This window comes from Anabrus simplex, chromosome 1, assembly GCF_040414725.1.
Source record: "Anabrus simplex isolate iqAnaSimp1 chromosome 1, ASM4041472v1, whole genome shotgun sequence".
NCBI lineage: Eukaryota > Metazoa > Arthropoda > Insecta > Orthoptera > Tettigoniidae > Anabrus > Anabrus simplex.
In genome coordinates this window covers 553086290-553158378 of record NC_090265.1, presented here as the reverse complement: position 1 = coordinate 553158378, position 72089 = coordinate 553086290, and positions in this window count along the sequence as shown.

Below are 72089 nucleotides of genomic sequence, written 5' to 3'. Positions count from 1 at the left end.
ATAAATGTCTCCCAACTATCCAGTTTTCAGGCGTGAATTCAGAACCCTTGTGGTCGTTCACTGTAGGTGAACGCTTATCGTTTTTTAACAAGTTGTTTTACGTCGCACCGACAGAGATAGCTCTTACGGAGACGATGGCATGGGAAAGGGCTAGGAGTGCGAACGAAGCGGCCGCGAAACTAGTATTTGCTTGCTCTAGGAATGGGAAACCACGGAAAACCATCTTGGGGGTTCGAACGCACTATCTCCCGAATACTGGATACTGACCGCACTTAAGCGACTGCAGCTATCGTGCTCGGCAACTGTTATCTTCATGAAGAAATAAATAAATTTGGATCACCGGTGGATTATCGTTATCTGAATCTCAGGATCACTGGTTCAAACCTGGACGTCGTAGTCATGTTTTTGAAGGAGAGAGAGAATTCTTTCTTGATTTCTTTTTACTTTACGTCGCACCGACACAGATAGGTCTTATGGCGACGATGGGAGAGGAAAGGTCTACGAATAGGAAGGAAGCGGCTGTGGCCTTAATTAAGGTACAGCCCCAGCATTTTCCTGGTGTGAAAATGGGAAACAACGACAAACCATCTTCAGGGCTGCCGACAATGGGATTCGAACCCACTATCTCCCGGATGCGAGCTCACAGCTGCGCGCCCCTAACCGCACGGCCAACTCGCCCGGTAAGAGAGAATTCCATTCTCCACTCTATGTTGTACGATGCCGGAATATAAAGATATATTAGGTGTTTACCAGAAAATACTCCGGCAATAAGTGGCCCAATAGATTTCGACATTTTTCTCGTTCTGGTAGAGTTTGACAGAATGCTCAAAATGTCCATGCAGGTGGCCGAAATCTGCACACGGTAACTGATCCCATTAATCATGTACACTTTCTAAAAAAACGAATAAAAAAACCATAGTATGGGAACAAGAATACCATTCTTTTGTAAGTTACAACTCACTGAATGAAAATATAAATGGTTTTGCCGTAGCACCGACAGAGATAGGTCTTAAGGAGACAAGGGACGGGAAAGGGCTAGGAATGTGAAGGAAGCGGCCATGGCCGTTGTTAAATATCTGATGGTAATCTAGATTGTTTTTCAATAGGCGTACTTTGGAAGATTATGAAGAACTTAGCCTTTTGTGCGTATCCTTGTGTAGGAATAGCACAGTATTTCAATGAGGAATACGAACAAGGAAATTCCGTAACTTACTATAAGTATGAAGAACACATGTCTTAAGTTTGAAAGATCAATTGGTTTTACTTCATTTAAGTCAGTTGGGAAGATTACCTTGCCCACAAAAAAAATTGATATTCGGAACCGTGTCATTAAAAGATGTATGTAACGACTGTTTATCGCTTTAGATAGACCTGTTTCTATGAACGTTGCCGTGACGTAGTTAAATATATCAAACAACGGGGAGAATTTTGGCACAGTAAACACCTGCAGATCTTTAACTATTTCTTCTTTGACTATGTAGTGAAATGGCATACGCTTTTCATATTCCTTCACGAACAGCTCATCGTCAGTGCATGGAAAAAGGAATATCTCATCTGTCTTCTCAGAATCAATGGCATTATTAAAATGAAGCTGGCTCACTAGCTTTCTGTGTACTTCAACAGGAGAACTACTGAATGTTTCATAATATTCACCGCGTGTTATCCACACTTGCCTTCCCGATTTAATGATATCATTCGTATCCTTAATATCATCGATGCATTTGGGTTTTATGAATAAAGCTGTTAAACTTCCCCAATAAAATAGCAGCACCATGAAACCAAGAAACGAAATAGGTAATTGTACATAGGATTCAAATGTTTTCCTTGCTATTTTTCTGAGGCTTAGATCTCTCCTGGTAGTATGAGCAGTGGAATTATTATTACCATTATTATCTCGCACAAAATATGACAACAAAAACAGCATAATCCAAAAAGATAATATAGTTAATATAAGTCCTGTGAGGGTGCCGAAGGAAATGAGAATACGTCTCTTAAGCTGAAAAATGTTTCTTCTTGGCACAAGGAAGCAGAATCCATTGCTGTCTAGAACGTGGTTTATGATATCAAGCTGATTTAAATACAATATATTACGTAACGGAAATTCAGTTGCTCTGAAGTGAATAACATAATTGGGTTCGTCGTGGCAACTGGTTGCCGTAGGCATACAGAAAGGTGATTCTTCCAATGACTCCTTTCCATGCCATAGTGTACAATTTGTAAGCCGAGCAGCATTATATACAATATCAACATTTCTGCCATAAGAACCGTTGTTATTATGAATGGTGTAAATAGAATGTTCAGCGTAAATTACATTAAAAAAAACCTTCTCATTGTTTCTAAGTTTATTTGAAAATATCCTATCTATTGACTCTCTATTTAAGGACATACTCAATATTGTCGTTCGGCCTCTACGTCCATGGCTAATTACAGAATAAGGATTATGCTCCAGAAGAACGCCTGTTCCGTTACCACTGATTGGGGGACTAAACACAATAACATTCATCATCCCCATTTTAAAAAACCTGTTAAATACCTGATGGTAATCTAGATTGCTCTCAATAGGCTTACTTTGAAAGATTATAAAGAACTTAGCCTTTCTGGACAACTGACGCCCGATGTTCCATTTGAACATATATGAATTGAACTCGACTTCGTTCATAGATATGAACACGTATGACAAATAATTTGGACTTACACTAACGGGTACTGGATCGTCTGTTATGATGGTGTTAATGCTGACTGCTATGTCTTGACGTCTATCGAAGTGATCAATGATTTCTAGATCTAAAAATTCAGAACGACGTCGCAAGACATTCACTAAAACATGATTCGAATAAGATGTCAACCAATCGTAAACATTGTTCAGAAACGGTAAATGGCTCTCATCGACTTCAACTTTGAGAGAGACACTACATTTCACTAGTAAGAGACATAGCGTCAAACGAGATAACCAGTACATTATTGTGGTTTAGGTTTACAACAATTGACACAACTTATTGAAATGAGTCCACACAGGATTTGATATCTTAAAAGTAAGAATACAATGTTTCTTGGGATAGAATTCCAGAGAAATGCCTGCGTCCAGTCCGAAAATATTTTTTTTTTAAATTCAAATAGTTGAATTCCAATGACGAAGAATATGAAATCACAAAGAGAATATCAATATTTCTGAGGAAATGGTAACACTTTCAGAGTGGTCTAAGCTAAATTTCATTCATTTCCTGTGCATTAGGAGCAGGTCGTGGCATGGCTTTTCAAATCTGAACGTATCTTGAGAAAAACCACTAAGATGAAGCAACATTGTGAAGTCACTGAATCACCGAAAGTCGAAACACTTTTCCAAAACTGAACCAGCACCGCACACAAAAGAGACAATGTCAAATAGTATAATACTAAATGAATATACTTCCCGAATGTAGCTTAAGATTTGCACTTACGGTCTGATATTCTTATTCGTGCTGCCAGCTCAAATGCGTGCTGCAGAAAATGACAGGATAGCCCCTCACTTTGTTTTCGTAGATCTTTCCATGCCTTTCTTCATATCACCGTGGGCTTGGAAGCAATTCAAAGCATTTAATTTCAAGCAATATGATTACATCAGTCGTCTCGCAGTATTGAATTATCCTAATGATGGTTTCGGTAACTCTACAGCCACAATTTTCCAACAAAGGGTATGATATTCAGTAGCGTGCATTGTATTCACTTAATCTATTATATCGGAGTCGTATGAAGGTCATTAAGGTACATTAAAATACTATACCACCGTGCAATTTTGATATTTCCAATTGAGTAATTGAATAAGTTGAGAACATAGGCTCTGTTTCCGTCATAGCTTTTCCCTCGTTGATCAATTATTTTTTCTTACCGATGAATTTGGACGCACCATTTGAACAGGCTATTGTGGGATCGAGCCACACCACCATAAAACTTAAATATGATTTTTCGTGGTTTTCTATTTTCGCAGTAATCAAATACTGGACCGAAACCTTCCCAATCCTAGCCCTTTCCCATCCTTGTATCCAGCTCCATGGCTAAATGGTTAGCGTGCTGACCTTTCAGTTCGATTCCCGGCTCTGCCACGAAATTTGAAAAGTGATATGCGGATTGAAACGGGGTTCACTCAGCTTCGGGAGGTTAACTGTACAGAGCTGTTCGAAACGAAACTCAGCCATTTTCGGAGTGGTTTTCCGTGTTTCCTATTCTTCTTCAGGGAAATGCCGGGGGGGGTGCTACCTAAGTTAAGGCCACGGCCGTTTCCTTCACTTTTTCTTGCCTATGCCCTCAAATCTTTCCATCACCTACAAGGCCTCTGTTCAGCACAGCAGGTGAGGCCACCTGTGCGCTGGGCGCTATACGTTTTGTTTTGCCTTTTCCTTCCAGCAAGGTGCCTCTTCGTCATGTGCAGCTTGCCTGGTGTTATGATGTCTCGAACTCTTTGGCGAGTCATCAATGCCTCTACTTTAGTTTGCTAATCATTCCATTATTAACAGATCATCTAAAATGGGAGTGGCAGCCGGCTGGCATTGTCACCGGCTTCTCATCAAGGCGATAGAGGTTCGAAACTCGGTGAATGCACGTAGGATTTTTGAAATAAATTTACGAGACTCCGTGGTTCGGATTGCACGTAAAACCGAATATACTGTTTTTATGATTACTATATGAGCACTCGTGTAAAACTGACTTAAGTGTGATAAACAGATATAACTTGAAACCAATATTCTCTCGCCCATGTGTAAATAATGCAAGTATCGAGCTCGAATCATTATTATTTTACGATTATTATTATTATTATTATTATTATTATTATTATTATTATTATTATTATTAAATGTGATGCACATCAATTTAGTATTATTATTTAAGTAGTCGAATGGTCGTATTGTGTGTGAGGTTATGTCATGAAACATAAATATTTATATGAGTTCAGTTAATGTAAACACCTCTAAATTAATATTATATAATTTATTCTTACCTGTATATATAATTTGTAATCCACTACGGTATTTTGAAACACACTGTAACTTCCAGAAAGTCAATAGTTCGATGGAGAATATTCTGTACACTATATCTATGTATTAAGCACTCTAGAATTTTCGAGAATATATTTTTATAATGTAGCTTTCTAGAAGCTTGGCAAGGTACATACATAAGGAGATGGTCTTGACGGTAACGAATAGTTATTGTTTAGTAGGAGTTTCACTGGTGAACACGTGTTGTGGTTAACTGACATGCCGATGTAGGCATTCGGTAGTCACCTGTTTCAACTGTGTTTCAATGTTGTAATCTCCATGTGCAGTGATAGGCAATTATCAAAATGGCGGTTTTTGATGTGAGTGATTTGTTTGTGATACAGTGATTAAGGTTATGAGCATTTAATTTGTAAATAGATGTGAATGAATAACTGTACCAACTGATAGCATTTCGTGTGCGTCTTTGTGGATACATTAAAACTACAAGCTTGTTTGATTTCAGAGTGTATAAAAATGTATCTAAGAGGTTTAGTGACTTAAAATTATGGCAGAGTGGCCAAGAATCACGTTAATTTTTAGTGTTTGGTGTGTTAAAATCACCAGCTACGATCAATTCACTGTTGTACAATTCATCGGTATATTTACTTGTTAAACTCAAGTCTGGAATAGGAGGTATGTATAAAAATCAAACGGACCATACGCTAACGCTTTTCTCGAATTTTAGAAGCAAGGCCTCTCTCTGCCTTGAGTGCAATGCCCTCACCCTTAAGTATCTTAATGGCATTCCTTACTGCTAAAAGCAAAGCCTTGTCCACTTTTTGCCTGTATTTTTCCGTCGTTTGCACTCGGTCAATAGCATTATAGACATTACTATCAAGCATACGGTTATCTAGCCATTCTCAACAAATTTGTACACTCTAGGTTAGGATATAACAAATTTCATTAAGTATATCTGATTTTTATTTCAGTCCATGATTTTGATAATAAAACAGCGATTTTTATAACAGATCAACTATATATTTTCACGATCTTCGATTACATTGATTACAACTATCCGAAAACGCTGATTATTTCCACATTTACTCGTTTTGTCTCTTACCGGAACAAACACGTAGTCATTTCCTCTCCTTTCTTGAATTGTAGCTGCCGGCAAACTAGACTGCCATTCGCTTGCACGATGGTTTCAAGAGGATGCTCAATGTCCCTTGTGGAAAGACTCCGCCTCATATTACGACGTTCGATGAAGTTTTCTTTGTCGAAATAATTTCACAATTTTTATCCTGCTATGCTGCTGACGTTGGTTTGGCAGGAGATGGCATACGTCCAAAATTCCGCCCATTAGCTCCATGTCCAGAGATTTCCTCACAATGTTCACACTCACATTCTCATTCAGACACTCAGGTACGTTCTGTATGTCTAACGGTCATTTTCTCCTAATAGATTTAAACCTGATTCCATTGTCTCCATCTATTTTTGACACTGGTTTAGTTTAAACGACAGCCAGCTCGTTTAAACTGATGTTAACTTCAAAGCTCATGTCTGCGCGACAAGGCTGCACTGGAAGTATAGTCGAGGGAATGGTCGATTGGAATTTGCCAGTCATAGCCAAGTAATTCAATGACCGCCATTATTGTTTTAATGTCAGCTGTTTGTAAAGAATTAATACAATCGTACGTAGTGACTAAGGAAGAAATTCAACGGGATACTGGCTTTACTGATAAATATATTCTTTACGTGTGTGCGAAGTGCTGTGCGGTATAAGTTTACCCATTGTTATCTACAGTTTCTTGGAAAACATATTTATTTCATATTTTTCTGTAACTGCTTTTACCATAAACAATTACCGTGGGCCTAATTCGTATTTTGTGACGTCTGCATTACCTTACGGAACACGCGGAGCCATTTAGACATAACAATTCTGGTCTTTTAGCAATATTCTTTTCCTCAGAAAATCAAATTTCGTGTGAATTTGATGTAAACAATTTCCAAGCATGTTCGGGATCTACCTCCTATTAAAATGCATCGCTTTTTGAATTGCGCTTAGCTGGGATAAGTCTCATAAATCTTGGTTCCAGCAGACAGACCACAGGAGACGACTCTAGCAGATCTTTCTATTATTTCATTGCAGCCTCGTTTATAACATAACCCAGGTCTCGTTATGTAGTACTGTAGGAATACTACTCTCCTCCCTATAGCATCATTATCTCAATTACTGTCATGCTGATGAAACATTCATCACCAATTTAGTAGCATGCATGGAACATTTTATTATTTTTCTGATTTCATGAAGATGTGTTGAGGGCCGATGACCTTCGATGTTAGGCCCCTTAAAACAACAAGAATCATCATCATCATCAAGATGTATTGAGTATAGTTTCTTCTTAAGATCAGTAGCCTTCAACATGACAAAACAAACACATTTTGTAAGTCGTGTAGTAGCCTATTTGATCAGAATTCTTAACATCCTGATCACTCGAAAATAAAGCTGTGGTACTGTACTTAAATCTCCAGCAATGTAGTTTTCATAATTTCAGTATTTTTCTCCGAATATCCTTCAAAGTTGCCTGCTGCCATTTCTTGATGGATACAGTACTTTTGTATCCATCTCTTGGCACAAGCCAGAGTAAAGTGTAGCTTCCACCGAAGTCCCAGTCTCATCCATGGCTGTGACAATATGGAAGCTGCTGGGGTATGGGTGGTGCTGAGTAATGACATTCAGAGCACGACTAGTGCATGAGTGTTATGAAAGGTGTTGCTCATAGGGTCAGTCGTGCTGCAATAGCACTTTCTGACCCAGTGAGGAAAGCAATGGAAAACTACCTCACTCCTCGTCTTGCTTAGTACGCCTCATTTTGGTGCTGCCATTGGTTTTTGCGGTTTCCTTATAACCGCATAACCTTTGGTGGTGCTATTTGAGGATCCAACCAGCCTCTGGGCTGATGACCTAACAGACAGACATCCTTCAAAGCATCACAGCCATTCGATATTTTCTGAGTGTAATTATCAATAATAATTTGGAAGAACTTGGAAAGTATCAGATTAGTTAACTGAGCGTAATCAAAGTCGGGACATTCAAGTATTTCGTTGAACTTCGATATATTTCTTGCATAGTTTATTGCGTGCTTCGGAAATGTAAAGAATGTCCGCAAGGTAAAAACAAATTTTCTTGAGATGCACCGTAAAGCTTCGCGATCTTGACGCTTAATTAAACCCGGAAAAGACCTGTCGCTAGCACAAGAAGGTACCTGTTTCAAGCAGGATGTACATGTGATGTAGGTTTTAATAGTTTTTTCTGGTGGACTTGTTCTTGGAACTGGACTCTTTACTGCCGGATGCGCTCCGTGACGTCAACCACATCAGAAGAGTTAATGAGATGAAATGATGTGATATATGATAGTAAGAAGGGGGAGGGTAAATCCCGGTGTCGACATAGCGTACTGCTGTCGAAAAGCACCAATGCGTCTGCTCAAGGCTTAGCGTTACCATCCGACGGACGAATTATTTATTTATCTTATGACAATTCGTGTGGAGAGTGGCCGAGGACATGTTTGGCTCGCTTGTGGCAGGTCTTTTTCTTTGACTCTCATAGGTAACCTGCGCATCATGATGCGGGGATTATTATTATTATTATTATTATTATTATTATTATTATTATTATTATTATTATTATTATTATTATTATTATTATTATTATTATTATGAGATAGGGACAGGGTGAAGCCTGGTGTTAGCACGTAGCTTACTTCTCTAATAAATTCACGAGGGTTTGTATGACTTTACCTTTACTGATAAAAAAATAACGTATGTACTGTCCCGAGGAATACTCTGCTGCCTAAATACGTAGAATTTAATACAGCGAAGTATAATCCAACCAACGTTGAATACGTACTATCAGTCAGAGTGATCTCCACTGGGATTACCTATGAGCTAATGAGCAATGGTGTGAAATGTTATTTTACAAGATTCGAATTAATTTAAGAGCGTGGAGAGGGTGGGTGGGAGTTTTGAGATGTATGTGATCGTTGAGGTTGTTTTCATTTGCCTTTTCGTTATATTTATATTGTCTTCTTTATGTTAAATGGAATGATTTTGTGTAAAATTTTTAGATCTGCGTTGATTTCTGTAGAATGGCCGGAGTTGTCATATACGTGTTCGTCGAGGCTGAAAATGGCGACTGTAACTGGCCGCATGTATTTTTATTTGGTGTATTTGGTTCGGCCTATGTATGTGGCGTTGCAGTTTAGTTCTCGACATTTTAGTTCTATAACAACCGGTTTGAAGAAAAGGTCTTTTTTGTTGTTTTATGTCGGTTGCACTCGCTGATATCTTTTTGTGGCATGTTGTTCGCTCTGAAGGCTACCTTTAGGTCTTGTTTTAATGAAGATGTTACCTGTCAGTTGTGTATTTTTGTTTACGCAATTGACGACTATGTATTTGAATATTGAATTTTCACGACCGCATTGTAATGCAAATCGACTTTCAGCCTATTAGTTCGTATTCCACGTACACAGTACGTGTTGAAGAGATGTTAAGCACAGTATAAAAATGGCCAATAGGACACCAGTGGGATTCGAACCCACGACTACCCCATTTCACGTCGGTTGCTCTACCAGTTGAGCTATGGTGGCCTAGATCAAATTTGTTCTCTACTTAACATCTCTTCAACACATACCACTTACGTATAACACGACCTAATATCTTGAATGTCGATTTCGATGACTATATATTTCCTATTCCTAGGTGTTGCTTTTCCTTTAAAAACAATCGGTCTACTGTGTTAGGTTTGTGTTTGTTTCCTTCCCCGATTTTGTTTTACTAACCAGTATTTCGTATTTATTATGTAATAAGTGTGTTTTTTTTTAGTAATTTGTATTACCGGGCGAGTTGGCGGTGCGGTTAGAGGTGCGCGGCTGTGAGCTTGCATCCGGGAGATAGTGGGTTCGAATCCCACTGTCGGCAGCCCTGAAGATGGTTTTCCGTGCCTTTCCTTTTTCACACCAGGCAAATGCTGAGGTTGCACCGTAATTAAGGCCACGGCCACTTCCTTCCAGCTCCTAGGCCTTTCCTATCCCATCGCCGCCATAAGACCTATCTGTGTCGGTGCGACGTAAAGCAATTAGCAGAAAAAAGTAATACGTTACTTGTTATAGTATTTCGACAGAATGGGAAACGTATATTCATATAGGAGGCGTGTCCATCATTTTATATGCTCCTTTGCGTGGTTTTATAGCCAGTTGCCTCGGTGAATCACAAGTGAGGTGTCATATTTTATATGCTAAGTGTGTAGATGTCCGCCTCTGTGGTGTAGTGGTTAGCGTGATTAGCTGCCACCCCCGGACGTCCGGGTTCGATTCCCGGCTCTGTCACGAAATTTGAAAAGTGGTACGAGGGCTGGAACGGGGTCCACTCAACCTCGGAAGGTCAACTGAGTAGAGGTGTGTTCGACTCCCACCTCAGCCATCCTGGAAGTGGTTTTCCGTGGTTTTCCACTTCTCCTCCAGGCAAATGCCGGGATGGTACATAACTTAAGGCCATGGCCGCTTCCTTCCCTCTTCCTTGCCTGTCCCATCCAATCGTCCCATCCCTCCACAAGGCCCCTGTTCAGCATAGCAGGTGAGGCCGCCTGGGCGAGGTACTGGTCATTCTCCCCAGTTGTATCCCCCGACCCAAAGTATGAAGCTCCAGGACACTGCCCTTGAGGCGGTAGAGGTGGGATCCCTCGCTTAATCCGAGGGAAAACCGACCCTGGAGGATAAACAGATTAAGAAAATGAAGTGTGTAGATTCGATCCCAAAGAAGGTTGTTGATAATTTAACGACAGGCAATAATCTTGGCATTCTAAGTGGTAATCGTTGGAATACTACAGACTTTTGATGGTGAGCTGTGTATTTATTTCACTAAATTAACAGCTTTTTGAACTCTCTACTAGCTAACAGGGGCTATCTCCTAGATGCGTCCGCTATTGTTTCCATATACCATTGCCACGCTCCTCACTTTCATTTTTCCTATCTTCTTCCCGTGGTCTTCTCTTCCGACATCGGCAAATTTAGGTGTAGCCTTTCCTTTTCTGTATTTTTAGAAGTGTCAGTTCTCTTCTATTTTCACTTTAGGCATGATGAATATAAGACCAAGTGTGAGGCTTCAGCCATGCTAGTTCGTGGTCCCGCCACTGCAAGCACTGCAAGCGATTATATCCAACACGTGCTCCAGTAGTTCCGGCAAGCCGGGTATAGAAAAGTGCGGGAGACAATACTGTGCGAGATATTTCAGTGAATAAGTTGAATTTTCTCTGCTTTCAGTTCCGAAACTCAGTTCATTGTGTGTGGTGTGCTTCCAGTTGAGCATGCCATACTGTTTTGTGCCTGGCTCTAAGTATGTGTTAACAGCAAAGCTCACCCAGGATCGCTGAGAACGGCACTTCGGAATTATGCGTTCTTTCAGTTCAGATGATCATCCATCGACAATAAGAGGCACAGTGCGATAACTGCATACGGGAGATAAAACTTCACAATGGAATTATTACCCGCCTAGCAATTCCAAATGGAAACTTTGAGTTCCCAAGGAGGGAATTAGATATTTTTCCACCAATAGAGCATGTCAAAAATCAGATCAGATGTAAGGATTTTCAGGCGTTTGCTCTATTAACCAGCGTTTCGTCTTAGGTCTGACACTAGACTCATCAGAGTGGGATGTGTCCGACCGTACCCACTGACGCTGGGGTGTATGCAGGTGAACTTATCAGAAGCCCTATATAAGAGGCACAGTCTGATAACTGCATACGGGAGATCAAAACATAATTCTGAAGTAGCTAGTAAGTAGGTAGGCTATTAGGTTATACTATTTATTAGTTTGATGAATCTCAGTATTATAACTCAGTTGACATTTGACAACTAAACTCGACTCTAACCTGCCCTAAGACTATGAGTCATGCTCATGACCACTCGGAAGTACCTGTTTTATATTGGAAAGAACGGCTCAGTATTCTGTCAGTTCATATGCCACATCGTTGCAAAAGATTTCAATCATATGTGGACAGACGCAATAACTTAACCAACAGTATGTTGAATCAGAAAACCAGCGGCCTACTATACATCTCGGGTAGCCTATACAAAATATGACGATTTAAAAAATTCTCAGCTGATAGAAAAATACATATTTTCAAAAATGACTGAGCGAGTTGTCGTGCGGTTAGCATCGCGTAGTAGCTATGCGTTTGTATTCGGGGAATGGTGGGTTCGGATCCCACCGTCGACAGCCGTTAAGATGGTTTTCCGTAGTTTCCCCATTTTCACACCAGGAAATGCTGGGACTGTACCTTAATTCAGGCCATGGCTGCTACCTTCCTAATCCTAACCTTTCCCACCCTGCGTCGCCGGAAACCTTCGATGTATTAGAGTGACTAGCATTTTTTTCTAAGAAAGGTGTTCATAGTATGAAGACCAGATGGCAGCTGCGAGCCCTGAATGCTGTTGCTGCTGTCTTACCAGCACATACTACACAGATGCAGTAGGAGCGGTGACTAATGTGCCGTGAATCGGATCACTGTATCGATTCAGTAACGTGAACGGAATCAAATTAATCGATTCAATAAAATGAATCTAATGTACCATCACCATCGTGCTGACCACACAGTACCTCGTAATCTCCAGGCCTTCAAGATAAGCAGCGGTCGCTTGGTAGGCGATGGCCCTTCGGGACTGTTGCTCCATGGCGTTTGGTTTTCTTATTTTATAAGAAAATTTTAAGCCTTTGTAATCTTTAGAACGAGCGAAGCCGGGTCGGGAATCTAGTCTTCTGTATATACGGGGTGTATCCGTGATGATGTTACAACTTTCAGGGATGAGCGTGGACGGCAATTGGATCAATTTGAGGTAAGGAACCTTAGTCCGGGAACGTTCAAGTCAAATGTTATTCATAATCCATTCTTTTAATGTCCGTCCATTCGTAACAGACGAAGGGGTGTCGGAATTTCTTCCCGCTAACGACATAGTGTTGTCACCATTAAACACCCTTTAAAAGCCACTGATTCAGTCGGGTTTGAACCCGTTAACTTGCGATTAGTGGACCAATGCCGTAACCACTACACTACTGCGGCCGGCAGTCAACATTTAAAGCAAAAATCGGTCTGATACCTCCGACTGTACTGTACACTATATGTGCTAAGAGTACAATAGGGGAGACAATCCCGGCGAGCAGAAGGGGCTAGGATATTAACTCAACGACTCCAATGCAGATGGCGTACAGTGTACTGACGTGATCGGTGTGCGATGTCTGTACTGTAGGCTTCAGTCTGTGTTTACGAGTTGAAGTGGTGCGTTGATCAGCCCTATCCAGATGGAGTTGTACCCGGTTATGGAACTTGCATATATGGTGTTCGTGAATGGGCAAGCAAATGGAAGTAACAGAGAAGCCAAATGGTTGTACAGGACCAAAAATCCACGTTGGAGACATCCCGCTCACACCAGGTTTCCACGACTGTTCCAACGATTAAGTGAAACAGGACAATTGGTAACACAGTACAATGGCCGAGGAAGATGAAGGAATTACACGGATTCCCGACTTCGAAGATGCAGTGTTTCCTCGCGTGGATGAGGCACCTGCAATTAACACTCGAGTAGTTGCACGTGAAATTAATATTTCGCATATGACTGTGTGGCGAGTATTACATGCAATGCAGCTACACGCCCACCATCCACAGAAAGTGCAGGCTTTGAGTTGTGCTGACTTCGCACCTCGAGTCGTGTTCAGCCAATCGGTCTTGAAAAGCCTTGCAGTCCAACCTCATGTTACTTCGTATGTGCTATTCACTGATGAAGCCCGTTTCACCAGAAACGGAATGCTAAATAGTCAAAATAATCATGTTTGGGCCGATGGGAATTCCCACGCTATAGCTGTGAAGAGCCTTCAGCACAAACGTTCAGTCAACTTGTAGGCAGGCATAGTCAATGTTGCCATTAATACTTTCACCGCCCGAATTTATAGACATGATATAGGTTTTTGGGCTTATGCCGCGTCAAGAAAATAAGGTGAAATTATTTACGTTTCGCAGAGAAATTCGCTCCGCGTCATCAGAAGAAAATATCGACTGTCCTCGAGAAATGCTTCTCAAATAATGAGGATTGAATTTAGACGTTATAATTGAAATGGAAATGGTACGTTCATTCGTCACCAGATGGCTCCCCGGACGCGGTACAGCGCTAGCGTTCGAAACGGAAGCTTACGGAAACGTCAGAATCAGTCTGAGAGGGTCACATAACATAACAGGTGTACGCACGTATGATGGAATGACATTGACACAAGCCTGGAATAAAACATCTGGCGATGAGGAACGTACGAATTTGGAAAACACTGAAACGAAACAACAATAGTGAAGGGTCAGGGGAGGGCACTACCTACGTAAGTGCTTAACGGCTGGCAACCGGGTATTACTTAACTGATAGCCAGTGTCCCTATTGAAATTGTTAGGATATCTACGTATTTCCACAGCTTCCCGTATCATTCTGGAGCTGTAGTGTCTAGTGTGGGTAAGAGCTCGAGCATCTTGGAGCATGACATCATGACCCGACGATAGAGCGTGCTGATTTGTCTAGCTGGTTGAGTCGAATATTACGTTCACGTTCCGTGATACGAATACCAATGGACCGGCGAGTTTGGCCAATCTATACCTTACCGCAAGTACAGCGAAATTCGTATACCCCAGGATGTAAAAGTGGGGACAATTTGTCCTTTGTTTTACCCAGACCTTGAGCAATTTTAGTGACGGTGCCAAACACTGTGTGTTTGCGGAGAACCTTGGCTATTCGATTTGTTGTGTTGTGAATGTAAGGCAGGTAGGCAGTTCCCTTCACTTCTTCCTTCTGTGAGCTTTGCTTGGACGTTTCTCTGGGATGCAGGGCTCAATGAATCTGCAGATCGCTGTAACCATTACCCCTGAACGTGGCTTTGAGTGTGTCCATCTCCACCTGAATATTTGATGGATCACAAATTCGTCTCGCCCTCTTGGTGAGTGTCTTGGGAATGCCTTGTTTTTGTTCTGGATGGTGCGAGACAAGTTGCTTAAAAATGATGTTCCCCTCAGACCCATTTTTAGTGCGGTAGGTTCTCCTACGTATGCTCTGGCTAAATGCCTAAGAAAAATGCTTCAGCCACACACAGGACGTACAGAATCATACGTCAAGGACTCTCGGTATTTCGACAACAAACTGTCAACGATAACCCTTCCCTAATGCACTTTTGTTGAGTTTCGATGTGGAGTCCTTGTTCACTAAAGTACCGATTGACACGGTCATGTCCCTCATTGAACACCTGTTCCCTGAGGACATTACTAAGCTATTTTACCACTGCATGACTTCCAGGAATTTTTACGAACAGATGGACGGAGTGGCAATGGAAAGTCCACTTTCGCCCGTAGTGGCTAATTTCCTAATTTCTTTAAGGAGCATTTTGAGGAGGAGTCTATTTCTTCGGCGCCCGTCAAACCTATGATATGGTTGAGGTATGTTGATGATACATTTGTGGTCTGGGCAGAAGGTCGTGAGAAAATTCATCTATTTCTAAACCACATAAATCAGCAACATCATTCAATTAAATCCACCATGGAGATGATGTCGGACCGAGGCCTTCCTTTCTTAGATTTTCTAGTAAGACAAAAAACCGGACGGCTCCTTAGGACTTACCGTCTATCGTAAACCTACCACACAAATCGCTATATTAATGCAGATTCTCACCCCCATCCAGCAAAAAATCATGGCATTCTCACGACACTAACCAAGAGGGCGAGACGAATTTATGAGCCATCAAATATCCAGGAGCAGATGGACACACTCAAAGTCACGTTTAAGGGTAATGGTTACAGTGATCTGCATATCCATAGAGCCCTGCATCCCAGAGAAACGGCCAAGTAAATCTCACAGAAGGTAGAAGTGAAGGGAACTGCCTACTTGCCTTACATTCACAACACCACAAATCGAATCGCCAAGGTCCTCCGCAAACACATTATAAAAACGTGTTTGGCACCGTCACAAAAATTGCTCACTGTCTGGATAAACCCAAAGACAAATTGTCCCCACTTTTACATCCTGGGGTATACGATATTCCCTGTACTTGCGGTAAGGTATGTACATTGGACAAACTTGCCGGTCCATTGGTACTCGTATCAAGGAACATGAATGTAATATTCGTCTCAACCAGCTAGACAAATCAGCATTAGCTGAGCACGCTCTATCGTCGGGTTATGATGCCATGCTCCAAGATGCTCGAGCTCTTATCCACACTAGACACTACAGGTCCAGGAATATACGGGAAGCTGTGGAAATACGTAGTAATCTTAACAGTTTCAACTGAGATACTGGCTATCAATTAAGTAATACCTGGTTGCCGGCCATTAAGGATTTACATAGGTAGTTCCCTTTCCTGCCCCTTCACTATTGCTATTTCATTTCGGTGTTTTCCAAATTCGCACGTTCCTCATCGTCAGATGTTTCATTCCAGGCTTGTGTGAATGTCATATCTTCATATGTGCGTACACCTGTTACGTTTTATGACCCTCTCAGACTGATTCTGACAATTCCGTCAGCTTCCGCTTCTAATGCCAGCGCTGTACCGCGTCTGCGGAGACATCTGGTGACGAATGAACGTACCAATTCCACTTCTATTATAACGTCTAAATTCAAACTTAATTTTTTTTGGGAAGCCTTTCCCGTAGACAGTCAAGATTTTCTTCTGATGACACAGAGCAACGTTCTCTGCGAAATGTAAATAATTTCACCTTATTTTCTTGACACGGCATAAGCCAAAATGCCTATATCATGCCTATGGTCATAGTCAATGATTACGTAGTAGGACCGTTTCTTCTTCCTCGCCGCTCAAATGCAGCAGTGTACACAGTGGTGATCAGAGATGTACTACCCACGTTCCTGCAAAGTGGATACGAATAGAAGGTCCTGTTTTGTGGCCCGCTCGTTCCTCTGATCTCACCCCACTTCATTTCGTCTTGTGGGGTCATGTGAAAAGCCTTGTGTATCAGACGCCTGTCGAGACTGTAGAGGATGTCTTGGCAAGAATTCTCGCTGACTACGACGCTGTTCAGACGACACCGGGGATATTCGAACAGGTACGACTGAACTTGGTGCAGCGATGCCATGCCTGCATTGACGCAGGAGGACGCCATTTCGAACATTTGTTGTAAATGGAGCAGCTTGTGAAACTTGTGCAGGTAAACGGACTTAAAGGAGTAGAATTTTGCTTAACTTTTGATTCGATCGTTTCCAGAATTGGGTTCCTTATCTAAACTTGATCCGTTTGTCGCCCTCCATCCTCACGGATACACACTGTACAAAGCAGAATCTCTATCCATCTATCCCTTTGGCTGTTCCTTATACGAGCCATACTTCTTCACGAATCTGAACCAAGCTCTGTATACTTACATTTTTGGACACTGCTGGCAACCCTGTCTACGAGAAAGCTTAACTGCCCTCTTCATTTCATAGATTTAGGTCCTTTGGCAATATCGAATTCATCGTTCAAGCACGAGACAAAGCTCATTTTAAGACTCACGACGGAAGCTCATTTTAAGACTCACGACGGAAGGAAATAACTCGGAAAGCCCCTACGGGACCGAAAATCAGATTTTAAGGCCCTAAAACTAACCGTTATGGAGATGTTGGCAACACACTACCCCGCTATAGAAATCGGATGAAGAAATGTTCGGCCGTAACCATGGCAACAACAGCTGAAGGATTCTACAGTAAAACACAGTCTGAGGTAGGCACGTGCGTGAGCGTAAAGCCAAGTAGAGACTCTGTTTAAACATTTTAAATTCTAGCTAGCGTTAACATGCAGAGATATTTATTGTTTCTGGAACAATATTTTCATATTTCAATATTCTTATCATCATAATGATTGTGAATAGCAATAATGTGCGTTTGCAATTTACAAGTCCGATTTCTAACTAGCGTTAATCTGCCGAGATACTTACGGCTACGGGACCCACTTATCGATACTCTTATCACGATAATGATTGTGAATAGCACGTATGTGTTACTTTCGATATTTACAAGAGACTTTGTTTGTATATTGTAAACTCATAAAATAGTACACATATGACTTAGTGCGTGGAAAAAATCACTGTGCGCGGTAAGCCACGCCTAGCACCCCCAGGATTGAGGTGGGGAGGGGCTGGCATATAAAAATAACCGAAAATAGTGTCGAATTCATAGTTGATGAGGTCGCTGAGTTAATAGTGACAATCTGTGTGTCATTTAAGTCTAAGTTCACCATCCATTGACACAGGCTTTTAGAGAAATTGAAAAAGTAATATGTCCAAACAGAACGAGAGGATTGTTCGTAGTTTTCAGGGTCTTTGGTTGAAAGTTGACAGACCCTATGACAGTTGCAATCATGTACATCATATGTATAGCGCATTGTCTAAATACTTAGTTACAACTTACTTTTATTACTTCATTGAAAGGATCAGCTACTTCCCAGACAGCGTGGGGTGCCACAAGGAAATCTTTAATGCCAAACTAAATAATGTCAAAATAAACTTTAAAATAAAAAACATAACAATATATTTAAATCTACAAAAGAGTTCTCAAATTATCAGTAAACATCATAATAAACGAATCTGCAAAGAATAAATTAAAACAGGAAATACAAATCCTGAAAGTAAACTTTCAAAGAAATACCGTAGCAGATCAATATACTACAGCTAGTAGCATATATAAAACGCACTAGGGAAGAAACTAGACTCTGCGGAGAATCGAGTAACACCAACAGAACATCTGCATAACGAATGAGACGGACACGAGGATTCGACGACTTGAGCCTGCAGTGCAGGCCTTTTGTAAGCACAAACAATGTTTTAAATCGAGAGGTAATCACGATGAGCTTTTTTTCCCGTGGGTGTGCGATCAGTGTATCCACTTCACCGACAGCAACGTTGTGGTTATGTAACGGGCCGTGAAGGTCAAAGAACGGCTAACGGTCATTGGAGTTATAAGGGAAAAGAGTTGTTGTTCTCTTTTAGTTTCACTGGACAGAAATCCATGTAACTTTCAAAATAACTTACGTTGTAAGAAATTGGTTACCTGTTCTGTTTACGAATATTGACAATGAAGAGTTTACCGGTTCCTAAAATTATCTCTGTAATCTAAGCGATGAATTAAAATGTTCACTATTTCACTGTTTATTTGAAGATATGCTGTATATTTTCTTGTTATTGCATTTACAGTTTTGTTGTATTTGGATCGTAAATATGTCTTCATTCATTGGTGATGAATCTCAATCGCTATTTAGAGGCTAGCTATGATAATTTTGAAATACCATTTTCAGAAACTCAATGAAGACGGGAAAGTTGTATAGCGTTAAAAACTGTGTAACATCAAGCATTACACTTTTTGAAGTATGTAAGCATATTACGGTTTACCCGTATGAATAACAGTTCTGTCGTTCCCGTATCAAATGAATTTTAAATCGAAGCTTCCCCTTCAACCCCGTATATTTGAACATTGTAACACGAAACATGCATACCTCTCTATTCAAAAATTATCTTTTAAGACTTTTCATCATTAATTGTTAAACTTTTGGCATTAAACCACGCTTGGTCTCATATATTTTTCACCAGAATTTCAGAATGTTGGTAGCGATTATTACTTTCCTTACAAATGTTCATGTTTTAAAATCGCCAGTGCAAGATACGAATCTCCGATGCCAACTTTTGACATTTTGGATGAATGACTTGTGCGTATTCAGTTTATCCCTTTATCCGTTGCACAAACATCCCTTGATAGTTTCCCAATATTTCGTCATACAATATTGTACTGTATTTGTAACACTCATACTATAGTATGTACTTTGATATTGCAGTTTTCCCGTCTCCTGTACAGCTGGCGATTTTGACATGAAATATCTGCTTCCTCCACCAGAAAAGCAAAATTTCTGGGAAGGTAATATAGAAGAGAATTCATCACAAATTCCTTTATAGGAACTTAGTTCAGAAAACTTTTATAAAAGATTCATTGTAATATACTGTATGCTCTTATTTTGTACATCTTATTTTAAAACTACTGACACTTTTACAATCATAATTACACAGTGTGTTTCTTATTATAAGCAGTTTATGTTTTTAAATTTAAAAATCAGAATATCATGCAGTTCACAGATTTGTTTAAAGAGTGTGCCAGGTCCTGTATCCCTCAGAATGGCCAGGAAGGACTATTTAATAAATTTAAGGAGCTTAGCTAGAATATTTCCAACAGTTTATTCAAACCTTGTAACTGAAGTGCGAGCAAATGACAATGTAGAATTAGTTACACAAGTTTGCAGTCCAACATGTTACCATATTACAACTTGATTGCTATGATATAGATGTTGATTCCCATAGGGAACATGAAATATTTGTCCTGAATGAGTAAATTTATAATACCAATATAATGGTCCGTTATTGGACATTATAAATTTTCGAGCTGCGAAACGCAGGCAACCAAGGATGAGTTAGCTGGAAAATTTATAATGTCCAATAACGGACCATTATATTGGTATTACTTGATTGCTACCTACTCAGATGAAGATTAAGGAATTTATTCCGACCACTGTAAAATGGTCCTTTACACAATACATAGTGGGCAGTAACTATCAGTAATATTTACATATTCAGTATTATGAATCGAAACACAATATGCTTTAGTAAATCAATTGCTTTCAGAATAAAAATGTGTACTGAATTCACTTCTACAACAGTGTGCTTTAGTGACAAAGAAACAAAAGTAAAGCGCTAATTTACATTAGGTTGATTACTTATGATTAATTAATTTCAAGTCTGTCAAACAATGCCGTGCATTTCTAGTCTTTAATATGTACATAAGAAACAATCGATTAGATTGAAAACCAGTCATCTCCAGGGAATTTTTAAATTATTCTTCATCTTTGATTACTTATTCTAATGAATACATCATTTATAACTTCTCTGGTTTCTATTTTGTTTCCAATTTGGTAAAATTAGAAGAATAGGTGAACAAAAACTTTCGAATATGACATACACAGTATGAATTAATGTTAAATCAATATTTTATTGTGGGTTACTGATACAATGACAATATTAAGAGCAACTTGTACGTGAACAGTGATGTACGAAAAAGAATTTAAACACTTGAAGAGGCAGGATGATACACTCTATGTACCATAAGGAATCCCAATTTCAAAAAAATTAGAATTGCAATCTTTCTAAAAATGATTAGGTCTGAAAGGATTAAAGCCCGTTTAGAATCAAAAGTAACATATGATGACTCTAGAAAAATCTGAAATAATTTTAGTGCAATAGGAAGTAATAGCTCTACAGCAAACACATGTAATGAACACAATACTCCAGAGCCCAATATAAAAATGTAGGCTGCACATGTTCATTTTATAAGTTAACAAGTAATTGACTCTCTGTTTAACCAGAAACTGATTATTAATCTCGGAAAACGGTACGTTGTCCTATCTCACCAACATGGGAGAAGGCCTGACATGGACGTGCAGAGGGAGGGAACGCGAAACGAATACAAACATGTAACACGTTAATATTTTCCGAAATAATCTTCCAAGAATTGCATGAAACATAACATTCGCTACAACTTCTCATGGAGAGACATTTACGCAACTAGAAACTAAACTTTTGTTTTTAACACAACATAAACCTGAAATTGAACAAAGAATATATCAAATTTAGCTTTATTATAAACTTTAATTGCAATATAAATAAATCTAAGGATCCACTACACAGTATGTCTACCATTTGCGTCTGTATTATGAGGCGTGAATTATCTAGATAGGCCGACCTATTTCTATGTATCCGAATGGTTTCGTTCAGGTCCTCAACCATTTTTGCACGATCATTTTCGTCAGAATTATGCGTCACTACTATTTTTAAAATGGCGCTCTACATTATTTTTCTCTTTGGTGATAATACCTCAAAGAATACCGACATTTTAACCACTCTTGAGATAAATATTTTCCAATCGATCTTTAAAATTAAACCTTCTGAAACTCACCTTCCGCACAGTGCGAAAGTTCTAACCCTACCGCTGTGCAATGTAACTGGTCCTCAAAATAGAGTGGAGAGAGAATGACAATCTACTAGCCTCAACGAAATACTTCTGAAATCCACAAAGCGGCGTCAAAACATTAAATGCGTGCGCTATTTTCGGGGTCAGCTGTTCTATGCTCCCGAACCCCAACTGTTCAAGGAAATGTCATTCGAATTAACATCAAAATGCTGACTGTAAGTCGACCACTCAAACGCTTAGAAAAAGGTAGGCTACTCAGCGCCAGTTACCCAGTGTACACGGTACCTGTCCCCTGCGTACACAGCCATACTGAAATATTAGATTACCTTCAATCCATCACTTATTTCAATTCAAAACTTGCAGCGATACATGCCCAGAAGGGACAGTACGCCACCTGCCCTGCTCCCGCGCCGCGAACAAGACGTCAGAGGGAGATGCCCTGTAAGGGTCCAACAGCTCTGATTGAACATGAGATTCGCGTACGGATGATCTCAATATTGTTTTTGTACAACTGAGCGTAACAGCTCTACAACAAATACAAGCAATGAAAACAGCACTCCACAGCCCAGTATGAAAAACGCAGACTGCAGGTGCTCGATTTTATAACTAAACAAGCCATTAACTGTGGATTTAACATAGTAGTTCCCTGCCATCTCCTTGAAGGCTACGTTGTCCCATCTCATCAATAAGCCTGTTTCTACAACCATACCTATCACATTATTAACGACATCACGATAAGGTGAACCACTCTTAATTGTCATTGACTGTAACATTACTACTGATTTGTCTACAACCACATTGTGATTGGGTGTTAAAACTTCCCAAAACATGTGTGGAATCCATGATTCCTGGCAAGGAAATAAGTATGATTTTCTGATATCCGTATAGAGCACGGAACTATTCATTAGGAAAATCTTATTTAATAGTTTCTTATGGAGATCTGACGCAGATACTTTCATAGACGTCAAATAAAGTTCATGATAGAGCCCAATTTCCAAATCACTCGCCGCTAACTCTTCAACGCTGGTGATCTCCTTGAATCTCACACGATTTGTGATGAGGTTAACAAAAGCTGCCTGATAACTGGTAACTACAACGAGACTAAAATAAATAAAAAATGTCAAAGACAGCCTTTCAAATGATCGCCTCATATCTTTCATTTTAGGCCAAGATGCTGATAGAAATACATAAAGTATGTCAATAAAACTTCCGTATTCTAGAGTTTGATTAAAATAAGAACGAAATATAAACCAGTATATTGAGGTTAGTATATAGGATACCAAGAACAAAACCCACATGTTTACTTCGAAGCAAATGAATATTACCATCCAAAGAGGAATATAATCAGCCTTTGGGACAAAAAAACACGTTTCATAAGTATCTAGAACATAATTCATAAGCGACTTTTGACGATAGTAATACCCTACGATTACTTCCCTGTTCCACGTAAAATCTATCTTCTTGAGTTCAATACTATCGATGTAGGTTGATTTAGGCTTCCTCAACATAACAAGGCGTAATTGACAGCCGAGGACATGTTGAATGCTCAGAAGTATCTCGTAGTTTGGACCTGCCCAGTTTCCGTCTGCAGCGAGCTTCATTTGGTAGCTGTTCTCAAGGCCACCTGCTATAAAGGGATATCCTTTCATATCTCTCACTCTTCCACGCATCATCCTATCTATATCTGTTTGTGCAGTAAGTTGTAATATATGAGTTACTCCTCGTTCCTTTGTTCTACGCGGCAAGAATGGATTGTGTTCAAAATGTAACTTTACTACATCATTGTCACCTTCTCGTCGAAAAACATGTGTCACGATTACTTCATGTATCTTATGGAAACTCCACAATGTTCTGAATAAAATGTCGTATCTCTCATGATTTATCTTCCTCAGCCTGGGGGAGTCGGTGTATTTGCTGAATATTAACACATAAAATTTCGCTTTGGGGTACTCTTGGTTGTAATAGTAAGACCAGTACTTACTGAAATCGAAGCAGAAGTTTTCTTTTTCTGAAACCAGTATTACCGGTTTTTCCCCAAACTCTTCTATAACATCTAGCTCAGGTAGTTCTTCATAATAGTATTTTACTGTAATTGTGGAAAGCATCTGTTTGTGAAGAACGCTCAAGAACGCCTTGACATGTTTGTCTAGTACTGGAGATCCATAGGATGAAGCGTAAATGACTAGTAATTCTGAAGAATCCTTTGTAAGCCATTTCGATATAGGCGCTGGTAGTTGCATGTTCACCTCCCTACCTGCGTCTTCGTTCATAAATCTCGGTAAAAGTTTAGTGTTAACCACGATTTCTTCGCAAAAATTTCTTCTTATGGACAGGAATAACAAGACAATTCTCACAAGTGTTGCTGAGTTCCACATTATAACTACGTTTTCTTTTCTTATTTCCCTTACCCACTTACTAGCTTTCTTAGATTTCCTCACTTTCTGTGATCGCCGATACACTTCTGAACGAGTAAACTCCAACAGACTGAAAGAAAAGCTCTGTATGTTCCTTTACTTCGCTAGTGAAGCAATCATTTCTGTGAACAGTAATAGCTCTCTATTGTGTTTTATTATGCTACGTAACGTGTAATAAGGTACAGATGTGGAAGTTTTGAAATGCTAATGGTTCACTATTGCTTAACTGTATCGTAATACTAACTATTGCTTCTAACCCATGTAAAATAAAACGATCTTAATTAAGTGATATTTTGTCAGACTGTTATCAATAGTCAAAATGTACTTTAACCCTAGAAACGTTCTTGTAATTGAATAACTTAGTGTTGTCCACGCGTGACGCAAAAGGGCCGAGGCTCTAAAAGCGTTCCGGATTCTCCAAGAAGGATGTGGGTCCGATTCTTCGTCAGGAAGATTTATAAAACGAGCTATCCACTTCTGGAGCTGAACATTGCCCTAAGGTTCACTCAGCCAACACCAATAACTGAGTACAAAAATACTTTCTGTTGGGGCAACGGTGGCCGTGAGTAGAGGAAACCACTCAACCCTGCCACTTGCCGAGGTAGTAGATAAGAGAATCCTTTACGTCCAGTTCCTCAAAGGGCCTTATTATCTGTATGGAGATATTTTTTTCTTTTTCGCTTGATGACAAGTATTAAAGTTATTATAATGCAATGTTAATAGATATGATTCCAAACCAGCTGTTGAACCCGTCGCTGATGGCTTAGTTTTCATTAATTGTACTGTTAGCACCATCTTTAGGAAGCGAGTGACATCCGAGGAGAAAGAGAACATCTTATTTAACAATTCAGTAACGTTACTCTTGATCACTTCTAGCGGCCTAGGACGTTGTAGTTTTCTTCCTGCTCGGAGATATGAGGAAATCCGAGGTAAAAGGTAGCCTCCCTTCATGACGTCAATGATGTTCAGCGCACTAACAATCTAAATTTGTGAAAATCTCTTCATTCAGAGCCCGTGGGGTAAAAATAATGGCACATTAGGCTAATAATTACGTGTGCTTTGTTCAGGTTTTGGATGGAACAAATATTTCAGGAAATTTTTGGAAATTTGTGTCCGACTATTTGTCTTACCCCTAGAATGGTAACAATACGCCTCATAGACGTACACGCAAATTTAAATGCCCGCCAAAGCCTTGACAGGGCATCCCTACCCTCCAGCTATGCTTCAAACAGCCCCCCCTACGTGTGTCAGTCACGTCCCAGCCGTGTTCCTCTCCACGTTCGGTGAGTACTAATCCCTCTTACGTAATGTTGTGCGCCTGAGAGGCGCGTAATTACCATCTATTGGTGTGATTCTTTCTAGTTTATTTCATATGAGTTTTTATCAAATTTGTTGTAGGTTATTTTTATTTTACATGAGTTACTTCTGGAACAAGAATTTACTTTCAACAAGCTAGTAAGACTGTCTTGAGAGTCTAGTTTTCTTTCTCTTGTGTTTATTTTTACGTACCACTTGTGCCTTGTATATTTTGTGTCGGAAATAGAATAATTAATTCAAGTTTCAGAAAGAAAATATAACTGAATTCACCCCTATACTTAGTGATGTAGTTAACATGAAGAACGTTGGAGAAAAGAAAGGTAGGAGCCAGTACAGACGTTGTTTTGCGCCGTGTACGCCTTGGAAGCGTATAGTTACCAATAAGTGTTAAATTTCCTTGTTACCATTGTAGGGTTAATGGTCAACGTGAGGCCTTCGGAGGGTTCCGGTTCAGTTGCCAATGATCTGATACATGCATAGTTTTGTTATATTTATTTTTTTCTATTACTACCTTAAATAAATATTACTCACTGATTACAACCAGTCCCTAAATTTTAGTTTGTAAGATTTGTTTATTTTTGATTTCTTTTATCCTAGACGCTAACATTGTTATATAGTCTAGGACAACATGTATCTTACCCCCTATTAATTCGTGTTAGTGGAACTTTTTACTGTGTCCCTAGTCTGAAAAATGTTATCCTTAGCTTACAATAGACATTACGAATTAACTGAATGACTGTACGATTGAGTGAATGAGTGAATAGATGGATGAATGGATGAATTGCCTTATTGTACTATACTGGTACATTGCATGAATGAATTAATGAATTAATACGTGATTGAATGGATGAATGCATGAATGAATGAATGAATGAATGAATGAATAAATTAATGATTAATGAATGAATGAATCACTGGGTTATGCATCCATGAAATTAGGTCTCCCTCCCAGTCACGGATAACCACCAACTGGGGAGAGAGCTTTGATTATTAAATGAGTGTGGGACAATGCATGAGTGAATTAATGAATTAATTGAATGCATAAGTGATAAGGAGTTTGAACGAGTTGAATGCTCTCAGCCTACATCTACGGAACACCAGCAGATAAGGTGAGAACATTCCATGTGGATGAATGAATGAATGAATGAATTAATGAATGAATGAATGAATGAATGAATGAATTAATGAATTCTTGATGCATACATGAAGGAGTGAGTGAATGAATTAATGATTTAATTAATTCATGCATTCAATTAATTCATGCATTCAAGACATAAAATGTTCCCCCTTCCCGTCACCGGTAACCAACAACTGGATCGAGTGCATTTCTACTGGAGGTTGTAAATTAATTGAATGAATGCTCTCAACCAATAGCTACGGAACTCCAGCAGCTGAGGAAGGAACATTTAATCTGTTGCATCCTAAGCAATTTCACATGCAAATAACTCATAGTTACCTTAAAAAAACAATATCAACAATGCAAGCATAATGCTGAGAGTTAACTTAGTCCTCGGTTTCTTTGATCCTCTTTTGCCACATATGTTTTTCCTATCTCGAAAAATGTTGCTGTCCTACCCGGTGCGGTCAATTCTTGGTTTAACTATTTTATAATTGTATAAAATTATTTCCCTCTTTCTAGTTTTACTTTACAATCACTACCCAAGTAAATAATCCTAATTGATTCTGTTTCCCTACACACTCTCAACAAGTGTGCCTCCTCCATTAATTGTCCACATAACAAACAGCAATTTTCTTCGTTTTTCTCTCTTAGACCCTTGTTCTTACAGATACGCATTAGCCACCACAATATGCCTCTTATTTCTCTATTCGTAAATCTCCCTTTCTTTATGGACAGTTTATGCTAATTTTACAGAGTTCTCGTCATGTTCTTTCGGCTCTACTTCCTGACAAAATTTTCTGTTCCTCAATGACTTTCACTCTAACAGTTACTTTCTTACTCAATTTATTTTCGTTTTGTATATCTTTATCCCAAGCGTCTTACATTCCTTTCTATCCAGCATCCTTTTCACTATTTTTAGCTATATCTGCTTTTATACTTATATCTTCACGTAGGATTCTGACTTCACTGTTAGCTGTACATTATTATTTTGCAGAACTTACTATCTATTACCTCTAGTTCCTTACTACCTTCTTCAATACCCCATATTTCTGCTCCACACAGTGCTTTGCTTTCAAAATTCAATTTCGAACATTTTTCTGTAGTTTTTATTCAGTATTTGGCATCTTCCTCTCCAGACACCTCGTGCTAAATAAAACTGCCAGTCCTTTCATTTTCTCACCTTATTTGGTTTTGTTTTTCACTTTCCATTAGATGTTGGTTTTATTCCTAACTATTCTTATTTACTACCCCTAACATTACACCTTCTAATGACAAACTTTTTTTAACTTTAGTTTATTTCCCCTTTTACATACCATAATTTTAGTCTCTTAATGTTAATTTAAATTATATTTTGTACAATATTCCGCAGTTTCTGTGATGCTTCTTTTCCTGTCAGCTGATGTTAATGAAAACATAGGGTTGTCGTCTGCGAACACTAGACTAGGAATACCTTTATTGTTAAGACATGAGCTTTTCATGATCACATTTCCTTCATTTCCAAAAATATCGCTAATAAAATCTATGAATAATTTCGGTGAATTGATATCTTTCACCCTACTTTCGTCCAACGTTTGAATATATTTCTCCCAGTGCTAACTCTTCTTTCACTTTCACCGTGCATTTTACCTCTGAATACAATAATTCTTTTATGATATTAATCATTTTGATTGACACTCCTATTTCACACAGCTTCGCAACGACCGCCCCTCTACTTAGACTGTCATACGTTTTCTCTAAATATATTGCTGCAATGTACAATTTATCCCGTTTCCGCTTTAAGTATTTATCTACAAAGTATTATTGTTTTGGTGATAAATATGTTGTCTGAAGTTCTCATTCATTTCCTGAACCCGGACTGATATACGGAGGATACAGATTGATCCTCCGTCCATTTTATAAGACTTTTTGCTAATCTTCTTTTCAACTTCTTCTTTTTGTTCAGCGTGTGTCGCTGAGGTGGGGTCCGGTACATGGATTCGTCGTCTCCATTTAGTTCTGTCCCGGGCCATGTCAGGGTGGAGATTGACGCTCTTCAGATCTTTAGGAGGAGTATCGGCTCATCGCTGTTTTAGTCGTCCATTTGGTTTCCTACTGGGGATTCCTAACATGTAAACCGTCTTCGCGATTGTGTCGGCGTCTGCCCTTAGTACATGTCCAAACCATCGTAGACGACTCTCGTTCAGGTTTTTTTTTTTTTTGCTTTACGTCGCACAAACACAGATAGGTCTTCTGGCGACGATGGGACAGGGAAGGGCTAGGAGTGGAAGGAAGCGGCCGTGGCCTTAGTTAAGGTACAGCCCCAGCATTTGCCTGGTGTGAAAATGGGAAACCACGGAAAACCATTTTCAGGGCTGCCGACAGTGGGGTTCGAACCTACTATCTCCCGAATACTGGATACTGGCCGCACTTAAGCGACTACAGCTATCGAGCTCGGTCAGTTTTTCTTGAATCGGTGCAACGCCAAATCTCTCCCTGTTGGATTCATTGGAGATGCGAGCCAGTTTAGTGACGCCAGATGTCTTTCTCAACATCTTAGTCTCCATGACGCCCAGTCGACGCTCTGTCTCAATCGTAGTCGGCCAGCATTCGCAACCATACAGTGCAACAGGTAGGATGACAGTGCGATATGTTTTTGATTTCAGATTATCTTTCACCCTCCGGTCGCAAATTGACGCCGGTTGCTGTTCTCCATTTCATCCAGGCTGCAGATATCCTTGCACTGACCTCTTCAACAAGTTGGCCATCATCAGTGATCGTGGAACCAAGATACTTGAATATTGTCACTCGTGGCAGGACCTCACTGTCTACCTGAATGATTCCGATTGCTTATAGATCGGACGTCATATCAGTCTTCTTTTACTTAGGCGCAGGCCATATTGCGCCAGCTGGTCGCTCCATTCTTGGGATTGGCATTGCAGACCAACCTAGGTCTCAGAGTCAAACATAATGTTGTCTGCGTAGAGAAGCGTCCATGGCAAAGAAGGGTACAGGTCTGCTGTTACAGTGCCCATCACTGGAATGAACAAGAGTGGTGACACCGCTGCACCTTGGCGAACACCGACGGTGATGGGAAAGTCACTGGATGCTCCTGTGGTTGCCTGAACATATCTCCTTGGGTCTACATAAAGCAGCTGAACCCAGCTGACAAGGTAATCCGGTATGTATGGTCTCGCAGTGCTAGTCATATGAGGTCATGCGGTACGCTATCAATGGCCTTCTCAGGGTCCAGGAAAGTCACATGGATTGGCTTGTTCTTCAAACAATGCTTTTCAACCAAGAGCCGTACAGCATGTATTGCATCGGTTGTCACATAAATCTTCAAAATCCGGCTTGGTTTCTGGAAAGCTGAACGATCTCACGTATCATTTTATCAAGAACCCGTTCGAATACCTTCATACCTTCATTGCATGACACGGAAGTCGGATCGGTCGGTAATCAGCACATTCAGCTGGGCTCCCATTCTTTTTGAAGATGGTATGATGATGCTCCGTTGCCAAACGCTCGGTGTTCGACTCTCTTTATTGATCTGGTTGAAGAGTCGTACTAACCATTCTGCCGCATCCTACTATTGAGAGTACCAGAGTTCCGCTGGAAGATCGTCTGGGCCAGTAGCTTTCTCCCGGCTTCATTTATTTTAAAGTAGCCTTGGCCTCTTCGATATCTATATCTCTGACTGTTCCTCCCACAGCGGCAGTGACAGGGATTGGTGGATGGGGAAATTCCTCAGTTGAGATCTTCTCGAAATATCTACGCCAACGCTCTCTTGCCTTTCTCCAATCAACCAATAAGTTTTTTGTTTCATCATTGATGCCATAGAAGCGCAGAATGTCTTGTGTTTTGCGAAGCCTCACTTTGGTGTCTTAACCCCACGCGGTTTGTCTCCTGATGATAAGTCATAAGTGTACCAAGTTTGGTTGAAATTGCTCCAGTGGTTTAGAAGGAGATGTGTCATTTACACACACTCCCCCACACACATCCATTTTTATATATAGTAAGATTAGCAAAAAGAAACGGCTTCACCATGAATTTCTTGCCGATAAGACACCGTCTCGTTGGAATGCATACAAGATAGCCCCTAGTGATGCAAAGAAGATAGTAGCTACAACAAAAGCAGCACATTTTGCAAATCAAAAATTTTCAAATTTCTCTGAGGACACGCAGGAAGTTTCAAAACTGCTTAAGAACGCAGTAGGATATATTTATCCAAAACGATAACCTATGGGTTTCATGGGCTAAAACGTTTCCTGAAAGTCCTAATTTTTCCCCCTCTCCCGTATCCGGATGGCGGCACAACCTGCCAGACGAGCTAGAAAGTTAAAATTTGGAAAAATCATAGCGTTAAGCTGTAGCCTGTAACCGACGGAAAATTTACGAGATGTTTAAAAAAATTATTTTTTGCTCACGAAAAATATCGAAATATGGAGGCAATTTTAATGACGCTACAGACCTTCCTTTCGAAGTATTTGGTGGCTAAACGGTAAGTCGTATCTCTAAACTGATGGCACAGCTTCTGTTCAATTTTGAGTGATCTTCAACTTTAGTCCTATGACTGTTTGTCGTATCTCTATCCCTTATACGTTAAAGTAGGCTCTATTTCTGGATTTACCTTTATTTTGCACTTTGTACACATACAATTGATGGTTTGAATCGCTTATATGAAAGATACGATCAAAAAATTCTACACAAATATTGGCCCACCCTGTAGCCATATGTGAGCAAAATTCTATGTCTGAAGCTGTCGCATTAGTATCTGAAAATTAATTCACCGTGTGAATATCTGACACAAATTTGATCCAATTCAGCGGTTCTAAAAATATTTTACATTTAAAACGATGAGATATGAAGAAATATTATAGGACCAGCTCCTGTTCCTGTCACTGTCAATCCTTGCAAGGGTGTCCCCGATTATAAACAAATTTACCCATCAAAATGTGACTGACGTTACCCGTAGTGAATTGCAGTAGACAAGTGGACCTGTCGTTATCATCACAACTCCAGAATCGCACTTTACGTTGGAAACAACGTCTCCGGACCTCCCAATGCTGTTTTTCGGATAACGTCAAGAGACATGCAATTTAAATATCTTATTCACTTCATGTATAGTAATTTACTTCGATACCGTAACAATTAAGAATACCGTAGCGAAACATGCGTACATTTGCTAGTCTATATATAAAAAGTCGAATGTTATTATGTTTGTAAGTATGTATGTATGTATGTATGTATGTATGTATGTAATTAAATGACACAGCTCCTCTTAAACCACTGGAGCAAAATCAACCAAACTTGGTACACTCATAACTTACTATCTGGAGACGAGCACTGTGGGGGTAAGCCATCCCTAGCACAATTAAGAGATGGGTTTGGGGGTCATATAGACAATTTAGCGGAAATAGTATTGAATCCATTAAATTTCGGGATCGCTGAGATGAATAGTAATACTCCGGATTTTAAAAGTTCAACTTCAGCCCCCTTTGGGGTGCGGAGTGATGTTGGGCGTCATATATAAAATTAATCGAAAATAGTGACGAATCCATTAAATTTCGGGGTCGCTGAGATGAAAAGTAACACTCCGGATTTTGTAAACCAACTTCAGCCTCCTTTGGGATGGGGAGTGAGGGGGGAGTGATAAATAAAAATTATCGAAATATTATCGAATCCATAGATTTCGGGGTCGCTGAGATGAATAGAGACATTCCGAAATTTTTAAAGTCCAACTACAGCCCTCTTTAGGGTGGGGACGAGGGGTTAGTGATATATAAAAATAATCGAAAATAGCATCGAATCCATACTTTACGGGGTTGCTGAGATGAATAGTAATAGTTCGGCTAGCTGTGGGGTGGGAGGCGTACAAATATTACCTACTATCTAGAAAAAATATTGTGGGGGCAAGAAGTCCCTAAAAATCCTAGGAAAGGGGGTGAATATTATCTATATTACTAAATGGAAGTCGGTTTGGAACGATTTTGTATATACTCTACGCTGTATAAGTTATGTAAATGAAGGTATAAAATGAAAATAGACGTGAATTAATGAGACACTTCCAGGCATCTTAGAAACTTAAAACTTCGTACCAGAGAAGCTGTTGACTTCAGGATCCCTAGGAAAATCCAAAATTTTCAAAATACTCTGAGAGGTCTTCGCTGGGGATCAGCATAAGAACGCAGTCGGATATGTTTACCCAAAACGATAACCTATAGGTTTCATGGGCTTAAAGGTTTCCTGAAAGTCCTCAATTTAACCCCCTCCCCCAAATCAAGATGGCGGCACAATTTTCCAGACGAGCTAGAAATTTGAAATTTGGCAAATTTATAGCTTTTAGCCTGTAACTGACGGAAAAATTACGAGATGATTACATTTTTCATTTTTACAGCTAAAAAATATCGAAATATGGAGGCAATTATGATGACGGTTCAGACCTTTCTTTCGCGGTACTTGGTGGCTAAACGGTTAGTCGTATCACAAAACGGATGGCAAAATCTCTGTTCAGTTTGGAGTGATCCACATCTTTGGTCCTATGACTTTATGTCGTACCTCTCTCTCCCTTATACGTTAGATTTGAGTGTATTACTCGATTATACGCAAGTTTGTGCCTTTCACACGTATATTTCATAGTTTGATACACTTATAAGAAAGATAGAATCATCAAAATTGACAAACATTTTAACACACCCGAATGCCATATGCGAGCCAAATTTCATGATTCTAGCTTCCACATAATATGCGGAAAATAATGTAATATTTTATACATGTACCCAAATTTCGCCCTATTCTATGTTTCTAACTCAATCCAACCCATAAAAATATGGGAGATATTAGAAAATGTTTTAGGACCAACCACGAAGGACAATAAAATGGGCGACTGATGACAGAATCCGTTTGTCGATATGATGTACCGTTTAGGAGCAGTAAATATCGAAATGAAGGTCTGCACTTATAAACATGCCCATGCCTATCTGTCACCTATCTTCTATCTATATGTACAGTATATATAAATGAACGTTTGTATGTTTGTATGTATGTATGTATGTATTTATGTATGTATGTATGTATGTATGTATGTATGTATGTATGTATTTATGTAAATGACACATCTCCTCTTAAACCACTGGAGCAAAATCAACGAAAAATGGTACACTCATAACTTACTATCTAGAGACGAGCACTGTGGGTATAAGCCATCCCTAGCACCCTTGAGGGTGAGGGGTCATGGGGTTCATATATAAAATTTATCGAAAATAGTGTTGAATACATAGTTCTCGAGTTCGCTGAGATGTATATTGACACTGCGGATTTTTTGAAAGTCCATATTCAGCCCCCTTTGAGGTGGGGAGTAAGGGGGGAGTGATATATAAAAATAATTGAAAATAGTTGTTGAATCCATACTTTTCGGGGTTACTGAGATGAATAGTACAGTTCGGCCCGCTTTGGGATGGGAGGCGTACATATATTACCTACTATCTGGAAAAAACACCTAGCGAAGGGGGTAAGTAATATCTATATTAATAAATGGAAGTCGGTTTAGAACGATCTATATATACTGTACTCTATATATGTTATATAAATGAAGGAATAAAAATGAAAATAGACGTGAATTAATGAGGCACTCCCAGGCATCTCAGAAACTTAAAACTTGGTACGTAGGAAAATCTAAAATTGTCAAAATACTCTGAGAGATCTTCGCTGGGGATCAGCATAAAAACTCAGTCGGATATATTTATCCAAAACGACAACCTATAGGTTTCAGGGGCCTAAAGGTTTCCTGAAATTCCTCATTTTAACACCCCTCCCCCAAATCAAGATGGCGGCACAATCTTCCAGACGAGGTAGAAAATTGAAATTTGCCAAAATTATATCTTTTAGTCTGTAACCGACGGAAACATTACCAGATGTTTAATTTTTTCATTTTTATCCCCGAAAAATATCGAAATATGGAGGCAATTTTGATGACGGTTCAGACCTTCCTTTCGAGGTATTTGGTGGCTAAACGGTAAGTCTTATCACAAAAGGGATGGCACTGTCTCAGTTTAATTTGGAGTGATCTACAACTTTGATCTTATGACTTTGTGTCGTATCTCTATCCCTTATTCGTTAAATGTGGCTCTATTTCTGGATTGTACGTAAATTGTGCACATTTTACACGTATAATTGGTAGTTTGAGTCACTTATCCGAAAGATAGGATGATCAAATTCTATGTGAAGATTGGCCACCCAGTAGCTATATGTGAGCCAAACTCTATGTTTGTAACTGTCATATATGGATCCGAAAACTAATGCACTGTGAGAATTCCTTACCCAAATTTCACACTATTCAACGTTTCTAACTCAATGTCACCCATAAATAGATCAGATACGATGACATATCATAGGACCAGCCATTTAGAACGTTATAAGGGGCGTCTTATCGTACAATCCGTTTGTCGATATTATGTACTGTTTAACAGCAGTTAATCTTTAAATAAAGATAAAAAATGCACATACATTCGTATGTTGATCTGTATTTATTCACTGAAGAGTATTTGCCGCGATCTAGAAAGGTTGGGTGTGCCTTTGTAATTAATAATTTAGAACTCGATAATGACTCTCAGCAGGAGGGCGTCTGCTATTTTAATCAGTACTCCCCACGTCGACTTTGATTGGCATCTCCAACTCCTGTGTACCATTGTAATGAATAATTTCCTTCTCGATCTGAGTGGAAAAAGGCTAGGAAGCATGCATTTTTTTTTTCAAAACTCCTTTACCCGGTTGTGTTTGGCAGTAGGCAAGGGTGTCCGCCATTATAAACTAATTTACCCTTCTGAAAAGTGACTGACGTCACGCATAGTGGCCTTCTATTACAATGGAAACTCACCAACTCGGTATGACTGTCAGCAAGCTGACTGGCATTAGGAAGATGGGTTTGTCATTATATTGATAGCAGCACAACTCAATTTTGACTGGCAATAGGGAAGTTGCCTGCAGTTATAATAAAAATTCCTCAATTGTTATCTGTCTGTAAGTAGGTAATGGGGCCTTCCACTGCAACTAAAATTCCCCAAGTCGATTGTGACCGCGCAGCAGGCAATGGGGCCCGCCAATATAATGAGAATTCCCAACTCGATTGCGAATGTCAGTAAGCAGGAGGATCTGCCGTTATCGTCACAACTCCGCAACTCGCACTTTACATTGGAAACAACGTATGCGGACCACCCTATACTGTTTCTCGGATAAAGCTAAGAGATATGGAATTTGAAAACAACCTTATTCACTGCATGTACAGTAATTTACTTCGATATCCGTATACAATGTAGAATACCGTAGTGATTCACAGGTATATTTGCTAGTATTCCAGCATTAATCTTGCTTAGTGTGTCCCACAGAGTAATGCCTCTATAGATAAACGTATTTGAACTCTCTCAATTTCTTTTGTATATGGGACATATTATTCCTTCTTGCCAAAATCTCGGGATTTTTCTGTTATCAAAAATGCTGTTAAATATTTTTCTTATTGTTCCCAGGATACAGCTATTGTTGCCAAGCTCTTTCCAAAATTCCTTATTCCACTAACAGTACCATATTTTCTCCTCTTCCCATTTTTCTTGTTGTTATTGGATCATTTTATACGAGTATTGTGTTCTCCATGGTTCTAAGTATGCCAGTCTCATTTTCCTTCAAATTCCATTTATCCTGAACCCCTAGTAATTCCTTTAAATGCTCTATGCATGCATTATTGCTTATACTTGCTTGGTTACTATTCTTAATATCTTTACAAATTTTGTTTATTCTGTTCCACATTTTTGTTGTATTTTCTTTACAATATCTATTTAGTAATTGTACATCTTTGGCCTGCCAATTTTTCCTATTTTTACTTAATGTATCTCTGTTTTCTGTCCGTGCCTTACAAAATTTTACCTTTGGTTCCTGTCATCCCTCATTTATATACTTTGTTAATGCCCTTATCACTTCAGATTTCTTTCTTCTACTTTCATCGTTATACCAAGAATTTTGATTTTCCCTTCCCTTTAGTAAAACGGTTTTCAATCACTTATAACTATTGCTTTTTCCACCATTTTTATTGCTTCGGCATTGTATTATGTTCTAACATATTTTCAATACCTATCTTGAAGATTACCTCTCCCCTAAAATAATCCTTAAATTCGTCCTTATATTCATCTCTCCCTCTATACCTTACCAGGTTTTCTCTTCATTTGTAGCCTCTTGCTTCTCCTTCGTTTATCTTTCAGTTCACTGTAACTTAATAACAACTAGGAAATGATGAGATGCCGCCCAGTTCTTTACCTTAATAACATAGTGTACTTCAGGGCTTCCGTAGTAGCTATAACTAAATATATCGTGCTGCCTCCTGCGGTCACAATATAAATTAAATTCCCTGCTTCATCTACCGGCCACCAACCATTTAGTATGTATAATTCCTCTATTATACACATTTCTAATAGCATCTCCCGATTCTTATTACATTCTTTGTCTGGACATTTCTTTCCCTCTAATATTATCTCGTCTGTTTCTCTAAAGTACATCGGAATTTTCACACTCACCCTTGCATTTAAATCTCCCATTATAATTATCCATACTTCTTTATTCTCAAGATTTATGTGATTTATTTCCCCGATGAGATCATCAAAGAAATTTTTCTTTGCAAAAGGTGATCCCTCTGGTGGTTGTAACAGAATCCTCCAATTAATTCCCTCTTACCCCTCTTCCCTATTAATTATCCTAACACAGATTACTTCATGAAAGGCCGATTCCACTAGTTGCATCCATTTCGTTACTGCATCATTTACACACAATGATATGCCGCCAGGATAACGACCCCTACATGCCCTCTTCTGTTTTCTTTTACTCCAGATGTCATAACACGGTATCTGTAGTTCACATCCTCTTGGGAGCTACGTCTCTGTAATCCCCATTATCTCATTCTCAGACATTAATTCCCTTACCTCATCATTTCCCAGTTTATTCAATACACCTTTTATACTTACAAATCCTATGTTCCATTTTAGTTATTTACTTGTCTGCGTATCCGCCATACTCACTGTCTTACTTCGACTGACTCCTGTTCATTCTAACTTTATGAGCTAATTATATCGTCCTCTGTATCCCTGTCTCTACCTTGTGACTACTCCTACCGCTATTCTAACACATTAATCTCCTTCACACAATATACATTACATTTGTTGCAAGAAACAACAAAATTCGGAGAGCATGCCTCTTATCTCAATTATCTCAAGGCGTGGGGTGATAAACTCACACATCTGGCAATATACAGGAATGTGGATCAAGACAATGGTAGATTACTGTTGAATTTCCACAATTGAGGATTGTACTCGGAAATAGAATCACTTATTATAATTAAAATAAAACTGAGTTTATGACTATAATTTACGTCACAAAGAACAAGCATTGCCGTATTTTAATTTAACAAGAAAAATACCCAGTGGGATTTGTTGTTACAATAAAAAAGAAAATTTAATCTAAATAAAAAAGTTATTGGCATGAACTTGAAGTGAAATATGATATCGCCGCTTATTGCATTCTTCCTCATGTTATTAAAGCATAATATGTCGGATTCTGTAATTAGCTGATGGTTGCACACCTCACTGTTGAACTTGTAATTCCTGGAAAATCCACTGAGTTGAAGTCAGAAGTAGTCTGCTGTAATCTTATCTTCATATGTAACCTGGAGTTGACCTTCATTTCCTTCCCGAATGTAGTGACCTCCAATGCGGTTACGTCCACTCAATAGATTGTAAGAAATTGAAAAATATTATTGAAACATATTGTGAACTCCATCGTCACAAGTAAATGATATTTCACTATCACCATAGTACCAGTCTCTACTCATATCCAAGCACCATTCATAGACCTCGTGAAAAACACCTCTTAGCATTGCTTCCTTCGCTTCTTGGCTCTCACCACAACTCTTAGATATCTAACCACTTCTTCCTAGATCACTGACCATCATTCTTCCTCCTCCTCGCACTGTTGAATCGACTTTAATAACCTCGTGATGACCACTCATCTCCCTACTCTCTGGTCATCCCTCCCACCTCAATATACGGTAGCTGGCGAATACAGACACTTGGTCGAAATCACGTGCCCACGCACTGATGTCTTCAGTCATGTGACGTATTACCTTGCCCACGCGGACTACCGATGACTACCCTGCATGTGTCAGCGGAAAATCTACTTGCTGAATACAGTCTCGGTTAAACATAGCCTCGATTGCAAAATAATATGCCAGCTCACCTGGCCAGAGTTACAAGCCACAGCATGACTATTTGAAACCAACAAATCCCACTTATTAGTATACAAAATGATTACAAACAAAATTCACTTAACCTATGATTAAATAAAATAATATGTGTGATACCTAATTATAATACAGAATAAATGATGAAAAAGAGAATATATAATCTAATGAATCGGGTCAATTAATAATAATAATAATAATAATAATAATAATAATAATAATAATAATAATAAATGAATGAAATTTGTAACCCTGTTGTACAGTTTCAACCTTCATACCTTGTCCGCTTTTTACCCCACAAATCTTTCAAGTCTTATGGTACCTTACGACTGTTAGCTTCTTTCCTGATCAACAATGTCACTTTGGTTATCATCTCGTTAACATTCTCTGTAATGGAATCTTCCGGGCCATATATTACTAAATTTCTCTTCCTATCCTCCCGTTCTCGTGATAGCTCCTTCTCACCAAGTCCCATTACCCTTTCTTCTAAGTCCATTACTCAATTCTTAATTTCCTCCAGACCGAGCTCGATAGCTTCAGTCGCTTAAATGCGGCCAGTATCCAGTATTCGGGAGACAGTGGATTCGAACCCCACTGTCGGCAGCCCTAAAGATGGTTTTCCATGGTTTCCCATTTTCCCACCAGGCAAATGCTGGGGCTCTAACGTCCTTAATCCAATGGTCACTTCATTACTACTCTTAGACCTTTCCTATACCATCGTTGGCATAAGACCTATCTGTGTCGGTGCGACGTCAAACAAATTATAAAAGAAATCCTTTTGGTGACCCTGTCATTGTTCATTCTGATAATGTGGCCAGATAATTTTAGTCGCCTTTTCCTGACTGTGTCGGTTTTCGAGGCATATAGTGCTTCATGTTTCATATCTGAGTTGTAATGTATCACTTTTGCGTTCCTGGATATTGATTTTTTGTTATACCTGATCCAGGTGAGTCTATAGACCTATAAATTTGAGATCCTCTCCTTATTTGTTTCACGATTTAAGCCTGATGTCTGAATTACTTCTCTGAATTATTTAAACTTATTCACGTGATTGAGTTTGCCGAATTTAGTCTTTAGAAGTTTACAATGTAGATAACGAGCTGATCCTTCGATGTACTGAGTTTTCTTCATACGATATTTGGAACCCAGTCCTAAACTGCAATTTCATGAAGTCTTTCAAGGACCTGAATTGCTTCTTGTCTGTTGTTAGAGATGAATGCTAGATCATCTGCCAAGGACAAACACTGCAGGTGAATTTTCGCTGTTTAGTAGTCGACCAATAGTTGTTCCCTTTGTGTCATATTCTCATGTCCTGATAACTTTTACAAGTACAAGATTGAACAATAACTGGGATAAGCTGTCTCTTTGTCGAAGTCCTGTGGTAATATCAAAAGGGTCAGAAAGTTCACCTTGAAATTTAGCGTTTAAAGTTGTGCCAGTCAGCGTCATACGAATTAAATCTCTCGTTTTTTAGTCTACTTTCAATTCTTCTAGAGTATGGAATATTGTGTGTGTCAATCTAACAAACGTTCTTGAAGTCTACAAAAATGATCACTCTTTGTCTAGTTTTACGGATTTTTAAGATGGTTTGGGGATTAAGAATTTGTTCTACACAAGACCTGCCCTTTTTGAATCCTTCCTGATATTCAACAATTAGGTGTTAGTTTGTTTTTCAGGTCTCGTGAGTAGAGCTTTAGAGATAATTGCGTGCACAAATAACAGTAAGGATGATCCTCCATAGTTATTAATGTCTGTTTTATCCCTTTTTATGTGAAATAGGTTAATAAGGGCACATTTTCTGTCTTCAGAAATTTTCTCCGCAATCCATATGTCTTCAAGAATTGCTTTTTTCTGACCTAGGCTTTCATCTTCCTCTGGGTATTTGTTATCTTCAAGTTCACGTTATTGCTAGCATACAACGCAGAAGACCTTCAAGTATTATTAGACAAAGTGAACGTTGCTTGCAACAACAGAGGACTGAAGATAAACATTAAGAAAACCCAGTTCATGCTTGTCAGTAAAGGGCAAGACGTCCACGTGCAGCTCACTCTCGGAAATGAACCCATCGCTAGAATTCACCAATACCAGTATCTGGGATGTTACCTCAACCACAAATGGGACTGCAGCCAAGAAATACGGGTCCGCATTGAACATGCGAGAAGCATCTTCATGCAAATGAAGAAACTGCTTAACAACCGCAAGCTACAACTAAACCTAAGGCTCCGTCTGCTCCGTGCCTATATCTTTCCCGCGTTACATTATGGAATGGAAGGCTGAACACTTACTCACGCCCTCTGTAAAAGACTGGAAACATTCGAAATGTGGGCGTACAGACGGATGATTCGCATTTCGTGGACAGACAGAATCTGGCATTCTGAGGTGTTGGATCCACTTGGAAAGAAGACTGAAGTCATGCTGACCATTAAAAGGCGGAAGCTAGAATACTTCGGCCATATAATGCGGAATGATAAGTACAGAATCCTGCAGCTTGTTATACAAGGAAGAATAGAAGGACGTAGGAGTCCTGGTAGACGACGAACTCTATGGACGAAAAACCTCGCAGACTGGTATGGGTTGGACACGATGTCTCTCTTCAGTGTCGCTGCATCAAAATTCAAGATCGCCTTGTTGACCGCCAACCTTCGCTAGAAGATTGCACATTAAGAAGAATTTCACTGATTACTTGCTTGATTTCTTCTAGTAAGAGGTTCTGAATCTGGATTTGGAGTAGATTGAACAAATGAGAGTTGTTGTACAGAAGGTTTGCAGTTTGAAAGTTCATGGAAGTAATTTTCGAGAAGTTTACAGTTTTCTTTATTATTTGTTTCCAGGAGCCTGTCCGGACTTTTGAAACATGAACTAGGTGCTTGGTATTTTGATAGCTCCTCAGGGGATGTTCTGTAAATACAATACAATACAAGATTGTTTTACAAGAAATTTTGGTCTATTTCTGTCAGTCCATTTGGATCATATTTGCGTTTTTTCGGATCTAAGTTTTTTAAGCAAGTTTCTGTACTTTGAGGAATCCATGCCAGTTTTGTACCATTTTATTGGAACTCTATTCTTGCCACGCTTGAATTCGAAAGTCTATCGCCTTGTCGCAGGTCTCATTGCACTATCTATGCTGACTTTTTCGAGGAATTACACCAATAATCCGGGAAGGACTTTTGGTCGGAGATATTTGCAAGGAAAATGAATGTTGTTCAAGGAATTTCGGGTCAATTCTTGTGTTTCCTTGAGTTTGGGACTGTCAGGTTGAAACTTTACTTTGATTAAAGATAATTAGTGATCGGAATCATTCACACCGTTCTTCACTTTAACATTCAAAATGCATTTCCTGTTTCTTTTAGAAATTGCTACATGATCTATTTGAAATTCTCCTAAGTGAAAATTTAGTGATTTCCAGGTTGTCTTTTTGTGCGGAAGTGTTTTATTATTATTATTATTATTATTATTATTATTATTATTATTATTATTATTATTATTATTATAGTCGATTAACGTAAGTCCAGTTCCTTGGCTAAATGGTCAGTGGAGCGGGCTTCTGTTCAGGGAATCCCGGTCTGATTATGATTATTTTAGCCACGTATGATTAGTTTACCTCGTTCGGCAATTAGGCCTTTGTGATCGTCTTAATATACACATTATCTACACCACCAATACCTCAGAAACACAGATCATTGAATACATCTATCTGCGTAAGTTTTTTGTCACAAGGCCACCTAGCCACAAAAATGGGCCAAATCGTCGAGTGGTCTCAACCAAAGTTTGTGAAGAGGTCAGAAGGAAGATGATGATACTTGATCAACCGGTAATATAACAGGAACATTTGTTTCCTAGTAGTTAAACGTCGCATGAATACATCGAAGGTTTTCGGCGACAACCATTAAGATACATGATAAGCCAGCCAGATCTGATAAATGTCCATCGTCCCGACTGAGCATCTTGGCATGAAGGCTCCGCAAGGGTACAATACATACATACAGTACATACATACAGAACCCATGACCTTGTGTAGCATAAGGAACCAGAGTTCTAAAGTCATTACATGAGGTCCCATATAAATTACAAGTCATGAGGAGCTGTAGCTATATTTTATCTCTGACCAGAGACGGCACGTGGGGGAACAGGTGGTGGTTATCATTCTCACGCTAAAGAAATTACGTCGCCCTCACGTATAGAAGGGTCTTTCACCCTCGTTCTACGAAGATACTATTTTCACGAATAGGAAGTACTTCAGAGTCAGAATTAAATTCTTCTTCATGCAATGAATTGTCTTTTGACTCAGTACAGATGCCATCATTGTCATTTTACTCGAATATTCTTTTGGGGTGTTTTTAATGTTCTTTGAGCGACAGTTCTCGTTGATGCCACTACAGCCAGAAATCTCATCTACAGTGTCAAAATCTGAAGCTGTCATACCCCTTCCAAGTGGCACATCTATGCATCTCCCCTTTCTTCGAACATTATTTGTTATCTTACCTCTTTTGAGATTCGGGTGCTCAATGAAACTTGCATCATTTTTCAGAGAATCACCTTCTACTGTACATCAATTTCCATGTTGTACATGTGTTTCAGCACTTCTTCCTGGATTAGATGGCAAATACCACATTTTATGCATCAAGAACCCTCGTTGTGAGGGAGGTGGTTGTTTAAAGTTGTTGTACAATCCGCGAATCGAATCCAGGGCCTCTAGTTAAGAGACAGACATCCTACCCGTAAACTACGGCTTTTTAATAAATATTCTAACTCTCCCCTTCCTTTGCGTTATTCCCACGGATACCATATATAATTAATAATTGCAAGAAATGAAAATGAAAACCTACAACCTGTTTTCCAGTCACTGACCGGGTCAGGGATGTAATGAATGAAGCAGATATAGGCTATTAGTACGATGGGGTCGCCACTCCCAAAGTGATTTATTAATGACTGATAGATACTATGAAATGAGAATGGAGAGTGTTGCTGAAATGAAAGATGACAGGGAAAACCGGAGTACCCGGAGAAAAACCTGTCCCGCCTCCGCTTTGTCCAGCACAAATCTCACATGGAGTGACCGGGATTTGAACCACGGTATCCAGCGGTGAGAGGCCGACGCACTGCCGTCTGAGCCACGGAGGCTCCAATTGCAAGAAATATGAATATAAATTCATGAAACCCAAGCATACTTTAAATATTAGGAAAGACAGAATATGAGGACACGGAATGAAACCAAATATAAAGTATTTCTGGATATTTATTTATTTTGTTTATTCATTATTGTGAAGGAACAATGATTTTACACCCAATTAAGTACATTCTTAACTATAAATCTGTATCAAGAATTTTTTTAAAAAAAATGCATGGTAACATTATATATATCACGTACTATATAAAAAATGAATACCCCACAAATAAGTCACACGAAAATCGAAAGCGAAACAAAAAGCATAAAGACACAAACGACTATACTGGTACGCATGATGAATACCAGAAAGAAAGAATTATCAAGAAAACTTACAAATGTTAAAGGCATGCTTTCAATTTATTATTAAAATCATTATCTGATTCGGAAAATACATCGACTTCTTTTGTTACAGTATTATAAAGCGTTGTAAATTTTACGAAAGATGAACTTTACTGAACTAATGTTTTGGCACTTGAACATGAAGTAATTGATGCAGAAGTGATCTATTTGAGGAACATGGAATGAAATGTTGTTTCACCCGGTCCAAGGAATCAACTCGTCCTATTAACTTTCTATTTCCCTTAATATTTGCAAATAAATTAAAGGCCATCTGATTTTTAATGAAGGAAATAGAAATGTATTCCTCAATAACTGGGCCAATGTGCTGAAAGGTCAAGAATTATAAAAGTTTTGAAATAAAGAAAACGTAGGAACTTGTTTTGTACAATTTCCATATTACTCATTTGCTGCTTTGTATACGGGCTCCAAATTATTCCAGAATACCCCAATATGCTCCTTACTATATGTTATCTTAGTTTATTCAGTACAGAATTCTGGGTAAAAGGTCTCGAACTTCTAATCAATGTCCTTTGTTATTTTATTGATATGATAGTTAAACGTCAGGTGACTACAAAAAAATACACCCTGATCCTTGAACGTTAAATACTATCCTTTTCCCCCCGCATATATAACAGGATGATGATTCAAATTCTTTCCCCCAGGTAAACATCATTTACTAATATTCAAGGACAAATTATTAATATCACACCAAGAAATGACGTTATCAGTGCCCTGTTGTAACACATCCTGTTCTTTGTACACGCTAGTTATATTCAAAGTTGAAAATCATGTTCAAAACTTAAACAGTTTGAGTGGCAAAATATATATAGTAAATTGATACGGTAATTAGAATTAATAACAAATGCTATGCAAGATTAGATCCTTGGCGTACCCCAGAAAGACTGATAAAATGATATGAAATTTCGTTCTGGAAAGAAAAAGCTGTGGTCGATTGTATAAGTATGAACACATTAACTGTGTTAACTATTTACAGAAACATAATATACAGTATACGTTTTAGTAACGGTAACTGAAATTCTATGGTTGAGTTTATTGAAGGCTTTTTTCAAAATCCATATAAATAACGTCAGTCCTTCCGCTGTTATTAATGCTATCATACACATGTTTGTTATAGCCCATAAGATTGGTGATAACTGACCTTTTGGGCAAAAAAGTTATGTTGAAATTGAGATAACAGAATCTTGATATGGTTATGAAGCCTGTTGTATAATATATATTTGTATGCCTTAGCTATGGCGATGATAATTCACACACACTGATAATTATATGTTGCTACAATACCTCCTGTCTTAAAAATGGGTGTAACTTTAGCTATATTCCAATTTCCAGGAAATGCTGAACTGCGAATAGATGGAATAAAATTGAAAGTTTTACTAGCAAATAAATCAACACACCCCCTAGTTATATACGGTGGTAGGATCTATTGTTTTTGAGATTATGGGAGATGGGTATTATCCTATATTATACACTAGTTGCTAATTTCGGCCTTAATTTATTATTAATAGCCTTTTTAACCTCTTCAGCAGATATCTCACTAACACGTATATATCTAAACACATGGATATCTAGTATTCAGAGTCATATTGAAGAAGATAGTTAACAGTCGAGAGTGGTTTACTAAAGCATTTATGTATATTTAATTCTACACACGAGAGAGTAGGGGTGCCAGATCCATTATAGACCATATTTTAACCGACTTTGAATTCGGGAAGTCTGTTAGAAATGTGCCGGTTTTCGGGGGAATTTTTATGATACGGGCCACTATTTGATCTGCAGTGAACTAAGTATCTCTAGGCCTAGGATGGAGAAATTGATATCTGTCTGCTTACGAGTAAGAGGAAGGACGAGGAAGTTAGAAGTACATGAATATAATTAGTGAAAAGTTCTAAACAATGGACAGTACACATGTCAGGAAATAGAAAGAGAACGGGTGGTATACCGGGATGCTGTAGCCGAAACAGCAAGGGAATGGTTAGGAACAACTGTGTGTAAAGATGGGTAAAACGAATTTCTTGGTGGAATGATAAATTGAGGGCAGCTCGTAAACGCAAAAAGAAGACATACCATAAGTGGCTCCAAATAAGGTCTGCCGCAGACAGGGATTTGTACGTAGATGAAACAGAACGAAAGAAGTAGTTATTGAATTCAAGAAGATACGAATTAAGTATCTCTAGGAATAGGATAGAGAAACCGAAATCGGTCTGCCGACGATTAAGAGAAGAAAACCTCCAGGATTAGGAAACTAGTCAGAAGTACATGAATGTGATTAGAGAAAAGTTCTAAACAATCGGAAGATTTAGTTAATAACCTGTAAGTTATAGGTCAAACAGGAGGTAAACCGTTCTGGACAGTAATAAAGAATATTAGAAAGGAAGGCGAAAAAGAAATTAAGAGTGTTATGGGTAAATCAGGTGAACTCATGTTAGATCCGAGGGAATCACTGGGCAGATGGAAAGAATATTATGAAAATGTTTTCGAGGTAAAAGGAAATCTTCCTGGTGACGTCGCAAATAACCGAGCTCATGCAGAGGCGGGCAGTGATGTCGGTGAAATTACGCTTGAGTAAGTTGAAAGGATTCCATTGTCATAAAGCAACGAGAATAGATGAAATTATGGTTAAATATATTAGGAAGGTAGGGATGAAATGGCTTCATAGAGCAATAAGATTAGCATGGAATATTAGTATGCTACCTTCTGATTGGACAAAAGCAGTAACTGCACCTATCTATACGTAAAAAAAATAGGAAGGACTGCAACAATTATCGAGGTATCTCATTGATTATTATACCAGGATAGATGTTCACTGGGATTTTGGAAGGGAGGGTGCGATGAGTGATTGATAGTAAATTGGATGAAAACAATTGTGGTTTTAGACCACAGACGAGCTGTCCGAGTCATATTTTGAGTATGCGCTAGGTAATTGAAAGTTATGATTATGTTTCGTAGATCTAAAGCAAGCATATGACACATTACCGCCGTATTAGGGGACTATGGGATTAAGGGTAGATTCATAATATAAATCAAAGGTATTTATATAGACAATTGAGCTGCAGTGCGATTTGGTGGTAGAATGAGTTCTTAGTTCAATGTATTTACAGGGGTTAGACAAGACTGTAATCCTTCACCTTTGATATTCATAGTGTACATGGATCATCTGCTGAAAGGTGTATCAGAAGCCTGCAGTCTAATATCTTGGAACTTTATAATAGGTGCAATGAGTATGATTTGTAAATTAGCTTTTCAAGACAAAATTGTTGTCAGTAGGTAAGAAACCCAAGAATTGGATTTCATATTGAGGACACAAAGCTGGAACAAGTAGATAATTTCAGGTATTTAGGATGTGTGTTCTCCCAGCATGGTAGTATAGTAAGTGAGATTGAATCAAGGTGCAGTAAAACTAATGCAGTCAGCTCGCAGTTGCTATCAACAGTATTCTGTAAGAACTAAGTCAGCTGCCGGACGAAACTACCACCGTATTGGTCTGTTTTCAGACCATTATTGTTTTACAGGAGTGAAATCTGGGTGGATTCAGGATATATTATTCATAAGTTAGAAGCAGCAAACATGACAGTATCGAGCATGGTTGCCGGTACAAACAGGTGGGAACAATGGCAGTAGGGTTCTCGGAATGAGGAGATCAAGGCTAAGTTAGAAAAAACTCGATGTAAGAATCTGTCCGCATAAACCGGCCTCGATGAAGGGATCTTGTGAAACGAATGAAGGAGGATAGGTCGCCTAGGGAATAATGGACTTTGTTATGGACGGAAATAGAAGTAGAGGAAGGCTAAGAATAGGATGGTTAGAATCAGTTTCTAACGACTTAAAAATAAGAGATATAGGACTGAACGAGGCCACAGAACGATCTACAAATAGAGAATTGTGTCGGTGGTTAGTAAATTCCAGAGGGTTGCAGACTGAACGCTGAAAGTCATTACAGTCCATATTTAAGATGTATGTTTGTATGTCTGTCTGTATGTATGTATGTATGTAACTCATGAAGTCTACACAATAATTCACACAAACATCACCTTGTTTATTAATTCACAACAAACAAGGCGGTCAGGTTTCTTACAAAGACTGGGCACAAATTAGTATAAAAGTTCATGATTTCGAAAGTCATTCAGTGTTTCCAATTATTTGTATAGACAAAATGAATGGTTCATATTAAAACTTTGTTCCTAATACTTCTCTGTTACGTTCATGCTTCACACAGTGAACCATTAGTGACAAGTAAAATGCTTCCAAGAATATTAAGCATATTTACCCAGGTAAAACCTGAAAGTGAGAATTTTAAAGAAATGAGAATACACTTAAGTTATCAAATATAAAGTGAAAAATACAACCCTAGAAATAGACTTTCAATAATAATAATAATAATAATAATAATAATAATAATAATAATAATAATAATAATAATAATAATTGTAATCTAAAAACGTGAGTTACCGGGTGCAAATTGTTTTCCGTGGTTTCCCATTTCACATTAGGCAAATACTGGGGCTGTACCTTGATAAAGGCGACGGCCGCATCCTTCCAACTCCTAGTCCTTTCCTATTCCATCGTCGCTATAAGACCTATCCGTGTCGGTGCGACGTAAAGCCACTCCTAGTCTTTTCCTATTCTATCGTCGCCATGAGACCTATCTGTGTCGGTGCGACGTAAAGCCACTAGCAAAATAAAAAAGCAATTTGATTTGATGCCAGTTAGGCTGCATGCCGTTTTCGAAGTTCCGCTTTACTCTACCATATGGCATAGAAACATGAACTGTATTTGGTGATATGTGGCTTCTCCTTGAGTAATCGTATCTCTGCACGTATATCGGAAATTCGTCACTGATGTTGAGAGGAAGAAGTAGAACACACAGTGCGTGCTTATCGACTACAAAATTGTATTCCAAAATGTGAATTGTCGTTGCAAACTGTGTTACCTCCACTAAACGAAATTATTCAACTTAATGAGTAAGGATCTGTGCAATTCACGATCTGAGCAATTATATTTTATTTGTTTGGTTCACAAGAAGTACGGTAAGAAGAACTCTCACGGGAGATATTTTCCTCCTCATGTTCGTATTTTCCACCAGGCGCGATGCTATGGATCACAGCTTTATCATGCAGCCCCTCATGATGTAAGCTGAATAATAGCAGCGGACACGGGAACATGGCCAAACATGAAACTGCACAGCTTGATCGTGTTTTTGCGTCTGCAGTTCCTCATCAGTGGAAATTCATCGGCAACTTATTAAGGTGAAGCGTTGGAATGGCATGTCATGGAAACAGGATTTGGCAGTGGTGCACTGAGTTCTATAACGTCAGAAACGATGTACAGGGCAAGCAACGTTCTCGCCGGCCAAGAACATTCATCACAGCAGACTTTCATCTCCTCCGACCTTGATGAAGCGATTCAATGACGATATAACCATTCAGTATGTCCTCAGTCCCTCAGGAACTGGACGCAGATTTCGTCCATGCCGGCATCGTTGGCTTTCTGTACCGTTCGAATAAGTTTTGGGACGAGAATGATGACTGCGTTGTAATTCATGTCCCTGCCCTACAACTGTGTATCCTGTAAAATAAAACATTTCCGTGCGAGCACTTATTATCTTATTTTTCTTAAGCCACTGTACTGTGTGTCAAATTATTCTTATGATTTGTAAAACTAAAGATTATTTTTAGACATATTTTTGTGTACAATGTACATTCAGATGCGTCTTTAATCGGTGTTTGGGCTGCTGGTAACGTTAGGATCTCATAAATATATTTAAAGCAAAATCTGAAATCATGCTACCTAAGAAGATCCCACGAAGTACATTGGAATTGTTACTGTTGTTCATTTCATGAACTGGGCAATGAGGTGTACAATTCATGATCTATGCAAACATGTGCCTAGTTTAAGACGCGACCAGGTGAACGATCTGGGCGTAACATATGCACGTAGGTACTATGGAAAACGAAATCGTTTCAAACCTGAATTTTACGGAAATGTTACGAATTTTACTGAAACTTGCACCATCATTATACTGAAACTGTGATCAGACTGTTGAGAGTTGTAGTAATTTACGAAGATCCAACATTAGAATCCAAAAAACTTTCATAGTATCAAAAGTAACAAAATATGTCCCTGGACATAACACGATTTCGGTCGACAAACTATAATTTGAAATCACAGTCACTTTCCAAGCCCTTTTACACTACGAAACTACACAGTGGGCATAATACGATCTGCAACGACATTCCTAATATACAAGAGGAGATTCGTGAAATCACCACCACCACCACCATAAGTTCCTGCGCGGAAAGCTAGAGAAAACCGTTTGTTATCATAAGATGGTCACTTGCAAACAGGAATGAAACAGTCTGGATGCTTACCGACCGGTAGTCTTCTCATCTGGACCACTCGCAAGGTGTCGAGGAGTCTGAGATCCTCGGTTCTTAAAACACACTTTTAAATGGACATATGCAAAACAATCAACACGAAGCATCTCAGGAGACGATCAGATCATGGAATCTAAATGTAGTGTCCATATTCCCCAGAGCCATTTAGTGACGAAAAGTAAATCATGGGTCAGTACACAGTTGCCTAATTCTGAGCGAAGATAGTAAAAAAAAAAAATTTCTTTCCACTTTCCTTTACTATTCGTTTTAACAACTGGGCTGAGTGGCTCAGATGGTCAAGGCGTTGGCTTTCTTAGCCAAATTTGTCAGGTTCGATACTGGCTCAGCCCGGTGTTATTTGAAGGTGCTCAAATACCTCAGCCTTGGGTCATTAGATTTACTGGCACGTTAAATAATTCCCGAGGGAGAATCTTCCGGCCCCTCGGCGTCTTCGATGACCGTAAAATTAGTTAGTGGGACTTATTGTTTTCATTATTATTATTATTATTATTATTATTATTATTATTATTATTATTATTATTATTATTATTATTATACATTTTCCATTTTTTTATGCCGTCATTACTATTAATGTAGGGGCTGCCTGGCCGAGGCGGTAAAGGCGTGCTCGGTTCGCCCGGAAGGACGTGGGTTCGAATCCCCTTCAGGAAGTCGTAAAATTTAAGAAACGAGATTTCCACTTCCGGAGGTGAATATGGCCCTGAGGTTCACTCAGCCTATACCAAAAATGAGTACCAGGTTAATTACTGGGGGCAATGGCGGCCAGGCGTAGAGCTAACCACTCTACCCCATCACGTGCCGAGGTTAACAATGGTCGAAGCCTTTACCTTCCACTCCTCCAAGGGCATTCATGGCCTGTACGGAGGTGACTTTGCTTTGCTTTTCATTATTATTAATGTAGATACAGTACTTCTGTTAAGGTAACCGATGCAGCCAATAATATGAAAATTATCATATTTAATTATTTTGACTTTCCTCATTAAAATTACACATAATTCATTATGTTTATGAAACTTTTACTTCAATTTCTAAAGATAGATCTACATTGAAGTAATTTTACTAACTTTTGACATGCTGCTCAATATTCAGGGATATGACAGGAATGATCATTTGAAGCAAAGAAACTTCAGATGGAGATATTCGCAACTCCGAGCAGTTTCCGAGAATGTGCATTTGTCTTTTTGGGCTCGTGGCGCACACGTATGGGTCCTAGCAACCCAGCCTCCTTGACGTTTTGAAATGGGTACAAGTACTCCGCATGTAATGTTCGCCATACACGTGTTCGTGCGACATTGATACGTGCAGAAAGTCGCCGTGTGCTGGTAGTAGGACTACGCTGCACCATTTCAACAATGTGTTGTTGTTCCTGCACAGGTTGTTGAACTACATCTTCAGAAGAAATATGGGAACTTGGAAGAATGCCAGTTTCACGCAATGTGTTAAAACTCTGGTAAACTCTCTCCGATCAGGAATTCGACGTGTCGGAAAGCGTCGACGGTATTCCTCGACAGCAGCAGGAACTCTACCATCGCAGAAGCCGTAAACACGCACCTTAACTGCACTTTCTTCAATCAATCAATCAATTAATCAATCAATCAATCAATCAATCAATCAATCAATCAATCACTACTGATCTGCATTTAGGGCAGACGACACGGTGGCAGATTCCCTATCTGTTGTTTTCCTAGCCTTTTCTTAAATGATTGCAAAGAAATTGGAAATTTATTGAACATCTCCATTGGTAAGTTATTCCAATCTCTAACTGCTCTTCCTATAAATGAATATTTACCCCAATTTGTCCTCTTGAATTCTAACTTTATCTTCATATTGTGATCATTCCTACTTTTAAAGACACCACTCAAACTTATTCGTCTACTGATGTCCTCCCACGCCATCTCTCCACTGACAGCTCGGAACATACCACTTAGTCGAGCAGATCGTCTCCTTTCTCCCAAGTCTTCCCATCCCAAACTTTGCAACATTTTTTCAACGCTACACTTTTATCGGAAATCGCCCAGAACAAATCGAGCTGCTTTTCTTTGGTTTTTTCAAGTTCCTGAATCAAGTAATCCCGGTCAGGGTCCTATACACTGGAACTATACTCTAGTTGGGATCTCACCAGACACAAATATGCTCTCTCGTTTACATCCTTACTACAACCCCTAAATACCCTCTTAACCATGTGCAGAGATATGTACCCTTTATTTACAATCATATTTATGTGATTACCCCAATAAAGATCTTTCCTTATATTAATACCTAGGTATTTACAATGATCCCCAAAGAGAACTTTCATCCCATCAACGCAGTAATTAAAACTGAGAGGACTTTTCCTATTTGTGAAACTCACAACCTATTATCCCCGTTTATCATCACACCATTGCCTACTGTCCATCTCACAACATTATCGAGGTCATTTTGCAGTTGCTCACAAACTTATAACTTATTTATTACTCTGTACAGAATAACATCATCTGCGAAAAGCCTTACCTCTGATTCCACTTCTTTACACATATCATTGATATATATATATATAAGAAAACATAAAGGTCCAATAATACTGCCTTGAGGAATTCCCCTCTTAATTATTACAGGGACAGATAAAGCTTCACCTACTCTAATTCTCTGAGTTACATTTTCTAGAAACAGAGCCACCCATTCAGTCACTCTTTTGTCAAGTCCAATTGCACTCATTTTGCCAGTAGTCTCCCATGATCTACCCTATATGCCTTAGATAGGTCAGTCGTGATACTGTCCAATTGACCTCCTGAATCCAGGATATCTGCTATATCTTGCTGGAATCCTACAAGTTGGGCTTCAGTGAATGCTTTCCCAAAGCTTACATACAATGCATGTCAAACTGACTGGCCTGTAATTTTCAGCTTTATGACTACCACCCTTTCGTTTATATACATGGGCTACTACAGCAACTCAACATTCATTTGGTTTCCTTCATGCAAACAGCAATTAAACAAGTACTTCAGATATGGTACTATATCTCAACCCATTGTCTTTAGTATATCCCCAAAAACCTTATCAATTCCAGCTGCTTTTCTAGTTTTGTCGGGTTGTGACTCTCGGCCCGTCGCTAATCTTTAAAATGTGGCTGTAGCAAGTACTCATTTTTTGATGTAAGTTGAGTGAACCGAGGCGTGTGCCACTGCAAGAGTAGACATCTTCCATAAAATTTTCGACTCCGGTAGAAAGCCCACTCAGCATATTTTAGTTGCGTGGAATACTAAGTTTTACTGCAATCATATGGACCAATTAAAGATGCTCCATGTGATAATATGGAGATTTGGAAAGACGATCGGCCGTATGATAGTATTCGTGTAAGTGGCAATCATTTTTAGTGGTTCTGATTATTATGTGCTGGAGGCAATCTTTTGTCGTTTCCGACGGCACGTAGTCTGTAGGTGCAGTATTGATATGCCTGTTGTGAATTTTCTCTGTCAAACGTTTCTCAGTTTTTAGCACGAGGATACAGATTCTGTCACATTTTTCAACTTTTTGTATCTTACTGTAAATGTCATCGAGGTCATAGGTAAATTTTAATACTTCTTTAGTATTACTCACATCCCCTATCTGGACACATATCATTAGTGTAGATGTGTCGCATTTTAGCCACCTGTTGTACAAACACAAATGTAATTTATTCCACTCACTCATTTAAATATCATTGCGCGTGACGTAACTGTCTATGGTAGCGGCTTACGCACTCCATCCGACACATTACTCATATTTTGACTATCACGTTCACACGCACTGATCGTATTTTGTATTCCTCTCTCCTAATAAATTTAATAAACGGGTAATTTGGTGTTTCCATTCTTTCAGTTCTAACCGTATCAAATAGATAATCCTACTATCTTAGGTACCCCTTTTATAGTAGTGGTATTCGAACTTGCGCCTTAATATTGGCTATATCAATATTTATGGTTCCGCAGGGCTTTACAAGACTTTCCCCAACAACCACAGCACCACACGTTACGGGACGCTAAATTATGCGTCGTGATAACGATATGGAGCTCGCCCCAAACAACAATACCGCACCACGCTTGGACGCCAAATTATGTACCTGTCCAAGGCTTCAGTACATAAACAAGTTACCGTGGTTCATAAATTTGACGTTAGAATGGAGCACCATCGGTGAGCCTCGAACTCAGCCCGGTCGTCGAAGCCTCACCCTCTCCTACTAGAACGATTTGCTAGCTAAGCCGGTGTCGCATTTCGGGTCAGTAGACCGTCCGATGGGGCGGTAATTTCTTTAATAATACTCTCTATAGTAGAGGAATATTAATTATGAGAGGAACACTATTTCATTACTATGAGAAGAGAAACTATATCTTGTATAACAATTTTTAATATACTAGTGAAACACACCTTATTTACAGGGATATGCCATACAACACTGTACATGTGGTATTGAAGGTTATCTTGACGTTAATGTTCGGTAGTTTCTCTCTACACTTCATCATACGTTCAATTATTCAAACTTAAGAGGCGTTCCCTCTTGAACTATTTACACTTAGACTTAGAGAGGGGTTTTCTCTCTGATTGCTTCACTTTAGATCCGCACTGATCACTTTACACACAAATCTATTCAGTATGGACATACCCTGCTGTAATCTTGTTTATTTGCCGAGAATTAATATATTCAAACTATATCAGGTTGTGATATAGGCCTACGAACACATATGAACTGAAATCAGAATATGTTTACTAGGTACACTCCAAATTCTTTGAAGGTCGTATTACAACACTTCCCTATGTTAATCATTGCCGAATAAGCAATATAATAAACACGCTCATTTCATTAGGAGTTTTATCAATACACATAACAGGACAGTATTTACACAACGTTGCTATCTGTGAACAAATCATAGAGCGACTCCACTACCAAAACATTACAAACAGAGCATCATATCACTTCCTGCAAGAAATGGACAAGAACAAATACATTTCACACACTCACTGGAATCACAGATGGCACAAGCCACCCGCTGTTGGTAACAGTGGACTTAAACATTCACTGTCTCCTGGAACGAACCCAGGATCTTCTGAGACGGGGTATATCTAACCTGGAATTCCCTGCACGCTGTAAATAATTAAGAAAAGAAATTGGAGGGACACTTCTTTTAATGCATGTTGGAATCTGTGCGACGTTGGCAACATTTAACTAGATGCACGTAATCATTGTATCCAAAGGAAAGAGACTCGCCACTTGTAGCTGTTTCCTTTCATTGAAGGAATCACCTTTACTCCCTTTAAAGGGGGTCATAAATCTTAGCTGTTCCCTGCCCGCGACACACTTCCAAGGAGTGGCCTGCCAGGACTTCCCAGGCAGTTATTTCACGGCAAATAATCTATTCACTTGTCTCAATCTGGCCACAATGGCATCACAACAAATCCCGGCTTTATTCGGCCGAAATTGACACATCCATATCGCGATGTCCATATCGCGTATCTTAATGACAGATTCCAAGGGAACTTCACATTTTCATTTCACACTATATATTATGGCTACAGCCTGTTCAACCATCTCGTTTCTCCTCTCGGTACATTGACTACGATGCAGATTTAATGATGACCTCCTGCCACAAGGGTTCAAATTACCTCACGCACTCGCGAACTAAATAATTTAACAATATATACCCCCAATCTCACGTTTCCATCCGTTGTTTTCAGCAGCATTAATTACTAATAAGGAGGACTCCCTAATAGCTTGTGAAGTACCAAAAAAATCAATTACTGAGATATTTTTGAAGACTCCTATCGGCTACAGAAAGATGATAACTAGAGTCGTTTACAGAGAAAATTTAAGCCCTTTTAACTTGACAGTACTTCACACTTAGTTAATCTGAGGTCCTTAAAATTACATCATGCATTATCAAACCCTTATTTAAAAAATGGAAGTAAAATGTGGTCGTTCCCAAACTATGAAGAAAATGTTCTATAAAAGAACCAAATAAAAATGAAATTATTATTATTATCCCTCTGAAATGGCATATTAAGAGATCTACGTTACATCAACATGCTATTTTACATATTTACAATGGGTAACAACCTTCAAAGATATAAATGCTTGGAAGTGTACTTAGCCTTCAGGATACCGCGTTCACAGCCTTACAGGAGGACACGCCATGAGTTTACTCGAAACCCATAATGTAGTCAGCGATATGAAGTTCTCTGGTGACCACCTGGCAAGTCACGGACACCATGGCTTGACCTCATTCGACGTTCCAGATGATCTCCGCTACTCAGGCAAAATTTCGGCAGACAGCTAGATGACTCGTTCACTCTGGGACACAGGCAGATTCTGGCATGCATCTGGATATCCCGTCACTCCGACGCTCTTGTAGACTCCTTATGTAAATGAGGGGAAATTATCTCATGTGAGTGCGTTACTTTGTTACACACCACAATTTAAATACATGGTTGGATATGCTCAATAGCACGAGCATTCCAACCCAATGCCGGTAATGTCTCTGACGCCCGACACTGCTCCCTTCTCATATACCTATTCTTTTATAAACAGCATACAGCTATTCTAGGCCCTGAATAAAGAATGTCACTGGTTAGGCCACTACTGGGTCAAAATTTCTCGTGTCACACGACCGCACTTCGGGCATATTCTATTTCACCTAGTCACGCGTAAGTCAAGCTCTCAACTGCATCACGGATTACTTTAACATGGCATTGTCCTTAATTAGGTCGACAATGAGCCGCTCACTCACTTTATCTACATTTCTCATTTATATCGAGCACACACACACTCCACGTACTTTGCTAAATGCGTGCCTATTTATGTTAATTTAGCCGCATTACTTTAGGCATATATGAGGCTCGACGCACGACCTCTTCGACACACGGACAGCGGTCATTACGGTTTCGTACTGTTCCTACTATATTAATTAGAGGCACACTGTACTCGCAAACAGCTTACTTAGATTGTGGTCATTTCCGCATACATTCATAGGCTTCAATAAATTACTGCATTACACTGTTCACAAAAAAATGATTTCTTCATAAAGGACTCACACACAAATCACGACGAATTACTACCGAACTGGCATTGCACTGAAAATGAACTGGTGGAGTCTTCCTCTCAGCTCTTGAATATATAGGCGAGCTACGCGAGGGACTCGGCTGCATAGAGTGGGGGAAAAATGCAACCCCTTCTGAGGTTTCGGTCCGGTAATATGCAACGCAGAGTGACGAACAGGGTATCAAAATGTAGCTCTTGTATTCCCATTTCCACTGAGTGACTGTTTTTGAAATAGCTTCGTAGATTCTCAAGCAATCTTAAAAGCGTCCTTTTGTCTCTGTCAGTAAATGATGACGAGCACAGGGGATTCCTTGTGTTCGCTGGCACGGTTAGAGTCCAACATCTGTTAGTCATTAAGACGCACCCTTGTTTATGGCGCAGTTACTGTCCTTTCCATTAAGTAGAACACTTCTCGGTCTCATAATTATGCGATAAACTCCCTGATTAAAATGAATGTTTGCACTTAATTATCCATTGAGTAGCTTACGATTTATAAAAATTAACAGATAAAAACAGATGAATTCGATAAGTTGGCAGTGGTGAATGAGCGAGGAAAACAGGGTATAATGTTAGTTTTCACGTTGGATATACTCTCTGGACTCAGCTAGTGACCTAGATTTTGTGTCACGTGATAACGCGTCTCTTTTCATCTCGCTCGCGGTTGGAGTGAGAAAACTTCACGTACAAGCGCTCTTGCACTGCCTCGCTGCTAATTACCAGCAATTAGAGCTAGGTCGCGCGACTCTGGATACTGCAAATCGAGTTCCGGAGCGGGTGGAAAAATTCAAACTTGGGGATTTTTATCGTAGAATGACGCGGAAAACGGCATATTTCATTTCCTGGATATCATGACATACCATAGGTGACGTTGTGAACGGTCACAGTACCTCCCACTACTTTTTAAATTTTGATATGCCACGGGTCAAAACTGTATATTTTTTGGGATGGATAAACTGAGAAAGATATGGTTTAAAGCTATCCCTAGAGAAATATTTAGTCTTTAACTTAATTAAAATGAGAAAGCCAAATGGTTGGCAAATGCTGATTTGCTGTTGTGTTACATCTTTTCTGTGTTCTGTCCACTATAAAAATTTCCACCTTTAAATTTCTTTTCTGAAACTGATATATTTCACGTCTAGAACAATTAGACGCAAGCTTCTAGAGGTTTTATATCAAATTTATAACACATCATCATATAAGTCGCCCGAGAATGTAAACTTGGCAAATTATTCAAAATTTGGAAAATAAAGAGATGTTTTATTTTATATTTTCTCAAAATGTAGAATCTCATTTTCAAAATTCTGGATTTCAAACACATTTACCGATTTTATCCTTTAAATATTCTCTATAGATATCTAAAACATCTATGAATATCTCAGAACACTATCTATCACGGGTTAACGAAAAGGTAATGTTTTGGGTAGTTTAACATTATCGAGCTAGGGCTGGCAAAGTCCCCTTTGTAATATGCATAACGGAAGACACACTCACAATCCTCACCCATTACCTCTACTATTGATACACCTCACTGCGTCAAACCTTCATCACTGACGACGAATAAATGTCTCCCAACTGTCCAGTTTTCAGGCGTGAATTCAGAACCCTTGTGGTCGTTCACTGTAGGTGAACGCTTATCGTTTTTTAACAAGTTGTTTTACGTCGCACCGACCGAGATAGGTCTTATGGAGACGATGGCATGGGAAAGGGCTAGGAGTGCGAACGAAGCGGCCGCGGAACTAGTATTTGCTTGCTCTAGAAATGGGAAACCACGGAAAACCATCTTGGTGGTTCGAACGCACTATCTCCCGAATACTGGATACTGACCGCACTTAAGCGACTGCAGCTATCGTGCTCGGCAACTGTTATCTTAATGAAGAAATAAATAAATTTGGATCACTGGTAGATTATCATTATCTGAATCTCAGGATCACTGGTTCCAACCTGGACGTCGTAGTCATGTTTTGGAAGGAGAGAGAGAATTCTTTCTTGCTTTTTTCTTACTTTACGTCGCACCGACACAGATAGGTCTTATGGCGACGATGGGAGAGGAAAGGTCTACGAATAGGAAGGAAGCGGCTGTGGCCTTAATTAAGGTACAGCCCCAGCATTTTCCTGGTGTGAAAATGGGAAACAACGACAAACCATCTTCAGGGCTGCCGACAATGGGATTCGAACCCACTATCTCCCGGATGCGAGCTCACAGCTGCGCGAACCTAACCGCACGGCCAACTCGCCCGGTAAGAGAGAATTCCATTTTCCACTCTATGTTGTACGATGCCGGAATATAAAGATATATTAGGTGTTTACCAGAAAATACTCCGGCAATAAGTGGCCCAATAGATTTCGACATTTTTCTGCCGTCTGGTAGAGTTTGACAGAATGCTCAAAATGTCCATGCAGATGGCCGAAGCCTGCACACAGTAACTGATGCCATTAATCATGTAGAGTTTCTAGAAGTAACGAATAAATAAACCACAGTATACAACCAGAATAAATTTTTTTGTAAGTTATAACTCAGTGAATGAAAATATAAATGGTTTTGCCGTAGCACCGACAGAGATAAGTCTTAAGGCGACAATGGGACGGGAAAGAGCTAGGAGTGTGAAGGAAGCGGCCATGGCCGTTGTTAAATATCTGATGGTAATCAAAATTGTTTTTCAATAGGAGTACTTTGGAAGATTATGAAGAACTTAGCCTTTTGTGCGTGTTCTTGTATAGGAATACCACAGTATTTCTATGAGGAATACGAACAAGGAAATTCCGTAACTTACTATAAGTATGAAGAACACATGTCTTAAGTTTGAAAGATCAATTGGTTTTACTTCATTTAAGTCAGTTGGGAAGATTACCTTGCCCACAAAAAAAGTTGACATTCGGAGCCGTGTCATTAAAAGATGTATGTAACGACTGTTTATCGCTTTAGATAGACCTTTTTCTATGAAAGTTGCCGTGACGTAGTTAAATATATCAAACTGCGGGGAGTATTTTGGCACAATAAAAACCTGCAGATCTTTAACAATTTCTTCTTTGACTATGTAGTGAAATGGCATACGCTTTTCATATTCCTTCACGAACAGCTCATCGTCAGTGCATGGAAAAAGGAATATCTCATCTGTCTTCTCAGAATCAATGGCATTATTAAAATGAAGCTGGCTCACTAGCTTTCTGTGTACTTCAACAGGAGAATTACTGAACGTTTCATAATACTCAGCGCGTGTTATCCACACTTGCCTTCGCGATTTAATGATATCATTCGTATCCTTAATATCATCGATGCATTTGGGTTTTATGAATAAAGCTGTTAAACTTCCCCAATAAAATAGCAACACCATGAAACCAAGAAACGAAATAGGTAATTGTACATAGGATTCAAATGTTTTCCTTGTTATTTTTCTGAGGCTTAGATCTCTCCTGGTAGTATGAGCAGTGGAATTATTATTACCATTATTATCTCGCACAAGATATGATAACAAAAACAGCATAATCCAAAAAGATAATATGGTTAATATAAGTCCTGTGAGGGTGTCGAAGGAACTGAAAAGACGTCTCTTAAGCTGGAAAATGTTTCTTCTTGGCACAAGGAAGCAGAAACCACTGCTGTCTAGAACGTGGTTTATGATATCAAGCTGATTTAAATACAATATATTACGTAATGGAAATTCAGTTGCTCTGAAGTGAATAACATAATTGGGTTCATCGTGGCAACTGATTGCCGTAGGCATACAGAAAGGCGATTCTTCCAATGTCTCCCTTCCTGTCCATAGTGTACTATTTGTAAGCCGAACAGCATCATGAACAATATCAACATTTCTTCCATAGAATTCCGTGTTATTATGAATGGAATAAATAGAATGTTCAGCATAAACTACATTCAAAAAAACCTTCTCATGGTTTCTAAGTTTATTTGAAAATATCCTGTCTATTGCCTCTCTATTTAAGGACATACTCAATATTGTCGTTCGGCCTCTACGTTCATGGCTAATTACAGAATACGGATTATGCTCCAGAAGAACGCCTGTTTCGTTACCACTGAGTGGGGGACTAAACACAATAACATTCATCATCCCCATTTTAAAAAGCCTGTTAAATATCTGATGGTAATCTAGATTGCTATCAATAGGCTTACTTTGAAAGATTATGAAGAACTTAGCCTTTCTGGACAACTGACGCCCGATGTTCCATTTGAACATATATGAATTGAACTCGACTTCGTTCATAGAAATGAACACGTACGATAAATAATTTGGACTTACACTAACGGGTACTGGATCGTCTGTTATGATGGTGTTAATGCTGACGGCTATGTCTTGACGTCTATCGAAGTGATCAATGATTTCTAGATCTAAAAATTCAGAATGACGTCGCAAGACATTCACTGAGACATGATTCGAATAAGATGTCAACCAATCGTAAACATTGTTCAGAAACGGTAAATGGCTCTCATCGACTTCAACTTTGAGAGAGACTCTACATTTCACTAGTAAGAGACATAGCGTCAAACGAGATAACCAGTACATTATTGCGGTTTAGGTTTACAACAATTGACACAACTTATTGAAATGAGTCCACACAGGATTTGATATCTTAAAAATAATAATACAATGTTTCTTGGGATAGAATTCGGGAGAAATGCCTGCGTCCAGTCCGAAAACATTTTTTTTTTAATTCAAATATTTGAATTCCAATGACGAAGAATATGAAATTACAAAGAGAATATCAATATTTCTGAGGAAATGGTAACACCTTCAGAGTGGTCTGAGCTAAATTTCATTAATTTCCTGTGTATTAGGAGCAGGTGTGGCATTGCTATTTCAAATCTGAACGTATCTTGAGAAAAACCACTAAGATGAAGCAACATTGTGAAGTCACTGAATCACCGAAAGTCGAAACACTTTTCCAAAACTGAACCAGCACCACACACAAAAGAGACAATGTCAAATAGTATAATACTAAATGAATATACTTCCCGAATGTAGTTTCAGATTTGCACTTACGGTCTGATATTCTTATTCGTGCTGCCAGCTCAAATGCGTGCTGCAGACAATGACAGGATAGCCCCTCACTTTGCTTACGTAGACCTTTCCACGCCGTTTTTCATATCACCGTGGGCTTGGAAGCAATTCAAAGCATTTAATTTCAAGCGATATGATTATCTCAGTCGTCTCGCAGTATTGAATTATCTTAATGATGGTTTCGGTAACTCTACAGCCACAATTTTCCAACAAAGGTATGATAGCAACTGATATTCAGTACCGTGCATTGTATTCACTTAATCTATTATATAGGAGTCGTATGAAGGTCATTAAGGTACATTAAAATACTATACCACCGTGCAGTTTTGATATTTCCAATTGAGTAATTGAATAAGTTGAGAGCATAGGCTCTGTTTCAGTCATAGCATTTCCCTCGTTGATCAATTGTTTTTTCTTACCGATGAATTTGGTCGCACCATTTGATCAGGCTATTGTGGGTTCGGGCCACACCACCAGAAACCTTAAGTATGATTTTTCGTGGTTTTCCATTTTCGCAGTAATCAAATACTGGGCCGAAACCTTCCCAATCCTAGCCCTCTCCCATCCTTGTGTCCAGCTCCATGGCTAAATGGTTAGCTTGCTGACCTTTGGGTTCGATTCCCGGCTCTGTCACAAATTTGAAGAGTGATATGCGGAATGAAGCGGGGTTCACTCAGCTTCGGGAGGTTAACTGTGCAGAGCGGTTCGAAACGAAACTCAGCCATTTTCGGAGTGGTTTTCCGTGTTTCCCATTCTTCTTCAGGGAAATGCCGGGGGGTGGGCGGGTACCTAAGTTAAGGCCACGGCCGTTTCCTTCACTCTTCATTGCCTATGCCTTCAAATCTTTCCATGCCCTACAAGACCCCTGTTCAGCACAGCAGGTGAGGTCACCTGTGCGCTGGGCGCTATACGTTTTGTTTTGCCTTTTCCTTCCAGCGAGGTGCCTCTTCGTCATGTGCAGCTTGCCTGGTGTTATGATGTCTCGAACTCTTCGGCGAGTCATCAGTGCCTCAACTTTAGTATGCTAATCATTCCATTATTAACAGATCATCTAAAATGGGTGTGGCAGCCGGGTGGCATTGTCACCGGCTTCTCATCAAGGTGATAGAGGTTCGGAACTCGGTGAATGCACGTAGGAATTTTGAAATAACTTTACGAGACCCCGTGGTTCGGATTGCACGTAAAACTGAATATACTGTTGCTATGATTACTATATGAGCATTCGTGTAAAACTGGCGCAAGTGTGATAAACATATATAACTTGAAACCACTATTCTCTCGCTCATGGGTAAATAATGCAAGTATCGAGCTCGAATCATTATTATTTTACGATTATTATTATTATTATTATTATTATTATTATTATTATTATTATTATTAAATGTGATGCACATCAATTTAGTATTATTATTATTATTTACGTAGTCGAATGGTCGTATTGTGTGTGAGGTTATGTCATAAAACATAAATATTTATATGAGTTCAGTTAATGTAAACACCTGTAAATTAATATTATATAATTTTTTCTTAGCAGTATATGTAATTTGTAATCCACTACGGTATTTTAAAACACACTATAACTTCCAGAACGTCAATAGAACGATAGAGAATATTCTGTACACTATATCTATGTATGAAGCACTCTAGAATTTCCGAGAATATATTTTTTGTAAGGTAGCTTTCTAGAAGCCTGGCCAGGTACATACATAAGGAGATGGTCTTGACGGTAACGAAGAGTTATTGTTTAGTAGGAGTTTCACTGATGAACACCTGTTGTGGTTAACTGACATGCCGATGTAGGCAGTCTGTAGTCATCTGTTTCAACTGTGTTTCAATGTTTTAATCTCCATGTGCAGTGATAGGCAATTATCAAAATGGCGGTTTGTGATGTGAGTGTTTTGTTTGTGATACAGTGATTAAGGTTATGAGCATTTAATTTGTAAATAGATGTGAATAAATAACTGTACCAACTGATAACATTTCGTGTGCGTCTTTGTGGATACAAGCTTGTTTGATTTTAGAGTGTATAAAAATGTATCTAAGAGGTTTATTGACTTAAAATTATGGCAGAGTTGCCGAGAAATCACGTTAATTTTTAGTGTTTGGTGTGTTAAAATCACCAGCTATGATCAATTCACTGTTGTACAATTCATCGGAATATTTACTTGTTAAACTCAAGTCTGGAATAGGAGGTATGTATAAAAATCAAACGGACCATACGCTAACGCTTTTCTCTAATTTTAGTAGCAAGGCCTCTCTCTGCCTTGAGTGCAATGCCCTCACCCTTCAGTAAATGGCATTCCTTACTGCTAAAAGCAAATCATTGTCCACTTTTTGCCTGTATTTTTATCCGTAGTTTGCGCTCGGTCAATAGCATTATAGACATTACTATCAAGCATACGGTTATCTAGCCATTCTCAACTAATTTGTATACTCTAGGTTAGGATATAACAAATTTCATTAAGTATATCTGATTTTTTATTTCAGTCCATGATTTTGATAATAAAACAGCGATTTTTATAACAGATCAACTATATATTTCCACGATCTTCGATTACATTGATTACAACTATCCGAAAACGCTGATTATTTCCATATTTACTCGTTTTGTCTCTTACCGGAACAAACACGTAGTCATTTCCTCTCCTTTCTTGAATTGTAGCTGCCGGCACACTAGACTGTCATTCGCTTGCACGATGGTTTCAAAAGGATGCTCAATGTGCCTTGTGGAAAGACTCCGCCTCATATTACGACGTTCGATGAAGTTTTCTTTGTCGAAATAATTTCACAATTATTATCCTGCTATGCTGCTGACGTTGTTTTGGCAGGAGATGCCATACGTACAAAATTCCGCCCATCAGCTCCATGTCCAGAGATTTCCTCACCATTTTCACACTCACATGCTCATTCAGACCCTCAGGTACGTTCTGTATGTCTAACGGTCATTTTCTCCTAATAGATTTAAACCTGATTCCATTGTCTCCATCTATTTTTGACACTGGTTTAGTTTAAACGACAGCCAGACCTTTTAAACTAATGTTACTTCCGAAGCTCAAGTCTGCGCTAGTGTTGGTTGCACTCGAAATATAGTCGAGGGAATGGTCGATTGGAATTTGCCAAGCATAGCGAAGTAATTCAATGACGCTATTATTGTTTTAATATCAGCTGTTTGTAAAGAATTAATGCAATCGTACGTAGTGAATAAGGAAGAAATTCAACGGGACTAGCTTTACTGATAAATATATTATTTACGTGTGTGCGAAGTGCTGTGCGGTATCAGTTTACCCATTGTTATCTACAATTTCTTGTAAAACATATTTATTTCATATTTATCTGTAACGGCTTTTACCATAAACAATTACCGTGGGCCTAATTCGTATTTTGTGATGTCTGCATTACCTTACGGAACACGCGGAGCCATTTAGACATAACAATTCTGGTCTTTTAGCAATATTCTTTTCCTCAGAAAATCAGATTTCCTGTGAATTTCATGTAAACAATTTTCCAAGCATGTCCGGGATCTACCTCCTATTAATATGCATAGCCTTAGCTGGGATAAAGCTCATAAACCTCGGATCCAGCAGACAGACCACTGAGGACGACTCTAGCTGGTCTTTCTATTATTTCACTCTATCCTCGTTTATAACATAACCCAGGTCTCGTTATGTAGTACTGTAGGCATACTACTCTTCCTCCTATAGCATCATTATCTCAATTACTGTTATGCTGATGAAAGGTGGTGGTGGTGATTATTGTTTTAAGACGAAGTACAACTAGGCAACCATCCTCTATATGACACTAATCAGAGAGAAAAAATGGAAGGGGTCCGACACTTCGAAAAATGAAGGTATCGACCAAAGGAAGACAAGGGCCACGAAGGGCGTGAAAATGAAAGACTCCCTAGCCCTCGCAAACCTAATAGCGTCTGGGTCGGAAAAGAACAAGAGTTGCCCGAGGGGGGTGGATAGGATAGATGAAAGTGAGGAGCCTGGCACAAGTGGAAGCAATGTCAGGACTCAGCTGAGAGCCCCGTGGCCGCCAACCCACGCTCCGAAGTTGAGAGCCGCTGGGGTCCCTTTTAGTCGCCTCTTACGACAGGCAGGGGATACCGTGGGTGTTATTCTACCGCCCCCACCCACAGGGGGGTATGCTAATGAAACATTCATTAACATGCATGCAACATTTTATTATTTTGATTGCATGAAGATGTATTGAGTATAGTTCTTTTCTTAAGATAAGTAGCCTTCAACATGACAAAACAAACACATTTTTGTAAGTCGTGTAGTAGCCTATTTGATCAGAAATCTTAAAATCCTGATCACTCGAAAATAAAGCTGTGATACTGTACTTAAATCTCCAGCAATGTAGTTTTCATAATTTCAGTATTTTTATCGAAACCAACTTTCAACTTATTAGGTCGTGTTACGTACATTGAGTACATGTTGAAGAGATGTTAAGTACAGAACAAAAATGGCCAACCAGACACCAGTGGGATCCGAACCCACAACCTCCCGATTTCGCGTCGGTTGCTCTACCAATTGAGCTATGGTGGCCTAGGCCATCTTTGTTCTGTTGGAAAGGATCTGAGCTACAGGTCTGGTACTACTACCATCACACTGTAGAGTGCGTTTAAGTTGCCCGTTGAGGGCCAAGTCAATGAATATTGAATTTTCACGACCGCATTGTAATCGAAACCAACTTTCAACTTATTAGGTCGTGTTACGTACATTGAGTACATGTTGAAGAGATGTTAAGTACAGAACAAAAATGGCCAACCAGACACCAGTGGGATCCGATCACACAACCTCCCGATTTCGCGTCGGTTGCTCTACCAATTGAGCTATGGTGGCCTAGGCCATCTTTGTTCTGTTGGAAAGGATCTGAGCTACAGGTCTGGTACTACTACCATCACACTGTAGAGTGCGTTTAAGTTGCCCGTTGAGGGCCAAGTCAATGAATATTGAATTTTCACGACCGCATTGTAATCGAAACCAACTTTCAACTTATTAGGTCGTGTTACCAATTGGTAGAGCAACCGACGCGAAATCGGGAGGTTGTGGGTTCGGATCCCACTGGTGTCTGGTTGGCCATTTTTGTTCTGTACTTAACATCTCTTCAACATGTACTCAATGTACGTAACACGACCTAATAAGTTGAAAGTTGGTTTCGATTACAATGCGGTCGTGAAAATTCAATATTCATTGACTTGGCCCTCAACGGGCAACTTAAACGCACTCTACAGTGTGATGGTAGTAGTACCAGACCTGTAGCTCAGATCCTTTCCAACAGAACAAAGATGGCCTAGGCCACCATAGCTCAATTGGTAGAGCAACCGACGCGAAATCGGGAGGTTGTGGGTTCGGATCCCACCGGTGTCTGGTTGGCCATTTTTGTTCTGTACTTAACATCTCTTCAACATGTACTCAATACGTAACACGACCTAATAAGTTGAAAGTTGGTTTCGATTACAATGCGGTCGTGAAAATTCAATATTCATTGAATTGGCCCTCAACGGGCAACTTAAACGCACTCTACAGTGTGATGGTAGTAGTACCAGACCTGTAGCTCAGATCCTTTCCAACAGAACAAAGATGGCCTAGGCCACCATAGCTCAATTGGTAGAGCAACCGACGCGAAATCGGGAGGTTGTGGGTTCGGATCCCACTGGTGTCTGGTTGGCCATTTTTGTTCTGTACTTAACATCTCTTCAACATGTACTCAATGTACGTAACACGACCTAATAAGTTGAAAGTTGGTTTCGATTACAATGCGGTCGTGAAAATTCAATATTCATTCAGTATTTTTCTCCGAATATCCTTCAAAGCATCACAGTTATTCGACATTTTCTGAGTGTAATTGTCAATAATAATTTGGAAGAACTTGGAAAGTATCAGATTAGTTAGTTGAGCGTTATCAAAGTCGGGACATTCAAGTATTTCGTTGAACTTCGATATTTTTCTGCATAGTTTATTGCGTGCTTCGTAAATGTAAAGAATGTTCGCAAGGTAAAAACAAATTTTCTTGAGAGGCACCGTAAAGCTCCGGGATCTTGATGCTTAATTAAACCCTGAAAAGAACTGTCGCTAGCATAAGAAGGTACCTGTTTCAAGCAGGATGTACATGTGATGTAGGTTTTAATAGTTTTTCTGGTGGACTTATTCTTGGAGCTGCACTCTTTACTACCGGATGCCCTCCGTGACGTCAACCACGTAAAAAGAGTTAATGAGATGAAGCGAATGATGTGATATATGGTAGTAAGAAGGGGGAGGGTAAATCCTAGTGTCGACATACCGTACTTCTGTCGAAAATCACCAATGCGTCTGCTCAAGGCTTAGCGTTACCATCCGACGGACGAATCATTTATTTATCGTATGACAGTTCGTGTGGGGAGTGTCCGAGGGCAGGTTAGCCTCGCCTTGCGCAGGTCTTTCTCTTTGACTCCAATGGGTAACCTGCGCATCATGATGCGGGATTATTATTATTATTATTATTATTATTATTATTATTATTATTATTATTATTATTATTATTATTATTATTATTATTATTACTAGATAGGGACAGGGTGAAGCCTGGTGTTAGCACGTAGATTACTCCTGTAATAAATTCACGAGGGTTTGTATGTCTTTACCTTTACTGACAAGATAATAACCTATGTAATGTCCCGAGGAATACTCTGCTGCCTAAATACGTGGAATTTAATACAGAGAAGTATAATCCAACCAACGTTGAAGATGTACTATCCGTCAGAGTAATCTCCACCGGGATTACCTATGAGCTAATAAGCAATGGCGTGAAATGTTATTTTACAAGATTCGAATTTTTTTTTTTTTTTTTTTGCTAATTGTTTTACGTCGCACCGACACAGATTGGTCTTACGGCGACGATGGGACAGGAAAGGGCTAGGAGTGGGAAGGAAGCGGCCGTGGCCTTAATTAAGGTACAGCCCCAGCATTTGCCTGGAGTGAAAATGGGAAACCACGGAAAACCATTTTCAGGGCTGCCGACAGTGGGGTTCGAACCTACTATCTCCCGAATACTGGATACTGGCCGCACTTAAGCGACTGCAGCTATCGAGCTCGGTGCGAGTTAATTTAAGAGCGTGGAGAGGTGGGTGGGAGTTTTGAGATGTATGTGATCGTTGAGGTTGTTTTCGTTTGCCTTTTCGTTATGTATATTTAAATCGCCTTCTTTATGTTAAATGGAATGTTTTGTCCAAAATTTTTAGATCTGCGTTGATTTCTGTAGAATGGCCGCAATCGTCATATACGTGTTCTTCGAGGTTAAAAATGGCGACTGTATCTGGCCGCGTGTATTTTTATTTGGTGTATTTGGTTCGGCCTATGTATGTGGCGTTGCAGTTTAGTTCTCAACATTTTAGTTCGATAACAACAGATTTGAATAAAATGTCCTTTTTTATTGTTTTGTTTCGGTTGCATTCGCTGATGTCTTTTTGTGGCATGTTGTTCGCTCTGAAGGCTACTTTTAGGCCTTGTTTTTATGAAAATGTTACCTGTCACGTGTGTATTTTTTTTATGCAATTGACGACTACGTACAGACATGGACAAAAGGATTCATACCCCTATCCATCCAATACAAAATGCTTTATTGCTAGACCAATACGGAGTACAGGTCAAACCCAAACGTATACCTTGTACAGTAGTGATCATTACAAAGCAAAAAATAAACTGGAAGTAAACAACTGTACATAACAAAGCAACAACCGCGTACTCCATGACACTACTTGTCTGGACATAAGTATTCATACCTTACGTGTAAAAATTGGGTTTGAACGAGTAAACAGAAACCTGTGTTGTTTCGTGGCATTAGTTGTTCAGTAGATGCAGACATAGACGGACTGATCAGCTGACCAGAGTCCAACGGCGCGGAAAACTTTGGAAACGTTTGTTGAAGAGAGACTACTTATTCTACGCCTTCACGACCATGGAAAATCGTATTCCGAGGTCGGAAACATCATTGGAAGAAGTAAACCAACTTTGCAAAGCATCATGCAATGGTTAAAAGGACAGGATGTTCTTAAAAGCAATAAAAGAAGTGGACGTCCGAAGAAACTTACCGCACAAGATGAAAGGTTCATAGTAACCACAATTAAAAACAAACACACACTACATCTTCGGCAATAGCATCGCAGCTGGCAGAATATTTCCATCATGAAGTGTCACACAAAGCAGTAAGGAGGGTCCTTCATCGTGCTGGGTATCGATATAGGGTCCCAAGAAAGAAACAGCACATAATGAAAGTGAATCGACGGAAGATAGTACAATTTGCAAAAGAATATGTGGCGAAAGATAATACACTTTGGTCGACAGTGATGTTTACAGATGAGAGTAAATTTAATATATTTCCGAAGTGATGGACGCATTTTAGTGTGGAGACGTCCTAACACAGAGCTCAATGAGCAGAAGCTCGTTACCACTGTGAAGCACCGCGGGGGTGGGGTTATGGTGTGGGGCTAAATGGCCGCTTCAGGTGTTGGTATTTATCGAGGGGACTATGGACAGATTTCAATATTTGAACATCCTGAGAGAAAACGTTCGCAAAAGCGCCGAAAAGTTTGGGATTGCTAATGAGTTTTACTTCCAACACGACAATGGCCCAAACATACGGCGGAAATTGTTCGTTTGTGGGTACTCTACAACACGCCGCACACATTAAAACACCTCCCCAATCGTTGGATACCAACCCCATCGAACATCTATGGAGTGAATTGGAGTCCAGACTAAGAAAACACCACATAACAAGTAAAGCACACTTGAAACAGTTACTATAACAAGAATGGGAGAACATTTCAAATGAACTGACATGGAAACTGGTGTTCTCAATGCCGAGCAGGTTAAAAGAAATAATATACAGGAAAGGCAAACAAACGCGCTACGGATCGAGTTGGTAATATCTGTTCCTTCATTGAGTTGTGAACTCTACTGGGATACGGTATGAATATCTATGTCCAGACAAGTAGTGTCATGGAGTACG